The sequence below is a fragment of the Tasmannia lanceolata genome, unplaced genomic scaffold (assembly GCF_043159265.1).
Source record: "Tasmannia lanceolata isolate RefF3 unplaced genomic scaffold, GAP_Taslan_0.1 ptg000021l, whole genome shotgun sequence".
Classification (NCBI taxonomy): Eukaryota; Viridiplantae; Streptophyta; class Magnoliopsida; order Canellales; family Winteraceae; genus Tasmannia; species Tasmannia lanceolata.
The window spans coordinates 10,802,392-10,870,719 of NW_027518698.1; the positions used below are offsets into that span (position 1 = coordinate 10,802,392).

At 40.6% G+C, this 68,328-nt stretch overlaps 2 protein-coding genes and 1 long non-coding RNA gene across 6 annotated transcripts; all 3 read left to right on the forward strand.

Moving 5' to 3' along the window:
• The first annotated feature begins 1,403 nt into the window (after positions 1-1,403).
• SIGF (RNApolymerase sigma-subunit F) lies at positions 1,404-43,509 on the forward strand. The gene is made up of 9 exons (XM_077365641.1): positions 1,404-1,583; positions 4,883-5,034; positions 27,135-27,262; positions 27,403-27,624; positions 27,725-28,001; positions 28,115-28,345; positions 29,937-30,077; positions 41,798-41,995; positions 42,946-43,509. The coding sequence occupies exons 1-9, from the start codon at positions 1,502-1,504 to the stop codon at positions 43,231-43,233; spliced, it is 1,719 nt and encodes a 572-aa protein (XP_077221756.1). The 5' UTR covers positions 1,404-1,501; the 3' UTR covers positions 43,234-43,509.
• A 3,208-nt stretch (positions 43,510-46,717) lies between these two features.
• LOC143855439 (uncharacterized) lies at positions 46,718-48,114 on the forward strand. Its single transcript, XR_013237877.1, has 3 exons — positions 46,718-46,854; positions 46,978-47,103; positions 47,745-48,114. It is a non-coding gene; the product is annotated as an uncharacterized LOC143855439 (long non-coding RNA).
• Positions 48,115-49,978: 1,864 nt separating this feature from the next.
• Positions 49,979-65,840, forward strand: LOC143855530 (P-loop containing nucleoside triphosphate hydrolases superfamily protein). 4 transcript variants are annotated; one of them, XM_077365679.1, is made up of 3 exons: positions 49,979-50,196; positions 63,519-63,614; positions 63,917-65,840. In XM_077365679.1, the coding sequence occupies exons 2-3, from the start codon at positions 63,545-63,547 to the stop codon at positions 65,479-65,481; spliced, it is 1,635 nt and encodes a 544-aa protein (XP_077221794.1). In that variant the 5' UTR covers positions 49,979-50,196; positions 63,519-63,544; the 3' UTR covers positions 65,482-65,840. The 4 variants fall into 4 exon arrangements, with proteins under 4 accessions (XP_077221794.1, XP_077221795.1, XP_077221796.1 ...); XM_077365680.1 differs by having other exon boundaries at positions 63,920-65,840; XM_077365681.1 differs by having other exon boundaries at positions 63,926-65,840.
• The last annotated feature ends 2,488 nt before the right edge of the window (positions 65,841-68,328 follow it).

Below are 68,328 nucleotides of genomic sequence, written 5' to 3' on the forward strand. Positions count from 1 at the left end.
TCCCAAACAGTTTTTCTTGACTTGGACATTGACTTGGACATTTCTAAGTCTCACCAAGCTCACCTGTTTGATGAATTTCACGGCTAGGATATTTCCCCCAAACACATCTAAATCTACATAAATTGCAAAGGTTTTTTTTTTCGTTTTCATATAAAATTTGATGAGATGTGATGATTTCTTTCTTTTTTAAAAGAAAAGAGGAAAATGAAACCATTAGAAACTTCGTTTTCTTGCTTAAGTAACTTTTTTCAATCATTTATAGTTTGATTTTTACCGTGAGGCACTCCATAAACAGATGAATGCTATAGCGAAGCATGCCCTTGTGCAAAACCCAGGAGCAAGGGCACCCCCATTGGATCCACATCACTCAACCACATTTATAACAATACTAAAAATTGCAAAATTAAAAAAGAGTGCTGATATGGAGACCGAGAGTGGAACTAAACAAATCCCCACATGGAACATGTCATGGGAGGGGGGTTAGTTTTGCTGGCCGTCCCCCCCCCCCCGCGCAAAAAAAAAAAACAGGGAACAATTTTTCTAACGCGAGAAGAGGATATTTGTTCAGTTACCATGTTTTATTCTTAAAGAAATGATAAATGCATTTACTTAGGGGTATTTAAGAGGGGCTCTTCAGTTTAGCATTCCTTCCATGGGAAGTGATAAATCCGCCCCTTTTGAGTACTTAGGACACCCAGCAGCAGGGTATCAGGGTATCAATGACTGCAGAGGCACTAATGTACTTCACGTAAGAAGGATTCAATGGGGCTGATTGCCATGTACACTCCTGCTGTCCCAAGTACTAATGGGATGGATTTATCACTTCCCAAATAATTTAGGGTCCGTTTGGATACGTGGATTTTAGAATCCAGGTTTTTTAGTTTGAAAACAGTATAAAAGAGGGTTCATGATCAAGCTGATGCATGCTGTCCTGGCAGCGTTTCATGGATTTTAAGTGAGAAATTCAGGTTTTAAAAATCTCTCCAGCATCCTGAGATTTCTAAAACCTAAAAATATGGGAGGATCTGCTACTCTTTTATTGACGGAAAGAAGGGCGAGAAGTCAAACATGAGTAAAAAACGACGGCTGGTCCACTTCTTCTGGTCTCTTAGCTACAATTTTGAAGAAATCCCGGATCCTAAAATCCGTGTATCCAAACGGCCCCTTATAGTCTGCCATAACATAATAGAGGCCACGCACACAATATACACAATGCATGACGTCAACTTTTTTTTTTTAACTGTGCCATGAAATTAGGCCCGAAACCGTCCAACAAACCTCTCGGCCCGGCCCGGAATCTTATCGAGCCATAAGGAGGGAACATTTGCCAATAAAAGGATTTTGTCGTAACTGATTAGAATATTTTCGTAATTTCGTCTATGCTGACTGGCAAATAAGAAATAACCTCATCCTCAATGGGGGTTTTGTGTTTTTGAGGCGGGGAAGAAAAGCTTACAAAACCCCTGATCATGTAGAGGAAACAGCTCCATCCGTACTTGCAATGGAGGCGAGCAGAAACCTTCTATGTTCACCTTCACTTCATCCTCCAAAAATCCACCTCACCAATTCCTTCTCCTCTTCAGGTATGTGTACATATCCTTCTAAACTTCATCTTCTCTCCATATTACCCAACAGCCATGCTAAAAAAAAGACATGGGTTTGTGTAATTTAATGATTTTCTCTATGGGTTCTGGCGAGTGAGGTTTTTGAACTTACCTTCCATTTGTTTCTGTTTCGAAATGTGCAAAATTGGGAGTTGGCATATGTGAATTAAGTTGGTCTCCCAATGCATTGTGGTGGATTCTGTTCTTTGAATTGTGCAAACAAGAGATGGGTATGTAGAATTTAGTTTTTATATTGTATGGTTTTCGTGTACTAGGCTTTGGAATTCACCAACCACATGTTTTTATCCTTTCATTGGTATATTATATGGTTTCTGTTTCAAAATATGTAGAATAATGAGCGGGCATGTGAATTAAGATAGTTCTCGGATGCATTGTGGTGGGTGAATGAGGATTTTGAATTTATTTGATATGGTGTTTTTTTAATTTGAATTTTGCAAACAAGAAATGGGTATGTAGAATTTAGTGTTTTTATTCATGTGGTTTTTGTGTATGAGCCTTTGGAATTCACCGACAAGGAGGGTTTTTGGAATTCACCAACAAAATCACAAGGAGGTTTTTGTGTATGAGGCTTTGGAATTCACCTACCATATGTTTTCTCCTTTCAATTGTATTATATGGTTTTCGAAAACGAAAAAACACAGAATTTATTTTATTTTTATATTTTTTTCATTTTTTTTTGAATGATAGCCAATTTCATTGAAAAGACAGGACCAATGACAAAGAATGAAAAAATATAAATGGAAAAAGAGGCAAAACTAGAGCTCAAGGGGGGAGGGAATCAAACAACGCTAGAGCTTCTTTGGAAACACCCTCCCTAGCGAGGCGATCGGCCACAACATTAGCATACCTCCAAACATGTGGTCAAAAAATGCTGATACATACATAATATTGTGGTCTGTTGGATTGGGAAAAGAGAACGATAGTGAAGCCATTGTAGTACTTATATAATTTACATGGCTTGTTATTTTCCAAAAAAAGGTTTGTGATGAAGCTAGGTGTCATAATTTGGATCTTACACTTAAGCACTGTCAAAAAATGCTCTGCCGGTTTAGCTATATGTTACAGATACCGTTACATGGTTTCTTCTGAATGAGCGAAGTACCCATGTCGGATTCCAGTACTTCAGGATTCTTTGCAACACTTCTAGATTTCTTTTTTCACTTTTTTCTCTTAATACTACTACCACAACTAGTAAACGTCCCAGATAAAGCTCTTGTAGTTGACAGTCTTTTTTGAGGACCTCCTCTTGCCAAGCGGTCTCATATTCCATCGCCTTGAGTAGCAGCATTGCTGCCATCAGACATACATATTTTTGCATATCTGTTACCATTCAAAAAAAAAAAAAACCACTACCTCAACTTTACAATTACCACGTGTTTTGAATTTTAACCCTCGTAACTTTTCATATGAAAATAAAGCATTATATTTACATATCGTATTTAAAATTTCAATCTATTACTTGTTATAATGATTCTTTTCGACACTTCTAGATTTCTTTTATCATTTTTTCTCTGAATACTACCACCACAACTTTACAATTACCAAGTGTTTTGAATTTTAACCCTCGTACAATTACCTCGTAACTTTTTATACGAAAATAAAGCAATATATTTACTTATGTAAATTTTCAATATATGGCTTGTTTTAATCATATTATTCTATAAAAAGATTAGAATTTAAGAATTGATTAAAATATTTATGAATCCACGAGTCTTTCTTTTTGTGGTGTGCCGAATCTGACATTCGATATCTGTGTCGGATTCCAATACTCGTACCCGTACTAATGCAAAACAGCAGATACCTGATTAGAGTAGCTAGACGAATTGTCTTTATTGATACATAGGAACAGTTCATGGAGCTTTTCCCGCACTAAGCTGTGGTCTTGATGTTGGGACTTCTTTCTCTGAAGACGAATTTTGCAGGCTTCAATTCCAAATGGGACAGAGTCTAGGACTTAATAGTTTTCCTATGGAATTTTTTGAGAAATTTATGACTTACTCATCGCTGATCTTTGAACTTCGGTTGAAAAATTCTTGTTTACCCATCAATTCCACCTGCAACCGCCTCATGGATAGCCACTGTCGTGAATGTCTACAACACCATGAACAGTAGCAACTTCACTTATTGAATCCTGGTTGGTGGCATTTTCCGAGATGTTGCATAGAATATGGATGATATAGGGGAAATTCATAGTGATTGATTGATATGCATAGCTTTGTGTAATTTATATTTCATGATTAAGTCTCCACCTTGACAAAGCATATGTTGGTTAGAATTGTTATGTCTTTTTCGTGTAAAAAATAATGGAACTTATTGTCAAATCATTGGCATGGGTTGAATATTCTCCACCTATGGTTTGTGTGTGCCTTGATGCAGTTCTAGTCAGTGGGATTGCAAGAGGCCAATTTGTCATGTCAGGGAGTCAGTGATCCTTTTTCTATTTACATAACAATAGAGGTGGCCCAATATTTGATCATTGGTCTCTTTGTTAGTAGGTTTGGCCTCCTCTTTGCTTCTACGATATGGGGATTATGTCATCTTGTTTGGAGAGATTGTTTTCCCAATCCCTCTTTTGAGGCACTTTTGCAGATGGATTGGAGGCGTTACTGCGTTAAAATGTGTGAAGTGATAATGTGCCTTCTGAGTTGTTTGATATTGTGGTGCAGAATGCGTCACTGCATTAATGTACCCACCATTATTTACCTATCACATTTGCAACTTAGATTCTGAAATCTCACTTTTACTGGCAAAGGTGAGATGTTAAAACCTCAAAACTGCCTCCACAACTTTTGGTACTTGTTTTTCTTGATAATGCTTCTCCTAATTGGGCTCTATACAAACTTGATAAAAAGTGCCTGTATAGTATTCCGAAAAATTCTTCATAATCATAATAAAATAAAGATGGTGAGTCTGGTGGATTTACATGATCTTGTAAGGTGGGTGGACCCCTTTCTTATGTCAGCAATGTGTAATGCTGATATCATTAGCATGGTCCCCTATAGGCTCATTTTTTCAGCTTCGTCTTTCTTTATCTTTTGTGTGGAGGTTCAAATCATCTTTTTGGGACTGTTGGGCTGTTGGATTTGCATCTTATTTGCTTCTTGACGTGAAATGCTTCCGGTTTCCTATACCTTTTTATTGTAATTGTACATGTTGTTCAGGGAAAACAGGGTCCTGCCCTTGTGATGGGAAAATTCTATTTTATTTGCTTGCTTTATATTAATAGAAAATAAACTTTTTTACTTTTGATTTTGCAGTTCCAATGATTCATGAGCAAGCAGCTCTTGTGGTTACTTCTATCTCAACTACATCAATGGCTCGACATTTTCCTGCATCAGTTCTGTTACAAGAGCAGCGAGATGATTCTAGGCTTTCTCTGCCTTTCTCAAGGGAAGATAAAGCGCCTCAGGTGAGGCCTTTTGATTTGATAATTCTTTCTCTTTCTGTCATTCTCTTTATGTATGTGTGTGTGTCTATATATGCAGGCAAGAATGCTAACATGCACACATGTGTGTGCACACATAGATACTAGCATTCATGGCCCATGATATGCATGTGTAAAATGGTGGGCCCACCCGATGTATGACTCTGGGTGGAGATGACGGGATTGACCCTATCAAACATGTATAAAATGGTAGGTCCCACCCTGTGCATGGCTTGGATGGAGATGGTGGGACCCACCCCATCAAAACATTAGCTGTAAAACGGTGGGCTACACCCCATGAAAACATGAGGGGTAAAATGGTGGGCCTCACCTGCCGTTCATGAGGTCAGGTGTAAAGAAATTCCTTGGAAAATTATATTGCAACTTTGCATGGAAAAAATCCCAGGACTAGTATGTTTGCAATTTTCCTTGAAAAAGGAGAAAATTTTCAATTTTGGAAAATAATTTCCATGGAAAATGAGTTTACAAAATGTTGGAAAATTTATTTCTATGAAAACAATTTCAAATAAAAAATTTTCATTGAAAAAAATAAAAATAAAAATATATATATATATATATATATATATATGTGTGTGTGTGTGTGTGTGTGTGTGTGTGTGTGTGTGTGTGTGTGGAAGGGAAAAAAGAGGAGAAGAGAGTAGAGGAAAAGAGTGAGTTAGGGCGTGCTCCCCCTTTCTTATATATTTATATAAAAGAGAAGAGTACAAGGACTAAAGTGCCCTTAGGCATATATATACAACACTCTCCCTCACTCCCCCTCAAGCTGGAATGTATATATCAAACATTCCTAGCTTGTTACAAATGTCACTCAACTTAGCTTTGCTTAATGGCTTGGTCAATATATCAGCTAGTTGGTCCACTGATCCAGTAAACATTGTGCATATCTCTCCCTTCTGGATTCTTTGACGGATGAGGTGGCAATCTACCTCAATGTGCTTAGTCCTCTCATGGAAGACCGGATTTGTGGCAATATGGATCGCAGCCTTATTGTCACAATACAACTGAGAAAGAGAGGAAAGGGGAAGCCGATCTCTGACAAAAGTGAGTGCAACCAAATGAGTTCTCCACTTGTGTGGGCCATGGGTGTATTCAGCTTCTGCACTGGATTTAGCTATAACATCTTGTTTCTTACTTCGCCATGACACTGTGTTACCTCCTAAGAAGGTACAATATCCTGTGGTAGACCTCTTGTTAGCTGAAGATCCTTCCCAATCGGCATCTGTGAACCCTTCTATTTTCTGATGACCATGTTTCTTAATCAACAAGCCTCTTTCTGGAGCACCTTTTAAGTACTTAACAATTTGACACATTGTTGCCTAGTGTGAAGTATGGGGGGAGCTGATATACTAGCTGACGACTCCAACAACAAATGATATGTCTGGACGAGTGACTTTTAGATATATGAGCTTGCCAACTAACCTCTTGGACCTACCAGGGTCATCTATAAAATCTCCTTTGGGACAAAGTTTCACATTTTAGTCTATGGGAACAGAAGCAGGTTTTACTCTAAGATAACCTGTCTCATCAAGTAAATCCAACACATATTTCCTTTGTGAGATGGAGATGCCTCTGGTGGAATAGGCTACCTCAATGCCAAGAAAGTACCTAAGACGGCCCAGGTCTTTTGTGGAAAACTCTTTCTGCAAGGTCTTCAGCTTCTGTATCCTCAATGAGTCACCTCTAGTAATGATAATATCATCAACATAAACTATCAAGAGAACACATCCAGCCGCAGACTGATGGCTGAAGACCGAGTGATCAACTGCACATTGCTTCATGTCAAACCGCATGACAACATCACTAAATCTCCCAAACCACGCTCTAGGAGACTGTTTTAGGCCGTATATAGATCTGTTCAAGCGACACACTGAGGAAGACATCTCCCCCCCCCCCCCCCCCGAGCAACATACCCGGGAGGTTGCTCCATATAAACCTCCTCAGTGAGCTCACCATGAATAAAGGCATTTTTGACATCAAGCTGGTGCAGGGGCCATTCTCGGTTGACAATGAGGGAGATGAGGACCCGAACCGAAGGAATCTTTGCGACTCGTGAGAAGGTCTCTGTGTAATCAACTCCAAAGGTCAGAGTATAACCTTTGGCAACCAACCGCTCCTTAAGGCACTCAACGGTCCCATCAGGTAAATATTTGATAGCATATACCAAATGGTAGCCGACTGGCCAAGCACCAGGAGGAAGAGGAACCAAGTCCCAAGTCTAATTGGCTTGAAGAACGGCTATCTCAAGATCCATAGCCGCACACCAACCTGGATGATCAAGGACCGCTGGCAATGACTGCGGCAAAGAGACAGAAAACATAAAACTTCGAAACATAAGAGTGAGAGAATCATATGAAACAACAGAGAAAATAGGATGTGCAGTGCTATGGGAACGAGTACGTGAAGCAATGGGAGAATCTGTAGCAACATTTGGAGAGGGAAGAAGAGATACCTGAGAAGTAGTGGCCAGGATCTCAGACTGAGAGGCTGATGGCTCGAGAGAAGGATGGTGGGCTGCAGACTTCAACCGCCACTGGTATTTCTTTATAGAGGCGGGCGAGGAGGATCTTGTGATACCTGCAACGAAGGAGGAGAGGCCTCGTGATCCGAAAGAACCTCGGGTACCGTCACGGAAGGAGGAGAGGCCACTGGATCCGGAAGAACTGGAACATGAAGTGGGATATCCGAATCAAGGACTGCTTTACTATCCTCATGAGGAGTAGTAAAGCAAGTCTCGGAATAAAAATGTGACATCGGCAGAGACAAAGGACTGATGTAACCAAGGACTGTAACATCGAAAAGCTTTCTGGGTTCGAGAGTAGCCCAGAAAAATACATCGTTCAACCCTAGGGTCCAATTTATCTAGACCAGGACCAAGGTTGTGGACAAAGCACACACAACCAAAGAGACTAGGGTTTAGAGGAAATGGACCGTGCTGGAGATGTAGCACGGGAATGGGGATGTACCACCAAAGACTGAGGAAGGAAAGACGGTTGGCTAGGAAGCATGAGGTTAGCATGGCATCATTCCAATAAATTTTAGGAACCCTCATCTGAATGAGGAGGGTGCAGGCCACATCTAGTAAAGACCTCAATTTTCTCTCGGCAATACCATTTTGTTGGGAGGTGTAAGCACAGGAAGATTGGTGAATGATGCCATGAGTAGTGAGAAAATCCTAAAAGCCATTAGATTTGGAAAAATATTCTCGAGCGTTATCAGTGCGCAAACATTTTAGGATGCGGTTATATTGATTTGTGACCTCAGCGTGAAAAGTGCGAAAAGCAGGAAAGAACTCAGAGCAGTCTTTAAGTAAAAAGAGCCATGTCATATGAGAGAAGTCATCAATGGACAATAAAATATCTATTTCCAAAAATAGAGGTAGTCCTCGAGGGACCCCATACATCAGAGTGCACTAACTCAAAAGGGTGCATGACAATGACACACGATGGTGTTTTCCAAGTTCACAGACCTCGCTTTGAAAAGACCGAAGGGGGAAGATACAATAGATGTCCGCTCTAGGCGCTGTAGGCAGGGATGACCATGGCGACAGTGCCACTGATAGGCGTCGATGGAACTGGAGGGGCCACGGTCCAGACGATAAAGCCCATCCGCCTCATGTCTCGAACTAATCGTTCTCCTAGTCGAGAGATCCTGAAAAAAACAATAAGAAAGATAAAAATGAGATAGAGAAGTTGAGATGTTTCGTAATTTGGTTAACAAAAATTAAACTAAATGAGAACTTAGGAACACACAAGACAGAGGATAACGTAAGTCCAGGGCAGGGAGAGATACTAGTAATACCAGAGATGGGAGTGTTGAGTATGGCTATGTATGTGCGCACCCTTCTAGAGGGGCATTTCTGTCTTTCTCTATGTATTTACGCGTATACATACATACATTATATATATATATATATATATATATATATATATATATATATATATATATATATATATTACGTGCGTGAGAGAAGACTCTCTCATTCATGTTCTCTCCAAACTTCCATCTCCTCTCTCTTCTCTTCTTCATCTCATATGGTGTGTTAACATTCTATCAGAGTAAGAAGATCAAGAAGATAGGAGATCAAGATCGAAGGCTCTAAACCCTAACCCTTGCTGCACCACTCAAACCCCTTTTTTTTTCCAATTAACCTTAACCCTAATCCAACCAAACCCTTGTCGCACCACTCAAAGCCTAACCCTAATCAAATCTTTCAGTGCCGCACCACCCTCCCTTTCACTCTCTATGAGTGCCGCACCACCCTAGCAGGTTTGCACCACTCCCTTCCCCTTCTTCACCACTCGCACCCCTATTTTTCATCATTTTTAACCTTAAATCAGTACCTATCCTTGCATTAATCCGCTTCTATATACTCGTATTCATGTCTTAAACAACTGGTGCTTATTCTTTATCATATTCTTGTTATTTCCAGGAGGTTGTTTAGTGTTGTTTCCATGGTGACAGTCTATGTTAGTGATCCTAGTGCTTCTTTTTATCCCGGAACCGTATGTTTGCATGTATTTGTCGGTGGTTTGATAGTCATTTGATGGTAATTAGTTGGTTGTGATCCGTTAATCATATGTCAGATAACATTTGTCGTAGTGGTCAGTTGTTGGTTGGTGGTTTGATCATGGTTGATGATGATCAGTTGTTGGTGGTAGCAGCTCCATTTGTGTGGTTTTGTTAGTTGATGGTTTGATTGTGGTTGATGATGATCAGTTGGTGGTGGTAGACTGGTAGCTTCATTTGTTGTGTTGTTGGTGGCCATTGTTGTTTATTAGTGATATTGCCGCAGCTTCACAGATCCTTGACACTGTGATTTATTGTGGTTCTTCATAATGGATGTGCCTTCCACCTCGTCTGCTGTCTCTGGTTCGTTTCCCATGACGTCTATGACGTCCATCAAGCCTTATGGATCAAACTATCCTGTTCGGAGCCCATCTATTCAGCTCTATCTCCGTGGGCAGGGCAAGTTGAGCTTTATTACATTGAATCCCCCTAATCCTAAGGATGCCTCCTACGACAAGTGGAGTCAGGAGGATGCCCAACTTCAGTCTCTCTTATGTCAGAGTATGGATCCGAAGATTGCTAGTCATATGTTGTTTCTTAATACCTCTCGTATAGTTTGGTTACATGCAGAGATTCTCTATTCGGGGACTAATAATCTCACTCGGATCTGTGATGTTTACACTGATTTCTTCAGTGTGAAGTGAGGCGAAAGATCTGTTTCTGAGTACTATTCTGATTTTGTTATCCTATGTGAGCAGATAGATGTATATCATCCTCCATTCATCGATCTTGTTGAGTTAGCAGAGCAGAAAAATGAGATACGTGTTGTTCAGTTTTTGGATTGAACTGGTCAAGATTTTATGCCTATCCGTCAGCAGATCCTAGGCTTTGGTACTTTACCAGACATGGATGAGGTCTTCTCTCGGGTTCAGTGAGAATTGAGCGTTGATCCTCATGTGATATGATTGGTGAGCAGGCTGCCCTTGCCGTTTAGTCTGGTTATAGTTGAGGCACTCGCGGTCACGGTCGTGGTCGCAGAGGTTATGGTTGTGGTTTTGGTCGTGATTCAGGGGAGGCCGTACCACCGGTGGTCGTGGATCTCGTTATTGTTCCCATTGTGATATGGTCATACTGTTGATTTTTATTATGATTTACATTCAAAGTTGCGGCCCTCTAGAGCTGCACATCATGTTTCAGGGCTTCTACAGAGACTCCCACTGCCATCTCTCCTAATTCTACTGACACCCTCGTGGTCTCTCGCATTGAATACAAGTCTCTTCCATGGTTTTAAATTTCGGCCGAAACGTTTCGTTTCGGCCAAAATATTTCGGTTTCGGTGGAAAACGAAACGAAATTCACAGTGAGTCGGAAAAGTACCAAACTTCGCCGAAACGTTTCGGAAATTTCGGCCGAAACGTTTCGTTTCGGTAAAATTTCGGTGAAGTTTCGGAAATTTCGGTGAAACGTTTCGGAAATTTAGAAATTTCGGTGAAACGTTTCGGAAATTTCCGAAATTTCGGTGAAATTTTTACAAGATTTCGTCCGAAATTTTGTACCGAAATCGAAACCGAAACCGAGATTTAAAACCTTGGTCTCTTCGACGCCTACAGGAAAAAGGGAAACAACCAACTGCCACTCCTGCGATAGAAGGTAGCACCCCATCCTGCACTCTCAGTCATTCAGTTCATGGCTTATTGACTCTGGAGCCTCACATCATATGACTAGTAATAATAGCCTCCTTAGCACCTTTAAGCTTAACTCTTCTTCTCCATTGGTTACTTTGGCTAATGCGGCAAAGTGCCCCATTTCTGGTACAGGAGACACTTCTGGCATTTCTCATTTATCACTTTCCTCTGTTTTATGTGTACTTAGTTTTCCGTGTAATATTCTTTCTGTTAGTCAACTTACTCGTTGTCTTAACTGTTCGGTGACATTTTTTCCTTCTTCTTGTTCTTTTCAAGATCTAGCGGCTAGGAGGAGGATTGGTTTAGGACATGAAGTGGATGGTCTTTACTATCTTGACGGTGATTCTGCACCTATTGCGCTGAGTACTTCGGTTGATTCATTCATGTGCCACTGCCGTCTTGGTCACCCTCAAGCTAATCATCTACAGTATTCTTCGGCTGGGTCCCGTCCTGTTAGTCAGTTTCAGTGCGAGTCTTGTCAGTATGGAATGGTGTTTCCTATGAGTCACGTTCAGTTAGTCGTGTCCTATGTCCGCTTGAGTTGGTTTATTCTGATGTTTGGGGTCCCTGTAGACTCCTTTATTTGGGTATCAGTATTTTCTTATATTTGTGGATGATTATTCAAGGATGACTTGGTTATATGTAATAAAAGATTGTTCCGAAGTTTTTAATATATTTCGCTCCTTTTATGCTGAAATCTCTAATCATTACTCCTATTCTATTAAATGTTTGCGCGCAGATGATGCATGTGAATATTTCTCTGTTTCTAATGATTTTCAATAGTTTTTAACTTCTCGAGGTATTATTCACCAGTCGTCTTGTGCCCATACCTCTCAACAAAATGGTGTTGCCGAAAGGAAAATTCAATATTTTGTTGACATAGCTAGAACTCTTATTTATCAGATGCATTTTCCTAAATCCTATTGGGTTGAAGCAGTTCTCACTTCTTGTTTTCTGGCGAACCATCTTCCATCATTTGTTCTCGAGAATCGGTTGCCTTTCTCTGTCTTACATCCCTCTAGGACTCCATCTCCCTTCCACGAGTGTTTCGGTGCACGTGCTTTGTTCATGTTCTTACTCTTGGACTAGATAAATTGGAACTTTTAGTGATTAAATGTATTTTTTCTAGGCTATTCTCGCACTCAAAAGGGCTATCAGTGTGATAGTCCTCAACTTAGTCGTGCTTATGTGTTTGCTGATGTTTCTTTCTTTAAGGATAAGCCTTATTATACTGGACCTATTTCTACAAAGGTTCCAGATCATGAGGTTCCCTTACCTGTTCCAATTCCTATCTCAGTACCGATTTCATCTCCTGCCGTTCAACCTAAACCTCTGTAGGTTTATTCTCGTCCTCCGCAACCTGCAGGTCCAGATGCCACTTCATGCCCTCCAGCTCTCTCACAGTTCGCTGCACCACCCGCTGTTCCTGAGGTAAGTGATTCTCCTGTTGAAGCTCCGATTGCATCTTGTACCCGATCTCGTACCACTCATCATCCTATATCTGATGTGGTTTCTTATGCTCATGTATCACCTTCTTATAGTTCTTTTTTTGTCATCTCTATCTTCTCATCATTCGATCTCGGCCTGAACGATGCTCAGGAGGAGGATGAAGCTCGGAATGTAGAGCGTTGCAAGTGTCAACATGATGTCCCTCCCTCTGACAATGAGTGCACTAAGGTCGGGTACGGCCACCAGGACCACAGTCTGCACCAAAATCGCGGCCACCACTGCGAGTGCTACGTCTCCGACCATGGCCAAAGGTACCGCCACCACGGATAGAACGATCACCAGGCTCATAAGCAGCAAGGGCAGAGTCATCATTAGAGACAGGCTGAGTAGAATCACCGGCTAGGCATTGCTGGGCGCGTGAGTACACCTCCATGAGAGAGGGCATAGAGCCGGACTGAAGATCTGCTGGTGGAGATGCAGAAAGTAAGGGCCCGATCCCTCAAGGAAGCGAACAACTCGAATTTGGTCCCGTTGTCGGGCAGCCACAGCCAAATTAGACGTATGGGGCATAAAAACATCGAGCTGCTGATAGAGGGAGGCAAACTGGCTGTAATACGCAGAGAGAGAGAGAGAGAGAGAGAGAGAGAGAGAGAGAGAGAGAGAGGTGTCACCGCGCTGGAGGTGCATCCACTGTGAATCGGTGGCACAAATGCGGGCGAGGTTGTCAACCCCAGAATAGAGGATAGTTGTGTGGTCCCAGACCTGTTTGGATGTCGGAAGACACATCATGGTGCCAACAATATGAGGGGCCATGCTCTGCCACAGAAGGGTGCGAATGAGAGCATCATCCCGCTCCCATCTCTCATAAGTGGGATCAGTGGAGGAGGGAGGATCTCAATGAATGAAGCTGACCTTATCCTGAACGAGGAGATAGGTCTCCACGACCATCTTCCAATTTAGGTAATTGGACCCGTCTAGTTTAACGGTAGTCATCGGTGGGAATGAACCCTCAACTGATGGAGAATGGGTAGATGAGGAAGGAGTTGAAGGTGATCGAGTGTCACGGGCCTCAGGAGTCGTGCTGGTCCTAAAAAACGGGAGGATCCATGGAGTCAAGGAGAGAAAAATACTCTCAATCACAGCGACATCGAGGGACATAGTAAGAAAAAAGCCACTAGGCGAGCCGTAAGACTAAACAATGGACCGTAGAAGAGAGACATAATAGGCCTATCAAGAGGGTACCGTAAAAAAGATTGGAGCCGTGGGAGGAATTATGGAGACAAAGGGATGATTTAGGTGATGAGGGAGAAGGGTATGAGCTAGGGTTCGAAGAAAGGGGAGAGAGGAAGGGGATTAAGAAAGGGGTTTTAAGGAGGAATGGGGTATTGAAGGTAGGAGAGGGTCGGGCGGATTACGCTGATTTGCAAAGAAGGAGGGGGCGAGAGTGAGGAGGCTGTTGTCGAAGGGGAGGTGGGGCCAAGGAGTGGGGAGTGGGCTGCTGGAGGGGAGATGGCTGCCGGAGGGGGAGGCGGGCCTTGGAGAGGAGGCAGGGTCGTGGGTGAAGGAAAGAGGTGGTGGGCCTGGGAGGGGAGGCAGATGTCTCGGGAGGAAAGGACAGGGTGGCCCCGAGGGGGGGGGGCTAGCTGAGAGTGAGAAGGCGGCGGGTGGGCTGGTTTGGAAGAAGAAGAAGAAGAAGAAGAAGAAGAAGGTCTTCTATGGTGGTCCCTAGTGCACCACAACCCTAGATCTTTGATACCATGTTGAAGGGAAACAAATGAGCTGAGAGTAGAGGAAAAGAGCGAGTTAGGGTGGGGGTAGCTGAGAGTGAGAAGGCGGCGGGTGGGCTGGTTTGGAAGAAGAAGAAGAAGGTCTTCTATGGTGGTCCCTAGGGCACCACAACCCTAGATCTTTGATACCATGTTGAAGGGAAAAAAGATGAGATGAGAGTAGAGGAAAAGAGCGAGTTAGGGTGTGCTCCCCCTCACTTATGTATTTATATTAAAGAATACAAGAACTAAAATGCCCTTAGGCACATATACACCTTCTAACAATATATGGGATTTGCTAGCGTCCATCGCAAACAGCATTTTGCAGATGGTCTGTCGCATGTCAGACCAGCCACAGAGGCTCACTTTTTAGCAGATTTTGTCATCATTCATGAGGTGGCTGGTCTGACATGCGACAGACCATTATCTGCGAAATGCCTTTTGAAATGGACGTTAGAAAATCCCTATATATATTATATAAGTAATATAACTGCAACTTGATTTAAGCTGATTGCTCTTTTCCACTCAAAGGTGGTTGCTGTTTCTTTTATTTTGTCTGATATGGTTACAATGCTGTGAGGAAGTTTATATGATTATTTTGATGGGTCACCTTTTCTATTATCGTTGCTTTTCTTGTTGATTTGTCTATGTGAGGGCTCACTGTTTTCTTGAAATTTGTAAAGTGTCTTGTGTGGATTATTATTAGCAATGACCAGTGTCGAGTGGAAGTTGAAGGATAATAACAAGTTGAGTTATTGAAAATTGAGACATGATGCTACAAGAATGGGATGATGGCTTTACGACAAGTGTGAGTGGGAGTTGGAACACAACACGGAGGATAATAGAAAGTAGAGTTAATGAAAATTGAGATATGATGTGATAATAATATGATGATTTCTTCTTTGAACTTCCCCTTATCAGTGGGCCCGGGGAATATCGAGGCCCCGGAACCTATCGCGGGACACCCATAGAGATAATGAATTAAAACATTGCTAGAATAAGCCTATATTCTTATGGGCATTTTAGTCATTGTACATCTCCCCTAACTCACATTTTCTCTTTTCTCACTTTTCTCTCTCAACATGGTATCAAAGCCTTAGGGTTCTTGACCCAAAACCTAACCCTAGCCCCCATCTTCTCCGTCAACCTCTAACCCTAATCCTAACTATCTCTCTCTCTCTCTCAGCCCTACCCTCGTTCCTCTCTCTCTGTTTCCCTTACCCTACTGTCCTACTCGAACCCTTGGATTTGCACCCCCCACACCTAAACTTTTCAATCTGGAAAAGTTTTTCTTGGAAATTTGATTTGCACCCCCCCAAATTTTCCAGGAAAATTAATTCTTGAAAAGTTTTTCTTGGAAACCTGATTTGCACCCCCCCCAAAAGTTTCCAGGAAACGAAGTTAGTAAGGGGAAAATTAATCTGGAAAGTTTTGCTCGGGAACCTGATTTGCACCCCCCCAAAATTTTCCTGGAACTTATTCTCGGGTGTTGAATTTTTTTTTTCTCGGAAATCTGATTTGCAGAAAGCCTGGCATCCCCTGTTTTGGACCAATTCCAGGTCAGCCTCCTCACAATTCCAACCCACGCTCGCTCCCACCGAACCGAACCTATTTCATTATTTAGAAGCCTTCTTCTTCTCATCTATGTGCTGAACACTTTTCTTTCTTTCCTTTTCTTCTTTTTGTCTTTCATTTTCCCTACCATCTTCCTGTTCCTTTATGGGCTTCTCTAGTTTCTTGTCCTTTCCTTCGGATATTGTCATATGATCAACTCTTGGGATTAGTTGGTTCTGTCTATTTGTTTCTCATCTTTTTTTGCTGTGGGTCGTGGTTTCTATGTTTGTCTACATTTCGTGCCTCAGTATGGATCCTGCCGGCATTGTTGTCAATTTTGTTGGCGCGACCCCCTCCCATCCTACTTCTGATAGTTTGGCTCTTGCCGCATATGATGGAGGTGGTGGTACTCGCCCTTCTCGGGGTGGTGGTTCTTTTTCCCGGGCTCGTGGACGCGGTGGTCGTGTTGGCAGTGGGCGTGGTCGTCCTTATTGCACCCACTGCCAGCGTGATGGCCATGTCATTGATGTCATTGAGACTTGTTATACGCTGCATCCAGAGCTTCGCCCGTCCCGATCAGCCCACCTCAGCGCCTTTGGTTCGTCTGACACAGTAGCCTCTGCTCCTGTTGATGACTCATTCTCCTTCACCAGGGCAGACTATGAGGAGCTCCAGCGTCTTCGTCAGAGTGCCTCCCAGGCTACTGCAGGCTTTGCCCAGCCAGGTAGTTCACACATTACGTTACTCTCTAGCTCTGGGTCCTGGATTATTGACTCAGGAGCCTCAAACCATATGACTGGTAACTCATCACAGCTTTCTTCTTTTCGCTCATTTCCATCTGATTTTCAGTCCATTACTTTAGCTGATGGTTCCACTACACCTATTACTGGTATTGGTACCACCTGTCCTTCACCTAATCTCCCTCTATCTGCAGTTTTGTGTGTACCTAAGTCTCCTTTTAGTTTTTTATCTGTTAGCCAAATTACGAAAAATTTGTCGTGCTCTATCTCATTCTATCCTTCTTACTGTCTTTTTCAGGATCTTTCGACTGGAGGACAATTGGATCGGGTCGTGAGGTAGATGGCCTGTACCTGCAGCTCTTCTTCGTCAGCCTTACACAGTTCCGTGGATGCCTTTCAGTGGCACTGTCGACTGGATCACCCCTCCCTTCAGCGTCTCCGGCAGACATCTTTAGTTCCTAGTTCTATTTCTCCTTTTCATTGTCAGTCTTGTGAACTCTGGAAGCATCATCGAGTGTCTTTCCCTTCCCAAGTCGTTACTAGGGTTGATAGTTTATTTCATTTAGTTCATTGCGATATATGGGGGCCTTCTCGGGTCGCGTCAAATAATGGATTCCAGTACTTCGTGGTTTTTATTGATGATTGCTCACGCATGACTTGGTTGTATCTTCTGAAAGACCGCTCTCAGGTCTTCTCTGCTTTTAAAAATTTTCATGATGAAATAAAAAATCAATTTAGTACTAATCTTAAATGCCTGCGTACTGATAATGCTCGTGAGTTTTTCTCTACTACTGATGTCTTTCAGGACTATCTCTCTTCCCATGGCATCCTTCATCAATCATCCTGTGCATACACGTCGCAGCAGAATGGCGTCGCTGAAAGGAAACTGCGATATCTACTTGAGGTGGCTCGCACACTCCTCTTTGAGATGCAGGTTCCTTAATCCTTTTGGTCTGACGCCATTCTCACTGCTTGTTTCCTATCCAACCGTCTTCCGTCTTCGGTGCTTCATGGTGATTCTCCATTTCACATACTTTATCCACATCAGGACCCATTCCCCCTTACGCTGCGAGTCTTTGGCTGCGTATGTTTTGTTCATCATTTGGGTCCTGGCCTTGATAAGCTAGATCCTCGTTCAGAACGGTGTGTTTTTCTGGGTTACTCTCGCACCCAGAAAGGATACCGTTGCTACAGTCCACGTCTGCACCGATGGTATGTATCAGCTGACGTCATATTTTTCGAATCAGAACCATTCTTTGGCTCTTCCTCTGGTCCTTCCAATGTCAGATCAGAACCTGAGGTGACTATTTCTCTTCCTGAGCTTTCTCCCATTCCTACTACTCCTATTGCACATCCTCCTGCTTGCCCTTCTGGACAGGTCAACTCGTGTGCTCCCAGGGTAGCTCGTCCCCCTACTACAGTCCACTATAAACGTCATCCACAGCAGGCACGGCCCTCGCAAGCCGAGAAATCGTCCTCACAGGCAGAGATCTTACCCCCTCCTCAGGTATCTGACTCTCCTGTTGCTTCCCGTACTCGTTCCCATTCTACTGCTCACTCGCTTTCTAATTTCGTTTCTTATGATCGTCTAACTCTCCCTTTCAAAAGCTTTGTCTTGTCTATGTCTTCTGCTGTGTTACCACAGTCTTTAGATGAGGCTCTCCTACACCTAGTCTGGCGGGCTGCAATGGACCTTGAAATGGGCGCTCTTCAGTCCAACAGTACATGGGATCTTGTCTCTCTACTTACCGGCGCTCGACCAGTTGGCTGCCGATGGGTCTTCTCCATTAAGTATCTTCCTAATGGCACGGTTGATCGACTGAAGGCACGTCTGGTGGCAAAGGGTTACACTCAGGCATTCGGTGTAGACTACCATGAGACGTTTTCTCCAGTTGCGAAGATACCTTTTGTCCGTGTTCTACTCTCCCTCGCAGTTAATAATGGTTGGTCTCCACACTAGCTAGATGTGAAGAACGCCTTTCTGCATGGCGACCTACTTGAAGAAGTGTATATGGAGCAACCGCCAGGTTATGTTGCTCAGGGGGAGTTGTCCTCATCTGTCTGTCAACTCAAAAAAGCGATTTATGGGTTAAAGCAGTCACCACATGCTTGGTTTGGTAGATTTAGTGAGGCAGTTATGAGGTTTGGTCTCAAACAGTGTGTTGTACATCACTCAGTATTCAGCTATCAGTCCTCAGAAGGATGCACTATGTTAATTGTATACGTCGATGACATCATTATTACAGGCAACGACTCAGGGGGAATTCAAAAATTAAAAGACTTCTTACAAAAAGAATTTGCAACAAAGGACTTTGGACGTCTCAGATACTTTCTTGGGATAGAAGTTGCGTACTCTTCTCGTGGTTTATCTTTATCTCAAAGGAAGTATGTTCTTGATTTGCTATAAGAGACGGGAAATCTTGGTGTGAAACCAGTAGCTGCACCCATGGATCCAAATATGAAATTGGTTCCAGAAGTGGGTGATTTGTTGAAAGATCCTGGTAGGTATAGAAGACTTGTGGGCAAGCTCATATACCTTACCGCTACTCGTCCTGATATATCCTACGCCGTTGGGGTAGTTAGCCTGTACATGATCTCTCCTCGCACATCTCATTGGAACGCAGTGGTTCAAATTCTCAAGTATCTGAAGGGTGCTCCAGGGAAAGGATTACTATTCAAACGGCATGGTCATACACGGATTGAGAGGTTCTCAGATGCTGATTGGGCTGGATCTCCTGCGGATAGGAGATCGACTACCGGGTATTGTACCTTTGTTGGAGGTAACCTGGTTTCATGGAGAAGTAAGAAATAGGATGTCATTGCGAAATCGAGTGCAGAAGCAGAATATAGAGCCATGGCGCATACTACGACTGAGATTATTTGGTTGAGGTCACTCTTAACTGAGATTGGTATTGGGTTTCCCTCTCCTTCACAGTTATATTGTGATAACAGGGCATCCATCTATATTGCGACAAATCCTGTCTTCCATGAGAGAACTAAACATATCGAAGTCGACTGTCATTCATTCGTCGGAGGATTCAGAAAGGGGAGATACGCGCTGTATTCACTCGTTCTGTAGAACAGTTGGCAGATATGTTCACAAAACCATTGAATAACTCCAACCTTAGTGATATTTATACGTTCCAGCTTGAGGGGGAGTGTTAGAATAAGCCTATATGCCTATGGGCATTTTAGTCATTGTACATCTCTTTATTATATTATAAATAAATGAGTGAGGGGGAGAAGCCCTAACTCACATTTTCTCTTTTCTCACTTTTCTCTTTTCTCACTTTTCTCTCTCAACAAACATGAAGTCCATTGCTTTAATCAGACCATAGTTGCCAGTGCGGGAAGCTAAGGCTCCCAGAAAGGTGAAGGGTTGGGGAAGTGTGTCGCTCCCAGAAAAGTGGCAAGCGGGAAGCGTCGGGGAAGTGCGAAGGGAAGAAACGAGAAAGCGTGAATGGAAGCGATGCGGAAATGTGTAAGGGAAGCTTTTGTTGAATAAATACACATGTGTAAGGGCATATTAGTCCTATATAACATAATATATATATTAGTCGTGCGTGAGGGAGAGAACTAATTTTTCTCTCCCACACGCACACCTATTCTCTCTCTCTCTCTCTCTCTCTCTCGACTGGTTCTCTCTCTCACCCTCTATCTCTTTTGTATCTCTCTCCCTTCCCACCAAAGTTAATATACCTTGTAACTTTACATGGTATCAGAGCCATGGGTGAAGAAAGGTAGGTTTTCCTTCTTCTTTCCCTAAACCTTAACCCTTCTTCTGAGTCGTGTTCGTTTCTTTTCTCCACCCACACCCTTCTGAGTTGTGTTATTTCCTTTTCTCCACTCCCCACCCAACCTTCTTCTGAGTCGTGTTCGTTTCTTTTCTCCACCCACCCTTCTGAGTTGTGTTCGTTCCTTTTCTCCACTCCCCAAAACCCTAGCCGCACCTCCCCAGCACACAAAACCCTAGTCGTAGCCCCTATTCAAAACCCAAACCCTAACCGCACCTTCTCTTCACACCCGAAACCCTAACCGCACCCTCTATTCCAACCTATACACTTTTCGGAGCCCTTCACCCAAACCCTAACCCTATCTTCTCGTAATGTGAGTTGTTCCCTTCTCGTAGTTTATGTTATTGTTGATTCTACCACATATGGATTTCGTTGGTTGGTGTGTTGTTGGTTTCTTCTATGGGTTATCGTCGTTCGTTACTAGTGGTTATTGTTGAAGGGGTTGTTTGGTGATTCCTAGATGTTTTCTTTAATGACTTTATACAGTTGATTGTTCGTTGTGGTAATTGTAGTGGTTGTGGGATTTGATTTATTCCCTAAGGTATTGGTTGCTGTCTCTTTTGGTGATTGGTAGTGCTTTTGTTATGGCTTCTGAGGATCAAACCTCCCACCAAACTGTTGCCCCCTACTTGATGAGGCATGTTCTTCAGTTTCTACGGGCCAATCAAGTTATTCGCATGTGGAACCCCCCCTTCAGATGATGTCCATCAGGTTAGATGGTACGAATTATCCACTGTGGAAGATGGCCATACGTACTTATCTCCTTGGACGTAGAAAAATCCGTTTTCTAGAACGTGTACCGCCAACTACTACTGATCTGAAGTATGATCAGTGGCGCGAAGATGATGCCGTTGTTAGATCATTTCTCTGGGTTTGTATGGAACCCCCTATAGCTACCTCCTTGATGTATCTTCAGTCGTCGAAGGAGGTTTGGGAGCAAACAGCCACAATGTATTCTGGGGCAGATAATCTTACTCTTATTTGTGATCGCTTATCAGAATGGTTTAGCCTTCAGAGGGGAGACAAGTTGGTGAGTGGCCACTACATGGACTATCTCACACTCTGTCAGTAACTTGATCTATTGCAGATCCAGTCGTTCTCAAGAAACGACAAGACGAGTTGCGTGTTGTCCGTTTTCTTGACTCGTTGGGGCCTAACTATCTTCAACTCCGACAGTAGATTGTGAGTTCCCCACCCATTCCCACCCTGGCAGATTTTTTTTCGAGGGTTCAACGTATGCGGGTGACTCAGCATCCTGAACCGATAGTTGATTGTTCTGCTTATGTCACATATGTTGGAGATGATCGTAGCAGTGGGGGTGGCCGTGTTGGGCGAGGTCACGAGGGTGGTGGTCGTGGCCGTGGACGTGAGTCAGGGGGAGGCCGAGATGGTGGAGGAAGGGGACGTGGGTCTCGCTATTGCACTCATTGCCGTATGGACGGCCACAACATTGACTACTATTATGATTTACATCCCGAGCTTCGTCCGTATAGACCTTGCGAATGCCTCCGCTGCTGTTTATGAGAGTTCTTCATCCACTCATCCTCCATCTGTGACCTCTGACACTCTAGTGGTCTCTCGTGCAAAATATGATCTCGTCCGTCTACGGGACAAAGGAAAACAACCGTCTGCCACATTTGCCCAACAAGGTAGTCCATCCTGCTTTTTGTCCGACTCTTCTGGTAATCCTATCCTACTTTCTTCTTTCCAGTCCTTTTCATCTGAGGGCCCTAGTTCTGTTACTTTAGCTGATGGGACTGCATCCCCTGTCTCTGGGGTTGGTGCAGTCATCACATCGACGAGCCTTCGTCTATCTTCTATTCTTTCTATCCCATCTTTTCCTGTTAGTTTGTTATCTGCCAGTCGATTAACTAAGTCTCTTAATTGTTCTGTCTCATTTTTCCAACTTATTCTGTCTTTCAGGATCTGAAGACTGGGACGAGGATTCGCTCGGGCCGTGAGATTGATGGCCTCTACTACCTAGATAATGTTGCTGCTGGTGTTGCTCTTCGTACCTCTGTGGATGCCTATCAATGGCACTGTCGTCTGGGTCACCCACCTATTGATAAGCTTATGAAATCTTCTTTCTGTCTAGTCCTATTCCCTCTTTTCATTGTGAGTCTTGTGAGTTGGGGAAACACCATCGTGTCTTTCTCACCTCGTGTTAGTAATCATGTCTCAAGGCCTTTTGAACTTGTTCACTCTGATGTATGGGGCCCTCTAAAACTCCTTCATTACATGGCTTTAGATATTTTGTCATGTTTGTGGATGATTATTCACGTACTACTCGGTTGTTTTTGCTTAAAGATAGATCTGAAGTGTTTAATGCCTTTCAGAAATTTTATTTTGAGGTGATTAATCAGTTTCAGTGTTCTATTAGTTGTTTGCGTACTGATAATGCTAAGGAGTATTTTTCTGTGGCTAATGGTTTTAATTCTTTCCTTGAATCTTATGGTATAATTCATCAATCGTCTTGTTCATATACGTCGTAGCAAAATGGAGTTGCTGAGAGGAAGCTTCGATACTTGCTTGATATGACTTGCACGCTAATGTTTCAAATGAAAGTACCTAAAATATATTGGGGAGATGCCGCACTCACTGCATGCTTCCTCGAGAATCGTCTCCCATCGTTGGTTCTGTCTGGGGAAACACCGTTTTCTATTCTCTACCCTATTGGTAATCCATTTCCATTGTTACCTCAGGTTTTTGGGTGTATCTGTTTCGTTCAGAAATTAGGTTCCGATCTGGACAAGCTAGATCCTAAATCAGAGAAGTGTATCTTTTTGGGATACTCACGTACTCAAAAAGGTTACAAGTGTTATAGTCCGCGTCTGTGGAAACTGTTTATCTCTGCAGATGTCACATTCTTTGAGGACAGACCATTTCATTCCGATCCTCCACCCTTGTTGGCAGACATACCCACTCCGTCGTTGCCTGTTCTGGTTAGCCCTCTTCTACTAGCACCTGTCCCCACTCCAGATGTTCCCTTAAGACCCAGAGGAGTTAATAGTGAATCTGTGCCACTGACATATCTTCGGGGACCTAGGCAGGTTGTTTACCCTACCACCGAGGCATCATCTCAACCAACTGATCCTTCTCCACAGTCGGACGACCCTCATTCAGGTAATTCTAATTCTCTTGTTTCTGATTCTCCCATTGCGACACGTACTAGATCTCATACTTCTGCTCACCCCATTTCATCGTTTGTTTCTTATGACCATCTTTCACCACAGTTTCGCTCGTTTGTTTCGAGCTTCTCATCGGTTACTCTACCTAAGTCGGTTGCAGATGCTCTTAGTCATCCTAGACGCTGAAATAGCTGCGCTTCGCTCCGATCAAACGTGGCAGTTGGTTCCTCTTCCATCTGGAGCTAGGACAGTTGGATGTCGTTGGGTATTTGCTATAAAGTATTTACCAGATGGAACAATTGAATGCCTAAAGGCAAGCCTTGTTGCAAAGGGTTATACATAGACTTTTGGTGTCGATTATCAGGAGACATTTCCCCCCGTGGCAAAGATCCCTTCTGTTCGTATCCTGATCTCTCTCGCAGTTAATCACGGTTGGCCTCTCTATCAGCTCGATGTTAAAAATGCCTTCTTACACGGTGATTTATCTAAGGAGGTTTATATGGAGCAACCTCCTGGGTATGTTGCTCAGGGGGAGATGTGCTCATTAGTATGCCCTCTTCGTAAAGCCCTTTATGGTCTAAAGCAATCACCTCGAGCGTGGTTTGGAAAGTTTAGCGCTGCTGTCTTACGTTTTGGGAGGAAACAGTGCGCTGTTGATCACTCGGTCTTCATTCACAAGTCCACTGCTGGGCATATCCTTCTGATATATGTTGATGATATTGTAATCACAGGAGATGATAGATCTGGTATTCAGAGATTGAAGTCCTTTCTTCAAAAGGAATTCTCTACTAAAGATTTGGGTCTCTTAAGGTATTTTCTTGGTATTGAGGTAGCATATTCTCGCTATGGTCTTTTCTTGTCACAAAGGAAATATGTGTTGGACATTTTAGAAGAAACAGGTTCAATGGGAGTGAAACCTGCAGCTACTCCTATGGACCAGAACATTAAACTTCTTCCCGATGAAGGGGAGTTGGTGAATGATCCTGGTAGGTACAGAAGACTAGTTGGCAAACTGATGTATTTAACTGTTACTCGCCCAGACATATCGTTTGCAGTTGGTATGGTTAGTCACGCTATGAGCTCTCCACGCATTTCCCATTGGGCTGCTGTTGTTCAGATTATCAGGTATTTGAAGGGTATACCGGGGAAAGGTTTGTTTTTCAAAAAACATGGTCATGAGAAAGTAGAAGGATTCAGTGATGCAGACTGGGCAGGATCATCTGGAGACAGGAGGTCAACCACTGTATATTGCACATTTGTAGGAGAAAATTTGGTGTCATGGAGAAGCAAAAAGCAAGACGTTGTCTCCAAGTCAAGTGCAGAGGCGGAATATCGCGCTATGTCTTACACGAGTGGTGAACTGATCTGGATTTGCTGATTCTTCTCAGAGATTGGGTTCTCATCAATGTCTCCAGCACAGTTATACTGTGATAATAAGTCCGCAGTCCATATTGCGACAAATCATGTGTTCCATGAACACACCAAACATATTGAAGTAGATTGTCACTTCATTCGTAATCGGATTCAGAAAGGTGAAATTCGCACTGTTTTTACTCGATCTGCAGACCAGCTCACAGATATGTTTACCAAACCGTTGGGATCAACAAAACTGAAAGATTCTTGTAACAAGCTTGGAATGTATGATATATGCATTCCAGCTTGAGGGGGAGTGTTGAATAAATACACATGTGTAAGGGCATATTAGTCATATATAACATAATATATATATTAGTCGTGCGTGAGGGAGAGAACTAATTTTTCTCTCCCACACGCACGCCTATTCTCTCTCTCAACTCTCTCAACTGGTTCTCTCTCTCACCCTCTATCTCTTTTGTACCTCTCTCCCTTCCCACCAAAGTTAATATACCATGTAACTTTACAGCGTTAAAATGACAAATTAAAACAAGTTTCCAAACAAGAGGGATAGTGTTATGAAGAGGAGATGTAGCATCATAAATGCAAATACAACAAAAAGAAACTTTCTTGGAGGAAATATAAGAATAAGGAAAACCACTTTGTTATTTTCTTTGATATTTAATCTACAAATGATTAAATATTGAGCATTAAGCGAGCATAAGATTCTAGAATAAATGGCATTATTCCATACCATGATAAAAACATTATTCATAAATAAGTTTACCCTGAATATTGTTCGTCATTTTTCTTCTATAAAGAGCAAACATTTTTCATGTTTAATGCTACAATCCGCTCATTAATCTTAAACCACATTCAAACAGAAATGAAAATAACAAAAACAAAAACAGTATGGAAATAGAACAGAAACAGAATATTGCAGAAAATAACAAAAACAAAAAAGAAACCAAAAAACAGAAGTAATAATCTTTTTTTCCCTATACAATACAAAAAATAGGGAGAAAAAAGGAATAATAAACTTTTTTCCCTAGACAATACATTCTGCAAGCCATCAAAACTTGAATCCCCTGGAACCCAATACGTGCTTCCTCACATATGAAAACTCGAATCCCTAGGACGGGAAGTGAGCTTCTTGCGTTTCGGAAGCACGCTTGCCCACATTCTGCGAAGTGTGCCGTTTCCCGCTTCAAAAGCGCGCTTCCCAGGAAGCACACTTCCCATGATGTTTCCGGCATTGTACTTCATCTTCCTGTAAGGAGGTCTAGGTCCATAGCCCTTTATCGAAGATCCATACTCAGTTGATGCCATGCACAACTTTTTTAAGAGTCATTTTGCCGAGTTGTTTATCCAGCAGTGGAACCATCGCCCGGAAGGTTGATCCAGCAATGGAATAAGTCATGTTGGCAAGGCAGCACCCCGTTCGATTATATAGCCAATATCCCTACCAGGTTGGTATGGGAGCACGTGCGTATCCACTTCCATTTCCAATAGAAGATTCTCCGAGGCAGAAGTACCATAGGTATGGACGAGGAGACAACACTCTTTTTTAGTTTTTTTAGTTTTTTTTTTGGGGGGGGGGGGGAGTTGCTCACATATTTCCGCCGGGTCATGGGGTTTTTTAGTGACTTTGTTTAGGTTTGGTTTTGGTGAATTTGGTTGGTGGGTAAGGTAGGGCTGGCAATTGGGGTGGGTTGCCTTCCCCCGGGCATCACTCAATCCCTTGAGGTTTTGAGGAAAATCGTAGTTGCCTTCGACATGGTTGCTATTCCCCTCTTATATAGTTAGTTTTTGTCTTCTTTTCCCTTTTTTATTTCTCCTTTTCATCCACAAAACTTGTCACCTCTAAGGGGTCAGCAGATTCTTACAAAACATAAGTTCTCTTTACATATTACATGTTGCAATATTTGTTTTTTATTAGATGCCCTCTATCTCATTGTACTATTCACTTACTCTATGCGGTCCCTTCTGAAAGGTCTTGTTCTCGACATGAAGCACATTAACTTTTTTTTTTTTTTTTACATTGTTCTGATCTATAATTGTTAATACTGTTCTACTTTTAATTTTGAAGGCAACACTAGATAGGAGGCGGATGGAGAAAGGGGTGTCACTCTGTGAAGAGAAGAAAAATTATGAATTTGATCAATATTTGAAAGACTTCCAGCGCCAATTGCTTTATTGGCCGGGTTTCTGTTATTTGTAAGATAACTCAAGCTCCTTTCCCTTGTTTTTTGTATTTAGTCACTATTATTGTGGATCAACATTGTTTTATGTTATTGGGCTCTCTCTCTCTGTTTTTTTTTACCTGAGACAATATCTATATTCCCATTTTATTGCAGATTGCCATCCTCATGCACGAAGGTAAATCCTTTGCTATCCTTGTCTACGGAATCTATAGCAACTACCACAGATAAAGTTGTGGACGTTAAACCAAGACAAGTGAGTCCATGGGATGCCCTTGCCCTTGCTAAGAAAGCCGTGATGGCCTCGAAAGAGGCAGCCTCTTTAGCAGAAAATTCCGACACTGTAGTTGCAGATTTAGATGAATCCTTTATTTCTGGGTCCGTTTCTTGTTAATCATCTGTTTTCCTGTTCATGCTCTTTTTGTTTCTGCCTTATTTTCTGTCCATGTTTTACTAAAAATTTGGAACTTTTAAACAGTTTGGGGCTTGTAGAATCATCTGTTCAAATTACAGAAGAGGAAACTATAGTAAGATCAAAAAGGCTTTTGGAGAGGCGGTCTAAGAAACGTGGGGTGCCAAAGAAACCCAAACTTGATGCTCATGAGGTTTCTTATTTGAGACCAAAAGAACTAGGAAGGAAAATAAATTATAAAACCTTTGATCCAAGTGATCCCCTTCAATTATTCTTGTGGGGTCCTGAGACAAAACAGCTTTTGACTCAGAAAGAAGAATCGGAATTGTTTGTCCAAGTACAGGCATGTTTCTTACTCCTATATTGCAAATTGTTTTACATTTTCTCACTTGATTCTAAAACCGGAGTACTACTTAAGTTTCAAATGTTTTTTTTTTCTTGCTTGTTATCAAACAGGATCTGATGCGATTAGGAGAAACAAGACAGAGACTTCAATCGCAATTTCATCGTGAACCAACATTGGCTGAATGGGCTCAAGCTGTTGGGATCAGTTGCCAGGTTTTGCACTCACGCCTTAATTCTGCCAACAGAAGTCGAGAGAAAATGATTTATGCCAATTTCCGGTTAGTGGTGTATGTTGCAAAGCAATATCAAGGGAAGGGCCTGAGCATTCAAGATTTACTTCAGGTTAGCATTGATATGATATGCTAAAAGTTCCTTACTGGTGTAAAGTTTGATTCTATGCTTCTCTTTGTTAGTAGTAATTTGTACTTTTTACTTCACTATATTTTATGACAAAATGGTCCTATACATAGTTGTCAAACTCTTACGACTCGTACGAGTCAACTCCTAAGTCGAGTTGATGGGCTTCCGAGGCGAGTTGCATGGGTGACTCGCCTCTGTTGAAGACTCATCCGAGTCGTCTGGTGACTCGAACAAGTCGTTGGGAGTTGAATCGAAAAAATACGTCTCTTACGAGTCGAGTTGAGTCGTTGGCCTGGGCTTTCTTGTTTTGATGGTTGAAAACTTGGAAGTTGGAACTTATAACTTAATTATTTTTGTTCGTGCAACTTACAAGCGTATAGTTATTTATATTTTTGGCTTAGTGCTTTATCTATGTGCTATTGGGTTATATTTTTTACATGCTTCATCTTTTGATATATAATTATATTTTTTTCAACTAAATTCTGTTCTCGTCAAAAACTCTTATGAGTCACGAGTGATTAAATTAAGAAATCGAGTCACGAGTCGAGTCACGGGTTGACAACTATGTTCCTATAAAATGAAATAGCCTGCATAGTCTTGTTCTTGTTCTTACCCTGATTAGTGAAAACCACTAAAGTCATCGGTTGTTTACCATAACCAAGGTTTTAAATTTCGACCGAAATCCAAAATTTCGGGTTTCGGTCAACCCCGAAACCAAAATTGGATATACACGAAACGTTACAATATTTCGCTCGAAATTTCATTATGCCTGAAATTTTGGCCGAAATTTAAGGAAAATTTCACCCAAAAGCTAGATTTTCTTAATTATTTATTACTTTCCCGAAATTTCGGGGATTTCGGGCGAAATTTTCTACGTAATAAAATATGCGTTTATCTTGTTTCGTGGATTTCGCCCAAAAATTTCGGTTTCGGTGAAGACAGAAATGCTCTCCGAAACCGAAATTTAAAACCTTGACCATAACAAAAAAAACCTTGAATATTTAATTATTTATTTATATTCTTGAACACTGATTTCTCAAAATATGCACAATTGATTTTGTACTTTACTCCAGAACCTTCAAGAGATTTCATCTTGTTTGGAAAGTGAATGCTTGCATGACTTTGTTTAGTTGCAGAATATATGGGCCCCTTCGCAACTTTACTCTCTGTCAGGGAGTGGTAAAAGGGTGGCTTTCAAATTTTGGCATTTCTCAATAATCTCGTGTGATGGCCATGGTAGTAAAGTAGCTCATTCTATTCTACTGAAGGGAAACTTCCTTAGCAAGGTTTTAAATGTCGGTTTTGGTGTCCGTTTTTGGTGGAAATTCCGGTAATTTCGGTGTCGGTCCCGACCGAAATCTGAAATTTCGGTGGAATTTTCAGTATTTCAGCCAAAATTTAAAACCATGTTCTTTAGTTTGAATGTTTGGGTCTTCTAATAATTCATGCACAAATTGTCAGTACCTCTGTATTTTCTTTTCAGATTATTATTGTTTCCTGGTCTAAGTAAATACATTTATCTTACACTTCTGCTTTAAATGGACCAGGTTTAACCAAATGTCTTTTATTGTAGGAGGGAAGTATGGGTCTTATGAAGAGCTTGGAAAAGTTCAAGCCACAGGCTGGTTGCAGATTTTCTACATACGCATACTGGTGGATACGACAATCAATTAGGAAGGCTATATTTCAGAATTCTAGAACCATCCGTTTACCGGTTTGTCCTTTTATTAGTTCTATATACTAATTTTTTCTTTTCCATATACTAATTTTTTTCTTATGAGCCCCCCTGTTCATGGTGTCTAACAAGGTCCTTCCTTCACAAAGTACTATCTAATCAGTTTCTCTGGGGTTCCAGCAGATTCTGATTCCTGAATATTTTAGAATAAATCAGAATTCTTGTACTATTTTTGGAGAATTACCAAAATATATGTTTTAATGTTGATCACTGAATAACCTTCCCATTTCAGGAGTAACCAAAGTAGCCATGATTGTGTGGACAAATTTTTTGTTTTCAGTGTTTCCAGGAATGCCAAAATTCTCCTAATTTACCGAATGGACAACCCATTGTTGTGGAACGAATGTACATGGATAGGGTTTGGTATTAGCCTGCACATGAATTAGATTTTTAATATGAAATTAGGATCCTTCAAAATGGGTGGTGTACCAGATTCAACCAGATACATTTCTTATACTTCTGATTTGTATCCTCATTGTTGGATTTTTCTTTTTCAGTATTGGTCTTTCACATATGGACAAAAGAAAGATGACCTTTAGAGCATTAATCTTCTTTCTTCCTTTTATATTCCTCTTCATGAAGGAAATGAGAGTCCTAAGAACCCTAAGCTTAAAATGCCCCGTTATTCTTTTTTTAAATCTTCTTCATAAAGTAGGGAATGTGATTCTCAAGTGTGTGTGTGTGTGTGTGTGTGTGTGTGAGAGAGAGAGAGAGAGAGAGAGAGTTGTTGGTTTGTTTTTGAGAGAGATGTGTGTGCTTTCCAAAATTCAAACTGCATTTGGTTTAAAACTATTTTAACATTATCTTAAAGATTCTTACTCATATCCCACACTTACATACTCAATCCTTTCCATGTCCGTATCCTAAGGTTTTTTATACTCATAGGATGCTATTCCTGGAACTCCTCATCGAATACTCGCATCCAGATCCGGGTAACATAGGATTTTTGTGCTAACAATTACACCAAACAATCATACAGTGATGATTGCATATGCCTAATGATTGTCTTGAAATAAACTGAACAAATTCCTTCGTCCACCTGTGCAAACTTCCAATGCCCATGCACTTTTTAACACACTTGTGCATTTATTCCTCAAAACTGTACTCACTAGGTGACTTGGGTCCTAATCAACAGCAGTAGTCTAGCAACTCTTCGACAAAAGCCTTCTCCCTGCTACCTATGGATCCCAGATAGCCGAGGGCGTTGCGGTCGCGCCTTCTCTGTTATCTCCCCACACTCGGCGTGTGTGTGGTGGTGTGTTGGTGCTTCGTTGTGTTTCTCTCTTATCCCCTCTTTGGTTAGGGGTGTGTTTATGTCTGCGTTTCCTATGAACTTGGGATAAAGATCCGAATTTCATGGGAAAAGAGAGGTTTTCAGAGTTACCACCTAGGTTGGGGCCCAAGACCCGTGATCTGCATTTCTAGTGAATTTGGGATAGAAACCTGAATTTCACGAGAAAGGCAGCGATCGATGTTGCCGTCTAGTTTGGGGCCTAAGCCCCTGATTAACTCTGTTTTCGGCATGGCCTTGACAGAGAAATATGGGTAAGGGATATGGTTACGTGAGGGGAAGTTGTTAGGCACCCCTGATGCTCGGGAAACCCGGTCTCTTGACTTGAATAGGTGGATGTTAGGAAAGCTTTCACAAAACTGATTTTAAACTCTTTTCTACGATTAAGCTTATGTTAACTAACCAACTTCTCCAATAGCTTAAGCTTTTGGAGAAGTTGGTAAGTTAACATGGTATCAGAGCCAAAGGTCTCGAGTTCAAACCTCCCGGATAGCAAAAAATCCACATGCTATGGTCGGCCCAAAGTGGGACCACATGTGCCACGTGCTTGCCAAGTGGGCCACACGTGCGGGAGAGTGTTAAAGTATAAAAGATAAATAACGCCTTTCTCCAACAGCTTAAGCTTTTGGAGAGGTTGGTAAGTTATCATACCATATTAACTTACCAACCTCTCCAAAAGCTTAAGCTGTTGGAGAAAGGCGTTATTTATCTTTTATACTTTAACACTCCCCCGCACATGTGGCCCACTTGGCAAACATGTGGCACATGTGGTCCCACTTTGGGCCGACCATTGCATGTGGTTTTTTTGCTATCCGGAAGGTTTGAACTCGAGACCTTTGGCTTTGATATCATGTTAACTTACCAACTTCTCCAAAAGCTTAAGCTGTTGGAGAAAGGCGTTATTTATCTTTTATACTTTAACACTCCCCCGCACGCGTGGCCTACTTGGCAAACACGTGGCACCTTTTGGAGAAGTTGGTAAGCTATCATGGTATCAGAGCCATGTTAACCCACCAACTTCTCCAAAAGCCTAAGCTGTTGGAGAAAGGCATTATTTATCTTTTATACTTTAACACTCCCCCGCACGTGTGGCCCACTTGGCAAACACGTGGCATATGTGGTCCCACTTTGGGCCGACCATAGCATGTGGATTTTTGCTATCCGGGAGGTTTGAACTCGAGACCTTTGGCTCTGATACCATGTTAACTTACCAATCTTTTATACTTTAACTCTCCCCCGCACGTGTGACCCACTTGGCAAACACGTGGCACATGTGGTCCCACTTTGGGCTGACCATCGCATGTGGATTTTTGCTATCCGGGAGGTTTGAACTCGAGACCTTTGCTCTGATACCATGTTAACTTACCAACTTCTCCAAAAGCTTAAGCTTTTGGAGAAGTTGGTAAGTTAAGCTTTTGAAGAAGTTGGTAAGTTAACAGCTTATTCCTAAGTTGGATTTCAAACAGAAGGAAGGGTTGAAAAAGTAAGGAAAGTGGGTCTTTTGGTTATTATTGAATACATATACGTAAAGCAGTAAAGAAAGCAAGTAAAATGAAGGAAAGCTCTGTAGGTTTATTTTACAAAGAAAAGTAAAGGGTTTTCTTTAATTTTACTTTTTCACGAACAGTAATACTCACAAGATTGATATTGCCCCTAAATCTACTTCTTAGGCGTAAGCCCTCTTGAGCAAGTCAAATGAGCACCTAGAAGCGGAGGTGATCTCAAGCTAGTCGATTACCGAAGGCGAAGAGTGAGAATTAAAGAAAAGTCTTTATGAAGGACGGAAAGGGCTTTTTTATTAAACAATGAAGGGAACTTCTTTAATCTAGTGTGTTTACAAACAACAACACTAAAATGATTGAGATAGACAACACTTTGGATTCTTGATATCTGGGGCGGGGAGGATCGAATACCGAGAAGAACAGTCTATCATTAATCAGATTGTTTGTTGCTTACTGTGGGGGCCGGTTCTCTCCCGCCCTCCTTGCTTGGCTGCTGCCGGGATCACCACAACGGGTGGGGGGTGTTTTTTGAATGTCTGCGTTCTCCATGAACTAGGGACCGAAATCCGAATTTCACGGAGAAGAGTCTCTCAGAGTCGCTACCTAGGTTAGGGCCTAGGGACCTGTGTTTGCTTTTCCGATGAAGTAGGGATAGAGGTAGACTTTCACGTCTCGCTTTTCGATGTTCAAACATGACAACAATTTTTTTAGCTAAGCGAGTATTAAGAGAGGAGATACTTATTGGTTCCTGTTGCCTTTTGGTTGGTGCTTGAAGCAAGCATAACAAATTTTTTAGCTGAGTATCAAGAGAGGAGATACTTTTTGGTTTCTGTTGCCTTTTGGTTGGTGTTTTCCTTATAGCTAGGGTTTTGGTCTTATATTGTACTTTTGCCAATGGGGGTGGTTTTCATTGTAATCTTTTCTTATTTTATTAATTAAGTCTAGTTATACCATTCGAAAAAGTCTAGTTATTGATAATGTTAGATATATGCAAGGTTTTAAATTTCGATTTCGGTGGCCGAAATTTCCGTGTTTCCAAAAACCGAAATTTGTGATTTCGGTCGAAATTGGGTACTGGCCCACAAAATACCGTTTTTTCCAACCGAAATTTGGTAAAGTAATAAAATAATAAAAATTAAGCTTTTATTTCACTGAAATTTCCGAAATTTTGTAATTTCGAAAATTTCGGTTTCGTACCCCTTTCATGTCGGTCGAAATTTAAAACCATGGATATATGTAATAAGCCTGAGGCCAATATAGTCATAGTACTTGTCTTTATAATATAAATATCATAGTGAGGGGGAGCAAGTCTTCAACTCTTTCATTCTCATTCTCTAACTCTAACATGGTATCAGAGCCTTGGGGTTACGATGCCCTAGGGACTGCGAACGAACGCCTCCGCCATCCACCATCTCCTCGCCTCCACCTTCTCTCTCTCTCTCTCTCTCTCTCTCTCTCTCTCTCTCTCTCTCTGTGTGAACAGTACTTGTGAATAGTACCGTAAACAGTGCCGTGAACAGTACCTACCGTGAATAGTGCTCCCCCCTCCAACCCCTCAACATCCACCATCACCCCGCCTCCACCATCGCCTCCCGCACAACTCCCGCCCCACTCCCGCCCCAATCTCGCCTCCCTCAACCCTCATCCCTAGCCCCTCTCCCCTCTCCTCTCCTCTAATCCTACCTCATCCCTTTCTTTTCTCCCAACCAGCCCCTCCTACTTCTTCCTAACCCTAAACATCATTTTCTAAACCCTAAACCTACCTTTTTTTAACATCTCTCGCTTCTTATCTCTTGTTTTTCTTTCCCTATTCCTCCTAACACCCTAATGCACTAGATTGTCATTCTATTATCCTTCTCACTCGTTCGCGGCTCCGTGGTTATTCCGGATGTATACCTATGCCTTGATTCCATTGTATGTTCTCGTTGGAGCCGCGTTTAGCGTACTCTTCTCCATTTAGTTTGCCACTTTGCCCATCTTTTCATCTTTCTTTGTTTTCTGAACTGAATCATCGTTAGGGTTGTCTTTTTTTCCTCTTTTGTTTGTCTTTATGGATCCCGTTATTGAGAATCCATCCTCCGGCGTGACCCATGAGGTCCGTGCGACACCCTTTTCGGTTCCTACTTCGACACCATTTTCCGTTCCTACTTCGACTGTCTCTGTGAATGGTTCATTCCCACATATGACCACTGTCAAATTAATTGGGGCAAACTATGTGACTTGGAAAGCTGCAGTTGAGACATAGTTGCTTGGGGCAAGGCACATATTCTTCTTCGTGATTTTCCTCGTACTATGGACCCTACCTATGATCGGTGGGAACAGGAGGATGCTCAGGTCTGTACCCTACTTTGGCAGAGTATGTCCTATCATATTGCTGGCCCCATGATACTTCTTCCTACAACCAAACAGGTCTGGGTGAGCAAGTCTCCAACTCTTTTATTCTCATTCTCTGACTCTAATAGATAATATTGAAAATTGTAGCTGAACTTTGAGCTATTTTTAAGGCCCAAAAGTCACAATCTTGTAATATCTATAGAAATTGTCATAGTATATCTCAAAAGGATCTTTGTAAATGTTTAATCTGAAACTCACCCTCACTCAACCATAGTTGAGGCATACTACAATTTTAAGATGATGCATAAGATGTTAGTTAAGAAGTAGGATAGTTTCTTTCTCTAGTTCCACTGTGGGCATACCATAATTAGCACCTTTCTCTTTGATGTCTTTTTTCGCTTCCTAGTGCAGTTCCCAATGGACTACAAAACATCTATGCGAAAGATATAAGATATCAAAGGAAAAAAAGCTAGTAATTGGATACTAAATACATAACCTTTTACATTTATGAGCAGGCATAGAAACATTCGAAGTACTATGGTTGGACTCAGAATTCCCTAATGCAAACGATGATTGATTGAGTCGAATCCTATCAATGACTGCTCTAGAGCGTTCAAGAGGCACTTATTATGGATGAAGGTTGTGGATGAAGAAATGTTTGCTTTCAACAAAATCACGTATGGGATCTATCTGAGCTAGCTGCAGGAAACGTGCAATTAGTTATATATGAATTTATATAGTTTTGTATCTCCCTAATGGAGCTATTGAGAGATTGAAGGCTCGATCAGTAGCTAAAGGTTATACTCAAGACCTTTGGTATTGATTAGTCAGTGACCTTTGCTCTTGTTGCCAAAAGCTCAATTCAGTCAGAGTGATTATGTCCATCGCTTTTGATAAAGATTGGTTCTTATGGATGCTGGATGTGAAGAACTCCTTTCTTGATGAAGACTTAGAAGAAGAAGTCTATATGGATCAACCTCCAGGGTATGTTGCTTAGGCGAAGTCATGTAAGGTTTTTATCTTCTGAAAGACTGCTATGGTTTGAAATAGTCTCCTTGTGCTTGGTTTGATAAGTTTATTTCTATTGTTACCAAGTATGGCTTTTGTTGTAGTCATGTGGACCACTTGGTATTCCTATAGGAACAAAACACTAACATTGTGGTTCTAGTTGTCCATGTGAACCTTTAAGAGAGATTAGAGAAAGAGAATAGTGAGTTAGGGCTAGGATCCCCCTCACTTAAGTATTTATGTAATAAGATAAAAGCGTACAATGACGATAATAACCCTATGATTAAAGCTTATTCTAACACTCCCCCTCAAGTTAGAATGCATAAATTATACATTCCTTGCTTGTTACAGATATCGCTCAACTTTGCTTTACTCAATAATTTTGTGAACATTTCATCCAACTGATCTGCAGAACGAGTGAATACAGTACATATCTCCCCCTTCTGAATTCTCTGACGAATGAAGTGACAATCGACTTCAATGTGCTTGGTGCTCTCATGGAAGACTGGATTTATTGCAATATAGATGACATCCTTGTTGTTACAATACAACTGTGAAGGCGAAGAAGATACGATACCAATCTCAGACAAAAGTGATCTCAACTAGATAATCTTTGTACTCGTGCGTGTCGTATTCTGTGCTTGACTTTACAATGACGTCATGCCTCTTGCTTTTCCACAATACCAGGTTACCTCCTACAAAAGTTCCAATGCCGGGTAGTTGATCTTCTGTCTGCAAGAGACCCAGCCCAATCAGCATCAGAGAATCCCTCAATTAGCATATGACCATGTCTCTTGAATAATAGGCTCTTTCCTGGTGCACCCTTCAGGTATTTAAGGATCTGAACCACTGCACTCCAGTGTGAGGTACGTGGGGAGCTCATGTACTGACCGACTACCCCTGCAACGTAAGACATATCAGGGCGAGTAACTGTAAGGTATATGAGCTTGTCCACCAGTCTTCTATACCTGCTAGTGTCTTCCAACATGTCCCCTTCTTCTGGAACTAGTTTTACATTGGGATCCATAGGTACAGATGCAGGTTTTACTCCAAGATTCCCTGTCTCCTCCAACAAGTCCAAAACATACTTCTTCTGTGATAGAGACAAGCCACGAGAGGAATATGCCACCTCTATCCCAAGAAAATATCTGAGGCGTCCCAAGTCATATTTAGTGAACTCTTTCTGTATTCCCCTGAATTACTACCTATAATGATGATGTCGTCGACATATACAATCAATAGAACGCAACTCGCTGAGGACTGATGACTGAATACCGAATGATCTACAACACACTGTCTCAAGCCAAACTGCATAACGGCCTCACTGAATCTCCCAAACCATGCTCGTGGAGACTGCTTCAAACCATGCAGAGATTTTCTAAGGCGGCAGACAGAGGAGGACATCTTCCCATGAGCAACATACCCTGGAGATTGCTCCACATACACCTCCTCATGGAGGTCGCCATGTAAGAACTCATTCTTCACTCTAACTGGTGAAGGTCCCAACCATGATTGACCGCAAGGGATAGAAGAACACGAAGAGAGGTTATCTTTGCAACCGGAGAGAAAGTCTCATTGTAATCGACCCCGAACATTTGAGTATATCATTTAGCCACTAAACGTGCTTTCATTCTCTCAACAGTTCCACCTGGTAAATATTTGATAGAGAATATCCATCAACGGCCAACAGGTCTAGCACTAGAGGGAAGAGGAACCGGATCTCTTGTCTGGTTTGTATGTTGAGCACCCATCCCAAGATCCATGGCAGACCGCCATCCTGGGTGAGCCAGAGCCTCTGCCACTGACTGTGGTAACACAACAAAAGACATAGAAGAGACAAAACTATTGAAAGTAGGAGTGAGACGATCATAGGAGAGAAAATTTGAAATAGGATACGTAGTAGAGTGAGACTTAGTACGAGAAGCAATAGGAGAGTCAGAGGTAACTACAGGAGATGGAAGTGAAGATACCTTTGTGGAAGGGACTGGGATCTCTGCCTGTGAAGACGATGTGTCGGGTCGAGTAGGTGGGAGACCATCTGTGCGTAGACGCCTCTGATATTGCTTTTTGGTAGTCGGTGGAGCTGATGGGGCCGAAGAAGAATCAACTGGAACAACAGGAGGCACATATGGTGGTGGATCCGGATCTGGAACAGTGTAAGGAAGTACAGGAAGAGAAACTGAAACCTCGGGTTCCATAAGAGTGGAGCTAGGTGTAGATGGAAGTCTGAAAAAGGGCTCAAACTCAAAGAATGTAACGTCTGCCGACATAAACCACCGACGAAGACAGGACTATAACAACGATATCCTTTCTGTGTACGAGAGTAACCCAGAAAGACACAGCATTCCGACCAAGGGTTGAGTTTGTCCTGACCAGGACCTAAATGATGAACAAAATTGACACACCCAAAGACTCGAGGAGTGAGAGGAAATGGATCCTGTCGAGGATATAAAACCTGAAAGGGAGAGTCACCATGAAGGACAGATGACACTAGGCGATTCGCAAGAAAGCAAGACGTCAAAGTAGCGTCACTCTGACAGAGTAATGTGCGAACCACCTCGAGTAATTAACGCAATTTCCTCTCTGCCACACCATTCTGCTGAGAAGTGTAGGCACAAGAGGATTGGTGCAGAATCCCATGAGACGAAAGGTAATCTTAAAAACCATAAGTACCAGAGAAAAACTCCCGAGCATTATCAGTACGGAGACATTTAATATTGCAACTAAAATGATTTTTTATTTCAGCATGAAAAGCTTGGAAAGCAGAAAAGACCTGAGAACGGTCCTTAAGCTAATACATCTATGTCATACGTGAATAATTATCAATAAAACAATAAAATACTTGAAGCCATTATTAGATGCAGCCCTAGAAGGGTCCCATACATCAAAATAGACTAAATGAAAAGGACTAGCAGAGAGGGAGGCGCGGGAGTTCTCGGTGACAGGGAGGGGAGGGGAGTGCCGATGGGATAGGAGGGGAGGGGGTGCCGATGGGATAGGAGGGGAGGGTGGTGGGGCTGGTGATGCCGGGAATGGGGGCTGGTGAAGATGAAGATGAAGAAGAAGACGATGATGGAGAAGATGGAGGTCAATGGCTGTCCCTAGGGATCAGAAACCCTATGGCTCTGATACCATGTTAAGAGAGATTAGAGAAAGAGAATAGTGAGTTAGGGCTAGGCTCCCCCTCACTTAAGTATTTATATAATAAGATAAAACGTACAATGACGATAATAACCCTATGATTAAAGGTTATTCTAACATGAACAACATTATATTTATATGGAATGATCAAAGAAATATTAATGCACTGGAAAGGTATTTGCAAGAACATGTGCAGACCAAAGATTTGGGACAGTTGTAATACTTTCTTGGCACTGATGTTGTAAGCATGGATTTAAATTTCGGTTTCTGTTTTCTGTTTCGGACATAGCCAAACCGAAATTTCGGCCGAAATTCGGTAAAAAATCAAAGCAAATTTAATGATTGTACTGAAATTTCAGTAATTTCGGCCTAAATTTCGTAAAGAAAATTAAAAAATCACATTTTTCTGAAATTTCGGCCGAAATTTGGTACTCCGGTCGAAATTTCTGGTTTTTGTGATTTCAGTTTCAGTCCCAACCGAAAAACAAAATTTCGGCCAAAATTTCGGTATTTCAACTTAAATTTAAAACCATGGTTGTAAGGTTGAAGTTTGTCATTAACCTATCCTAGAGAAAGTATGCCGTTGATCTTTTGTCAATGGTATGCATGTTATGGTTGAAACCTAATATACTCTTATAGATCCTAATGTCATTGTGGAAGGATAAGGCAGATTTTTTTGGGGACCCTGATAGATATCCTCACCTTGTTGAAATGCGTTTCTACCCAACAATATTGTGCCTTGTTATTGCATTTCATGTAAGTGTTGTGAGCCAATTTGTGCATGCTCCTGCTGCTCATTGTGACGCAATTCGTCACATGTTGTGATACCTAAAGTATGCACTAGGCAGATCAATTATATTCATGAAGAATGATTTACTAGAGAGTTGGAGTAATGTTCCATGGAGAAAAAAGAAGGGAAGAGCCTTTGGAATATGGCTTTTCTAGCTACTATTTGGGTGCTTTGGAAAGAAAGAAATGCACGTGTCTTCAAAGGATACTCAAAGAGGGCTCTTTATCTCTTCAATAAAGTGATACCTATCATGATATCCTTCGTAAAGATCCTTTCAAGCTTCAAATTTGTGGCGGCTTATGATTTGTGGTATGGATGGGAGGAATTCTGCCAAGATATAGAATTTCTACCAAAGATCGTACAAGATTGGGTACCGCCTGCTTCAGGTTTCCTGAAGTTGAACTTTGACGGCTCTAGTATGGGGAATCTGGGACCATCTGGCATAGGGGGAGTGCTATGGAGTGGTGAGATGGGCCTTTGCAGATCCCCCTATAGGGCTCGCAGATGCAAATGAAGTGGAGGTTCGTGCAGTTCATCAAGGAATAAAATTCCTTGAGAATGAAGACTTGAACAACGTGGTCGAGGGAGACTCGCTCAATGTGATTAGATGACTTTCAGGTTCACACTCTATTCCATAGAGGTTTGCTTCTTACTTCGATGAAATTCAAGAGAGGGTAGGTGCCTCAGATATCTCTTTCACTCATGTACGGCGATCGGCCAATGGTGTGGCTGACAGATTGGCTAGAGATGGCATCTCTAGAGGGATTGTGCAACTTTTTTATTTTCTCCCTCCCTAGAGTGTTCCTTCCCTTCGCCCCTATGGGGGCTCATATTGTAATCTTTCCGTTCTTGCTTTGTAATGACCTCCTCTGTCTTTATTCGTTTTAATGAAATTGGTTACCATTAAAAAAAGAGTATTTCTTATGCGGATTCTGTACGATCACCTTCAAACAGATGCTCAACTACAGATTATTGTACTTTTGTTCGAAGCAATTGGTTGGATTCAATTTGGTAGTATTTGTTCCAAGCTTCGCATGAACAATATCTATGCTCCAACTTGAGGGAGAGTATTAAGAACTAGGATAGTTAAGTATTATTCGAATCACCTGTTCACCATAAATCTTCTTTTTTTCCTATTGTTTCTTCAGAAGTGATATATTCGCCCCCTTTTGTTCCACGGGACAGCTCCCTCTAGTGTCATTATGACTACTCTTCCCTGGAAGAAAAGAGGGCGAATATATCCCTTCCCTATTTATTTTACATTACTAATATGGGGCCCATATGGATGGCCCTAATGACATTCCTATAATTGGCGATAAGTGGCTTTATGTATTTAAGACACGTGGGCCGTGGGATTGGAATTCGGCCCTCAAGAATTTCGGTGTCTCCTCTTTCTTTCTCCATCCTCTCCTCTCCTGTTCTCTCCCGCGCACTTGGGTGGCCTCCTCCAAGGTTTCTTTCTCTTCTTTTTACTTTAACAACGTTTACTAGAATGACCTTTGGCTACTGGATGTGGAGCATTTTGTATTTATTAGCTCTCATTTGGATAGAATATGTGGCTATTGAATCATTATTGTGTCGCTCATTTCTACCATATTATGATCTACTCACTTTTCATGTGTTATGGCTGCAGGAAAATGTATATGGGCTCCTAACAAAAATTAGAAATGCGAAGAATGTCTGCATTCAAGAACGCCATCTCCCAACAAAAGAAGAGTTGGCCAAGCGTGTTGGCATTACGGTTGAGAAATTGGAAAGATTGGTTTCCTCCACTAGAACTCCTCTCTCTATTCAACAGGCTGCGTGGAAAGAGCAGGATGTCACTTTTCAGGTAACGCTTCTCATTAGCCATGTCACCTCCCTACCATATCTGACTCTGTTTGAATAAAAAACGCTTTCATGCTAATATATTTATCCATATTGTAATTATTCAAAAAAATATTTATCCATCTTGTTTGCATGTGGCACATCTCTTCTAGTCCAAAGTAAAATGTTATACATTTATACAAATCCATGCAAATGCTGCCTTTAACCTATGTCACAAATATTGTTCTTGGGAATTCTCGGCAAGGGAAAATCTCAGAACATATTAATTTTTTTTTTCGGGTTTATATCAGGAAAAATGATAAAAATAAAATTATTTAAAAAATACATCAACATGTAAATTTAAGAAAAAATATAAAATAAAAAAAAAGTAAAAATATCGTGATAATTACAGTGAAAATATCGCTATATTTTTAAAATCTGGGGATTATTTCGGGATTTTATCGTTTTATCGAAGTGTCGCGATAAAAACACGATATTTTGAAAATATCGGAGATATTTGTGACATAGCGTTTAACTATCGGAGATATTTTGAAAATATGGAGCAACGGTAAGGTTGCTCCATTGTGACTTGGTGGTCACGGGTTCAAGTCACGGAAACAGCCTCTCTGCAAAGCAAGGGTATGGCTGCGTACATCTAGCCCTCCCCAAACCCCGCAATGGCGGGAGTCTCGTGCACTGGGCCATCCTTATCTGTGACATAGCCTTTAACTCGCTCCCACATAGTTTCATCTTTTTTTCTTGTGTAGATTTTCTGTCCAGATAGAAATTCCATTTTTTTTTGCTAAAAGCAAAAGCACCAAAAAGATAATGATGATGACCTCCCATGACTCCCTAGTAAATCGTTTAGGCCTACAAGCAAGGTTTAGAAAATGAGACTCCAATTGGGACTTATTAAGTCATTTCTTTCTTCTCCGAACTGGGCCTGGAGCTCTAATTGCTATTTAATGCTCTCAGGAGGTCACTGCGGATCCCGAGGTTGAAATCCCTGAACTCACTGTTGCAAAGCAGTTTATGAGGCAACACGTGCGCAACCTCCTCAAAGTTCTCACTCCTAAAGAAAGGCAGATAATCCGGTTCAGGTATGGAATCCATGATGGTGAGCGGAAATCGCTGGCACAGATTGGTGCCGTGTTTGGATTGTCAAAAGAGAGGGTTCGGCAAGTGGAGAGCAGGGCTCTGGAGAAGCTCAAGGAGTGCCTCTCAAGCCAAGGGCTAGAGGCGTATGTTGATTTGCTTATTTAAAGGTATCTACTGCTATGCCACTTTTATGAGCTTGGTTTTCGGATTTCTAAAGTAGGAAGAAAATCAATTATTCTTCCTCATCCTTCAAAACTTGATTCTTATAGGGTTATTCCTATGTAGTTGACACATTTGCTCTAACTGCATGTACATATATACTTTCTGTATTACACTCTTCTCTCAGTTACTTAAAAGTGTGAGGAGCTTCAGTGTTGTAATGTGAAGTTGTGTACTAGGCTTACCAACCCTTTTATTTTCCATTTACTGAAATCTTCTACTTATGAGTGTTCCTCCTCAAGCATTCTTGTACCTGTATTTTTCCAATTATTACTGGATTATCTTTTTTGTACTAGAGGTAGTTTGGTCATTACCGTAAAGAAATACCTTCCATTCCTCAGAATGGATGTTATTTGGAATTTGGGTGCTCTCAAGATGCAGGGATGTTGTGGTTTTCAGCATGATATCATAGCCGGTCCGGAAGGTTTGATGTTCACTCATCCATGATTTTTGTCCCCTTTGTGGAGTAGATTGTGCATTTCATCGGTGGTGTTGCACTACTCTTATGGGATATTTGGAGGGTTTGGCCTACACCAAAATCATACCCAACTCCTAATATGCAACCTTAAACTTGATTCAGTTATATATAAGGTAAGGTTTTTGGGCTCATTGGTTTTTGACTACTTTTATGGGATTATCTCAACTCTCAACCAATTCTGTGTAAAAATGAAGGAGCTAGTGCAAATATCAGAACAAGTGTGTAGATATCACTTTGTAAAACAAAGTGAGTAGTGCCATTATCAAACTATGCCAGTGTGAATGTAAGTCCCCTTTCTAACCCCGTTATTATAATTATCTGCATGTAATCATATTAAACTTCAAAAGCATTTATATGTAAAATTACTAGCAGAAGGCTCACAAACTTTAGTGAGTATCTGAGATTAATGAACTGTTCTTCAAGACAACTGGGTTTGAAAACACTTTCATCTCCTAGAAAATCTTCCACAAATATCTAAAAATCCTCTCTTTGAAAGAGATGGAGCTTCTTTACTTATGTTTTCAGAAAGATTAAGCCCCAAAATTCATTACAAGAGGAAGGGGAAAGCTCTTAATATGTCCTTGGAAGGAGGCTCAAAGAAATATCTTTCCCTTTTGATTCAAGGCCATCCTTTTGATTCAGGTTATTCCTTCATAATCACATAAGCATAGAAGCAATGTCAAACTCTTGGAGCTAAAGGAGTGGCAGGGGAAGTACGGAAAAATTCTGGAAAAATTACAGAAAAATAGTAACCTTTATAAGTAATGAAATTTGGGTTTGTTTTATTTCTTAGTTAAAATTTCATTTGTCTGACGACAGCCAAAATTTGATCACAATTGGAGTTTGGTGTACAAAGATATAACCGTTAGAATAATTAGTTGAAAATACAAACTTTGATAATGGTATTGAAGATTACCAAATCAGAGTTTTTCCTTTACTTAGTGCCATTTTCTTACTCATGCCCTCTCAATTCTCTCCCTCTCCCACTCTCCTTACTCTCTCACCATTTTGAAATCTAATATTCCATGAAGATCGATTATTGAGCTAGAAGCTCCATCCCTTTGTTTTCATGATTGTGAAGGCCTATGACATGGCAAAACCTCAAAAGGGTGATATAGGTTAAAATTGAGCCACATTATCATCGGATTGCGAATTTGTAGACACTAAAAAATGGGTGAAAATTTGTTTTAGACCCACTCGAAAGAAACAGAGGCTTGATGTTAAATAGTCGCAAAACCAATTTTACGAGCATTTTCATAAAACAAATTTTTTTTTTTTTTTTTGTGTATAAAATTTGTTTTACGCCCATTTTACGTCAAAAGAAAAGAAAAAAGCTTAAATGAGAGCGGGTGTGCCCGTCAAAACAAGGGCTAAACTTTAGGCCAGACAGAATAAACCTTATAATTGGATTGTATGGAAGACTAAAGTATTTAAAAATTTATGAGAAATTAGTGTTTGATTTCTGATAATTGATCTTAGGATCTCATATCGGAAATTGAAGACGAGTATTTAAAAATTTATGAGAAATTAGAGTTTGATTTCTAATAATTGATCTTAGGATCTCATATCGGAAATTAAATACACTACAGATTCATTAGTCTATTTTAAATTCAAAACAGCAGAATGCTAGACTGAAGGGAGCACAGCCAATGGGGGAGCCCTTTCACTTGATTTTTGCAAGGGCTCCCTTCATTCTAGCATCCCACTTCAAAATTTTAACCACTAATCAGTGTTCATCTAGAGTTTGTTAGATTGGAAACATTCTCAACGAATAATTGGGTTGTGTTGCAGGGTAGTAGATTTAAAATTTGATGGGAAATTAGTGTTTGATTTCTAACAATTGCTCTTAGGATCTCAAATCAGAAATTTAAAGATCAATTATTATACTATAGAATTCGAAAATTTAACCATTAACCTTCAAATTCATTGGAAAGGAAGCCTGGGCTTGACTTTCTCCTTAAAATCCTTGGAATTCGTGGAGCTTGTGAGAGAGTAGCACTCTTGAAATTCAAAATTCTTGCCTGTGAGCTTTCCACAAGATGCTGGAAAGCCTCAAGCTTGGTATACGGAGCGATGATAGAATGAAGGTTGCCATTGCAAAAATCAGCTCCAAGGGCACCCTTATTGGTGGATTTTGCAAAGTAGAATGCGCCTAAAAAAGTGGAAAACATGTTGACTTTACAAAAAAACCACCAGGAGAGGCCCCCTTGGAGCTGATTTTTGCAAGAGCGCCCTTCATTCTATCATTTCTCATTCTGAAAACACTAGCGTAATAAATTACTATCAAAGCCCATACATATGCTACAGTTCAATTTAAATTTATTTGACCAATGAAAAACTTCGATAATTTTTCAAATTAATAATATAAATACATATGGAGACATGCTTGTATGAAAATACCTAGTGGGCCCACTTTCAATGGTTAAATATAGTAAATTAATTGGGTGCCCAATTAAGTTGAGAGTCCAATAATTTAGTGGACCTACAATAGTTGTGAGGTCTACATTGTGTGTGGCCCACATTTAGTATGTGGGTGACTAGGGGTGTTCATTAATCCGAAATAACCGAAATAACCGACCGAACCGAAGTCGGTCGGTTATTTCGGTTCGGTTTTCAACTGTATCGGTTCGGTTTCGGTAATGGTTCGGCTCCAATTTCGGTTATCGGTTTCGGTTGCGGTTTTCACTGGAAAATTATTCGGTTAACCGAATAACGGAACAACCAGTTTCAGGTTAAAAAAATTCGGTTTTTCAAAATCGCTTTTCAGTTAATTTGGGTTAAAAACCGAATAATCCAAACCCTTAGATTTTGAAATGGAAACGATAAATTAACTTTATTCACCCTTTTTTTACCCGGGAAATGTAAAAACTTAAAAATGGGCTGTCCTGTAATAAAAATGAGGTGAATAGAAATGGTAAGTAGGTAGTAAAAGTTAGGGTTTATTCATTTTAGCAAAAAGAGAAAAAGAGAGAGAGCTCACAGCTAGGGTTTCTTCTCTCATTTTCTGCGGTCTCTCACTCTCTCTCTCCGCGGCTCCGCCTCCGGCCACCTCTCCACTCCGGCCAGTCGGCCACCTCTCCAGAGATCAGGTACTCTCTCTCTCTTTCTCTCTTTGAAGCTCTGATCCTCTCCTTTCTTTTCTTCTTTTTTTTTCTTTCTTTATATTTTTCATTTGAGATTTTGAGGGTTTTGATTTCTCTTCCCTCTTTCAGCAGATCCACACAAAGCTTCTGATTTCTCTCCTCTGTTTCTGAAGATCCCCATCTTCAACTCCCTTCTAAAGCAAACAGAAGAGGAATTTGGGTTTTTCAAAGGTCTTTTGAAGATTCTCAAAAGAGGTGAGCATAGATTTTGTAGGTTGGAGTTGGATGAGATTTTGAAGGTTTTTATCGAAATGGGTTTGAGTTCTTGTAAGGAGGATTCTCGCCCTTGCCATGGATTCTCGCCCCTCTTGAAGAAAGCTGGGTTTGAGGGATTAGGGTTTGTTGTATTTTTTTGGGGTTTCATTTGAGCATGATCTTTAGAAGTCTTTTTCTCTTCAACTTTTTTAATCAGTGATTTTTTTTCCTCAGGGTTGATGGGAATGGACATTTTTTTTGGATGTATACCATCCCCCCCCCCCACTCTGAGGCTCTGATGGATATTTTCCCCTCTTTAACAGATATCGTTAGGATATACAGGGGGGTGGAGGAGCCACCGTTAATCCAAAAGGCTTAAAAGTTAATGATTTTTGTTGGGGGGGGGGGGGGGGTATCCATTATATTAGAGATTTAGAGGGGGGAATATCACTGCCCTTTGTGTTTTGTAATGATATTTTGGTTCTAATTTTTTTCCTTTTTCTTACACATCTCATCTGATGTGCTAATTCATGGAATATTAGGGTTCCTATACTCCTTTTATATAATTGCTCGATGGTGATTTCAATTAGGGTTCCTATATTTTGCAGTTAAAGTAGATTTTTTTCTTATTTCTTTTGCAGATTATGTTGTTATGATTCTTGTAGTTGGTTGATTGTTTATTCCTCTCAACTCTCAAACTTTGAAAGAGGACGAAGGAGGTTCTGTTCATTCTCCACGGCCACCTCTCCACAGTCACACCCAAGGTTCTAATTCCTATAGTTGGTTCTTCCTTCTAGGTTTAATTTATTTTGTTGGAATTGAATTTTGCCTTGCATTCTGAGTGGGGTTTTGGCCTATTTGGCTATTTGTTTTGGCTTATTATCTCTTACTCTGCTATGTGATTTCTCTGCTATGTGATTTGTTCCATTGATGTAATCCGTCACTATATGTCTATATCTGTTGCAGCTTACTATGATACTATCTACTATGCCCTGTGAGTGATTTGTTCCATTGCTGCAATCCATTGAGAAGGAATTTTGACGCTTCATGTTTTCTAAATATGCCTTCTTAAATGACATGTTTCTTTAGATTAAATATTATAGAATGATAATTACTACTTACATGGATTGAATGGTTTGGACTTTGGAGTACTTGTTTGTATTGAGATATGAGGGGTCTGTGGAATGATTGTATTGAGATTTAGATGGTTTGTATTGAGATTTTAGGGGTCTGATGGTTTGTACTTTGGAGTAGTTTGAGGGGTCTGATGGTTTGTACTTTGGAGTAGTTTGAGGGGTCTGATGGTTTGGACTTTGGACTTTGGACTTTATGTAAATATCTTGTGCTGCAGTCTTTGATCTTTGATCTTCTCTTATTTAGGCTACTACTTTATGTTAATATCTTGTGCTGATTAGTTTGAGAGCTACTACTTTATTTACTTTATTGAGAAGTGGTTTATTGTGTATTTTTCTTTTTCTCCTAAGATGTCACAAGAAGGAGGAGGAGTTTCTACTCCTTTATGTTAGCGACCAATCTTCAAACCCCACAGACTCAAGCGAAATGATTGCAACCTCATGTAAGAGAAAGAACATGAAAGCAAGGTCAGATGTGTGGGAGCAGGGTGACCACGTATGGGTCCCGCAATATGAACGATGTCTCCACCACATTTGGGGCATAATTCAGCGGAAATGCAATACGAACTCTTCTTTTCCAACATGATACAAAACATAAATTGAGAAGGGTGACGATAAATTCGCACCGAAGGATAATTCGCACCCTTTATAACATGAATTGTGGGTTGTGGCTAGGGGTGCAACTTGGGTCGGGTTGAACCTGAACCCGACGGATTCAACCCGATTTTGGCTCGGGTTGGGCTGGCATTTCCTCGTGTTGGGTTGGAAAAAGCCAACCCAATTTAATTTCAGGTTGGGTTAGGGTTGAGGCCTTGGCAACCCGACCCAACCCAAAACTGGCCTCCATCCTCTAACTGTATCTTGATTTTCATTGGGTTACTATATTTTTCTGTTTGGCCCAAGGTGAACCTGAACCAACCCGACTCAATCCAACCCGATTTCGGTAGATGGGTTGGGTTAGGGTTGACCATCCTCAACCCGAGGCTCAGGTTGGGTTGGGTTAGGGTAGGGTTGAGGGAATGCTATCTCGGGTAAGGTTAGGGTTGGCCTCAACCCGACCCGAGTTGAACGCCTAGTTGTGGCAGACTTTTAATGCTTTTTGACGCCAAAATCAGGCTAAAAGGGGTGTGAATTATCCTACAAGGGTGTGAATTTATCATCTCCCATAGGGGTGTGCATTATTCGGATTTAACTGAATAACCGAACTGAAATTTTTTGGTTGGTTCGGTTCGGTTATTCCCTTGTTCGATTCGGTTTTGGTGTTGGGAAAGATTGGAATTCAGTTTCGGTACCGGTTAGTTGTGAAAATAATTCGGGTTACCCGAACTAACTGGATAAGTCATTAACTATTAAACTATGTAACAAATATTAGGGCTGTTCACTATGCGGTTAGAACCGAAATAATCGACCGAACCAAATGTGATCGGTTATTTCGGTTCGGTTAAATAGTATTTGGGTTTGGTTTCGGTTTAAAATTCCAAGCAATTTCGGTTTTCGGTTTCGGAATCGGTTTATGTTAAAACAATTCGGTTAGCACCGAATAACCGAATGGGGAGTATTGCTTAAAAAAAACGAATAATGCAAATTTGCAATTACGATATCATATTCACCTTTTTTTTTACTTGGGACAACACCACTAGAATAAAAAATACTAGTAGTCTTTACTTGGGGGGTGTCCCGAGTAAACAACGAGTGAATGGAGACTATATATCATATTGCTTTATTGAGTTTGTTCGTTCGAGTCTTCCAGACCTAGGGATTTGAGTTTTTTTTTTCTTTCTAAGAGATACAGTTACAAAGAGGAGAACAGAGAAGAGGAGAACTGAGAACCGAGTGACGGCCATCACTCCGGCGAGTCCGCGACCCTACGCCGTCCATCCCACGACCCGCGACGGCGCGACGGCCATCACTCCGGCGGTTTTTGACCCCTCATTCCACTTCGAAGATTAAAGAATCGAAGGTATGTACTGTAGGTTTTCCCTTATTTATCCGAAGAATCAGTCATTCCTTCTTGGGTTATTCTTCTTCTTCCTTATTTTTTTTTGAAAAGTTTGGATGAGTGTGGTGACTGGTGGATTTGCTGGTTTGGAGAGCAGGAAAGGGTTGTATTGTATGGATTTAGGGTTTCATAGTAGATTTGTGGGTGCTGGCCTACTGGGTTCTGTGGATTTGTGGGTTTGTTGGATTTAGGGTTTCATGGTGTTTGGATTTAGGGTTTCATGGATTCGGCTAGAACTCACTATTCGGTTTGAACCGAATAAACCGAAAAACCGAAATTATATAATCGGTTTCGGTTCGGTTCATGACAAAATCGGTTCAGTTTCGGTTTGGAAATTTCAAAAACCGAATTTTTTGGTTTGCTCAATTCAGTTAATTCGGTTCGGTTTAAACCGAATGCTCACCCCAAAGTCAAATATGTTTTAACTTTTAACCCTGTTTTTTTACCCGGGACAGCCCCCACTCATTCACAGATTCACTTTATGCAGTTTATTAGGGGTGGTTATTCGGTTATAACCGAACCGAAATAACCGAAATTTGATAACCGAAATTATTTCGGTTATCAAATTTCGGTAACCGAAACCGAACCGAAAAATTTCAAAACCGAACCGAAACCGAACCGATTAAAAATTCGGTTATTCGGGTATAACCGAATAAACCGAATAACCCGAATAGTGGGAAAAAAGAGAGAAAATGCAAAATCTTGGTTTCGATGGGAGGGCTAGGATCATCCAATCGAAGTGATCTTTGGAGCACAACCTAATTAAGTTGTGATCAATCAAATGGACGGTTTTGATCATCCTTTGGAGTGCCCGTATCACACTTTTTTTTGAAAAAATAATGATTTTTATCATTATTTCGGTTATTTCGGTTAACCGAATTGTTTCCACTCAAAACCGAAACCGAAACCGAAAACCGAAATTTGGCATCCATGAAAACCGAAACCGAACCGATTGATATTCCAACCGAACCGAAATAACCGAAATAAGAGGTTAGAGAATAGATAGTGAGACCGTGAGAGTGTAGGGTTTTCAGTTTTGAGGTTTTCTTCTCTAGTCTGTCTCTACTCACCGTCACCGACTCACTGCCTCTCCGACTCCACCGTTTCCGCCTCTCCGACTCCGGGATCCATTAAACCTTGCGAGAATCCGGCGATCCATCAAACCTTGAAGGGGGTTTTATTTGTATGAAGAAGGGAATAAAAACTTTCACTTTCAGGTAAAGTCATAGAAACTTTCAGGCATAACAATCTGTTGATGTAAGTTGAAGGGGGTTTTATTTGTATGAACTATGAAGATGATTTTATTTTGCATTTTTGCCATTTCATGAAGAAAATAGAAGGGGGTTTTATTTGATTTTTTTTCATAGAAGGATGGCTTAAGATAGGGCATCAACATATTAAGGGAATCTGAAACCCTAATTTTGGGTTTCAGATTGAGCCATTGAGGAGCTGCTATTGGATGTGGAGCCCATTTTCCATTTTTCCAGTAATAAAAAATCAGAAACCCTAATTTTGGGGACCGATCATCCAACAGCAGCTCACTCACTCCTCCTTGTTTGATAAAAAATTCAAAATGGATATGATGGTGATGTAGGTGCTGTTGAAAATTTGAAATTATGTAGCTTATGTTGGATCAAAATATCATGGCTTCATTTTTCATTTTTTCATATAAAAACTCCCAAAATCAAATTCTGCTGGTTGTTTGGTTATAACCGAACTAACCGGGAAATTATTACGGTTCGGTTACTTTAGGTCCAGACAAAATTCGGTTACGGTTTCGGTTAGTGATTTTCACTAACCGAAATTATTTCAGTTAACAAAAAATGGGTATTTTGGTTCGGTTATAACCGAATAACCAGCCCTAATCTCCCATTGAGAGATTAGGGCGATGATTTTTTCACCCCGCTGTAGGAGGGATGCGCCCCCCAATTTAACATGATTTGACGTCAAAAAACGTCAAAGTTGCACACGATTGACGTTAAAGTGAGGCGCATTCCTCACTCTAACGCTTTTTGAAAAAATCATCTCCTTAGGAACTTTCGCAATTTTTGTGCTTCCCAAAACCCCCTCTGCTTCAACCCTAGGCCGCGAACGGCTTCTGTCCGAACAGAAAACTTGTATTATAGACGTCTTTCTGTTATGAGAAACGGAGCGAACGAAGGCCTATGCTGTCGAGAAAACGGGATTTAATTAGCCCGTCAATCTCCATGGAAAATCTGATATGAATATCTCTTCGAGCTATCAATATCTAAGGAATTGCTGCAGAGCATTAGATCTTCCAAAACTCTTGTAAGCTACTTCTCTATCTTTCCATTTTCTTTTGTATATTAACCATTCCCCCTTTTAGCTTGTTTGAGTCCATGCAGTAAAAAATAAAGGTAATTTTTCAGTTTTTGGCTAGTCAAAAGTCCTTGTGTGACAAAACTCACAACAGAGAATTGATTTGAATGTTCTCGGTTACCATTTCATTGACTATGTACAAGAGATAGTAAAACGTATCCCACAATTAGGATCGTGATTGAAGGAGAGAGGAATGGAAACTATACAATTTAGGAACCTAATTTGAAGTAGAAGAGGAAAGGAAATATACATGGAATATACAGTGTAATATTGGGTGAGGATACAGCTGTGTGCTGATCCAGTTCTTTCCCAATATTCTTTGAAAGTGTTTTCATTTCCTAAGACTCCCCCTCAAGTTGGAGTGTGAATGTTGAGACACCCAACTTGTGAATGAGTGTATGGAATTGTGCAACATCAAGAGGCTTAGTAAATAAATTAGCAGGTTGTTGGTGAGAATGGATGAAGGTTGTAAGAAGTAGGCCCTCCTGAATCTTTTTTCGAATGATGTGTCAATCAATCTCGATATGCTTCGTACATTCATGAAAGAACGGGTTGGCGGCAATGTGCATGGAAACTTTATTGTCACAAAACATTAAGGCGGCTTGAGAATGAATCACTTGCGGATCACGAAGCAAATAAAGACGCTAAGTGATTTCATAGCAGGCAGTGGCCATGGCAAGATATTCATCCTCAACAAACGACCTAGAGACTGTGATTTGCTTTTTGGATTTTCATGAGATAGGAGAGGAACATAACATGATGCAATATTCGGTGGTAGATCTTTGAGTATCATTAAGATGCGGCTATCTAGGCTTGTCCATAAATTGGCTGAGCATTTGTTAAGAAAACGTTTTGTCTGGGAGTGTAATTGTGAGATAAATTACACAGCCAACAAGATGACGATACCTGGTAGGATCAGGCAAGAGATCACCATCCAATGATGTTAATTTAACATTTTGTTCTATGGAAAATGTTGCTGGTCGGGAGCTAAGAAAGCCGGTATCTTCCAAGATTTCAAGTGCATATTTGTGTTGAGAAAGATGTATGCCGTACTTCGAACGAGCTGCCTCAATGCTTAAGAAATATTTAATCGACTGTTGAGGAACCATTTCAGAGTAGTAATAGTAGAAAGATCATTTTTGACAAATATGATATCGTTGACATAAATGAGCACGACTGTAAAAGAGGATCCTAAAAGCTGTGTGGAGAGGGAATAATCCGACTTAGTTTGAACAAAACCTGCATCCATTAACATAGTAGAATGTTTTGCAAACTATTGACGAGATGCCTGTTTAAGGCCATATAATGATTAATTGAGTTTGCAAACTTGTGTCTCCTCCTTACGAGAAAACCCTGGGGGTAATTGCATGAGGACTTTTTCTTCTAGATCATCATGTAAGAAGGCATTGCTGACATCTAACTGATGGAGATGACATTGATGAATAGCAGCCATGACTAATAAGGTACGAAGAGTAACCAATTTGGTAACGAGAGCAAATGTTTCTAGGTAGTCCAAGCCCTCTTTTTTACTATAACCCTTGGCAACAAAGCACGTCTTTTAATGTTCAGCAGAGAGTTATACTTAATTTTGTAGACCCATTTACATCCAGTGTTTTTTTTATAAGAAGGAGGAGGGTTGAGGGTCCGAGTGTTACTGCCTTCAAGGGCTCTTATTTCAGTAGCCATGTCTTCACACCTTATTTCAGTAAACTTTCTTGTTCAGGTACTTGAGTAGATCGACAATTTAAAGTGTTACTCTGCCCTTGGTTCGTCAACTGAAAGAAGATGAGTTCCAGCGAGGGGACACAAGAATTTATAAAGTCCTCACATTAGAAAACTGAACTTGATTAGTTCAGTAACCTAACATGAGACAAGGCTCAATCAATGAAGAAATCTAGGAAAAAACAACAAACAGACGTCTGCAAGTCCATTTCTTGTAAGGAAATGAACAGGTCATAAACCTGTCTCCCACACTACCTTCTTACAATCTAGGAAATTGAAACTCTAACTCAGAATACTGAAATGAAAAATGACTTAAGGGGCTTTATATATCAGCCTTTAAAAAAACAGAAACTAACTACTCTAAATGAATTAAGGGCCCGTTTGGATACCTCATAATTTGTATTTGGGTTTGGAATTGAGTTTTGAATACAAAATGAATAGAGCTCATGTTGAGGGAGACAGAGAGGGAAGGGGGTACTTCCTACTGGAGGGGAGAGGTTGAGGAACAAAGAGGGTGAAGGAAACTGCCAGATCTGTGGATTTCCAATTACTTATTTCCACAGCATATTTGGAAATCTGATTTTTTTTCACTGTCAATCGCTGATTTGGAAATCCAATGATTTGATCCGGATCCAAATCACAACGCAAAATGGGCTGCAAATGTGGGAAATTGTAATGACCCGAATTCGTCAAGTCGCTCTGAGCAAAGAAAGCTACTAAAAACAAAAGCAATTTTATTTTTTTAAAAAAAAATGAAAGTTTATATTAACTACGACAATCCAACCATAGATCTTATTCCAAATTAGAACTTCCAGGTCCATCCACAAAACAAAGCAACAAAAACTTTAAAAAATCGCATACAGTTCTAGCTGTCACTCTATTTATTAAAGAAATGAAATAAGACCCTAATCTTCCAAGGAACGATGTAGCCCATCATTCCCAACTACTCCGATGCTCTCTCCCCATAACCTAGGCCTCTTCATTGATGAAGGCTCATTCATTCCCACTTACAAAATCTGAAATGTAAACCGGGTTAGAGCAAAGCTTATACAGCGGCTTCAGCACAGTAAAGAAAACAATAATACAGTTGAATATTTACCATACAATCCTCTAGGCATTCAACAATAGAAACTAACATCCTATATATGGATTTCAATAAAGTTGAGTATCCTAAACAATTTATAACTTAAAACAATTAACATTTCAACCAGTATATCTAGAGAGCAGGTGAGGAATAATTAAACATTAACTACTAAAAGAAAACAAGTTATTATGAATGGTGTATGCATATCATGAATGTTGTGAGACGCCTAACCCCAAGGCCTTTTGGCTTTTTCCACAATTCTTTTCTTTTCTGCCCGTGGCCTTGACCGCACGACTAACCCCTACCACCCGTCTTTAAGTAGGGACATTATGGTTTTAGATTACGGAACGCAATTATATTGCCGAATCGCTTCAAGGATGGATCCCCTCAGATGCATTGCCAACAAAAGGTTGTACACACTGCTCAGGTTGGCTTTAAACTTAAAGTCCCAGGTAGGTGTCAACGACCTCCCTAGTTCCCCCTTTTTCCTAGGTGTCCATGCACGTTATCTATTTGTGATTCGCGACACATCACCTTTCTAGTGTTGTAAGAAACACAACTGGAGTCATCATACTTACATACATTACTACATCTTCCAACTTACTCTTTACAGTTAATTAAGAAGAGAACTTGGAATTTTAAGCATTTAATAACTAAATAAAAGGCTACAAATCTATCAACAGTTGTATAAGAGGGAGAATTAAAATAGTAACTACAGCAAGAAAGTATTGTAAATACCAAGAACATTATTGTAAACATTACACATGCGAGTCAAGCTGTCACTTGCCTTTTACCGTACGAGTGTGAAGGGTAGAAATGGATTCCACTAAGGAGAAGGGTGCAATGATCCTGGAGTAGAAGGAATAGAGTGTAACTTGTCAATTTTTGTTTATGAAAAGGGTCATAAAAAAAACACAATACAAGGTTCAGATTTTTGCCTCGCTTTGGGGCTCAAAGCCCCCATACAACATTGTACCCTTGCTGCCCAGTTTTTGGGGCACGAAGACCACACACAAAATAACATCTTTGCTGCCCTGTTGGAGGGCAGAAAAGCCACACTCAAAACAGTACATCTGCTGCCCTAATTTGGGGCACAAAACACCCTCAAAACAGTACATCTGCTGCCCTAATTTTGGGCATAAAAAGACTCTAAGTGCTGCCCTTTTCTATGGTATAAGTACAACACACAGACAGGACTATTGCTGGCCAGATTTGAGTATTAAAATCTAACCCAAACTAAGTGTTGTCCTGCTTGGGCTCGACATACACAAGGTAAGCAATCATAGACATGGGTGTTATGCACCTAATACTGTTGATCTTCATGTAGAAAAAAAATCAAATTTACTACTTTTGTAAGAAACTAATACGCACAAGGTCCCAAATCCGATCATTCTTTTATACTAGGATAATTATAGAAAACCGACGCCATTTTGATTGTATATTTATTCATATTTTCATCGAGTTCAAACCTCCCGAATAGTAAAAATCCACATGCGATGGTCCGCCCAAAGTGGGACCACATGTGCCACGTGTTTGCCAAGTGAGCCACACGTGGGGGGTGTTAAAGTATATATATATATATATATATGTGTGTGTCATAATGTAAAACTGTGGAAAATCATTTAAAAGGCCTTATATGCGAGAACTGATGGGATGCGAAACACACACACACACATGTATATATATATGTGTGTGTGTGTGTGTGTGTGAGTATAGTACCTAAAACAATAAATACAAATATAAAGTCATTTGATCAATTACAACTGTCTAAAACCTATACTTGCAAAAATATCATTTTTCCCAATAGAAGAATCGAATGTCAGTAGTTAAACATGTATACTTATAGAGGACTAATAAACCTGAACATACTAGTATTGGATTTATTTACTACATATAACTGACACACACACACACATAGCCTGACAAAATGGTTCTGGGTTAGTGAATGGCGCCAGAGTGACAGCTAGAACTGTATGCGATTTTTTAAAGTTTTTATTGCTTTGTTTTGTGGATGGACCTGGAAGTTCTAATTTGGAATAAGATCTATGGTTGGATTGTCGTAGTTAATATAAACTTTCATTATGTATAAAAAAAATAAAATTCCTTGTGTTTTTAGTAGCTTTCTTTGCTCGGAGCGACTTGACGAATTCGGGTCATTACAATTTCCCACATTTGCAGCCCATTTTGCATTGTGATTTGGATTCGGATCAAATCCTTGGATTTCCAAATCAGCGATTGACAGTGAAAAAATATCAGATTTCCAAATATGCTGTGGAAATAAGTAATTGGAAATCCACAGATTTGGCAGTTTCCTTCAATCTTTGTTCCTCAACCTCTCCTCTCTAGTAGGAAGTACCCCCTTCCCTCTCTGTCTCCCTCAACATGAGCTGGCGGATCTATTCATTTTGTATTCAAAACTCAATTCCAAACCCAAATACAAATTAATTCATTTAGAGTAGTTAGTTTCTGTTTTTTAAAAGGCTGATATATAAAGCCCCTTAAGTCATTTTTCATTTCAGTATTTAGAGTTAGAGTTTCAATTTCCTAGATTGTAAGAAGGTAGTGTGGGAGACAGGTTTATGACCTGTTCATTTCCTTACAAGAAATGGACTTGCAGACGTCTGTTTGTTGTTTTTTCCTAGATTTCTTCATTGATTGAGCCTTGTCTCATGCTAGGTTACTGAACTAATCAAGTTCAGTTTTCTAATGTGAGGACTTTATAAATTCTTGTGTCCCCTCGTTGGAATTCATCTTCTTTCAGTTGACGAATCAAGGGCAGAGTAACACTTTAAATCGACGATCTACTCAAGTACCCGAACAAGAAAGTTTACTGATCTAACCAAATCTGACATGATCAGGTGAGTTTCCTAAAGTCCTTCAAGAAATCTGAATTTTGTCCTCATTTTGATATTCTAGACAGTAAATCATTTCTGAACTGCAAATCAACTTGCAAATTCTGTTTGAAGTCCGAGTTTCACAAATACTAGCAACCTGCTGATTTTCCTAAAATCAGTTCAGTTCCAAAATTGATTTCAGAATTGTTAACAACTGAATTTGGCAGATCCAGTTGTCAAACAATCATTACAACAGACCAGGGCACGTGATTTCAGAATTGGATCAGCACACAGCTTTATCCTCACGCAAAATTACACTATAATCCATGTATATTAAATTTCTTCTTCTACTTCAAATTAGGTCCCTAAATTGTATAGTTTCCATTCCTTTCTCCTTCACTCACGATCCTAATTGTGGGATATGTTTGTACTATCTCTAGTACAGAAATACATCAACATAGTCAACGAAATGGTAACTGAGAACATTCAGATCAATTCATTGTCCTGAGTCGCATTCCTCGACGACCAATTCACAAGTACCTCTCACCCTTTGTCTCAATACTTGAGTTATGATCATATTTCCCCATCTTATTGGGCATTTGCTGTAGTAATCTCTTTTGTCAAGTCTTTCAAACAAGTTGTTCGTGATCTCAAATGATGTGAAGACATGGCTACTGAAATAAGGGTCCTTGAAGGCAGTAACACTCGGACCCTCAACCCTCCTCCTTCTTATAAAAAAAACACTGGATGTAAATGGGTCTACAAAATTAAGTATAACTCTCTGCTGAACATTAAAAGGCGTGCTTTGTTGCCAAGGGTTATAGTAAAAAAGAGGGCTTGGACTACCTAGAAAAATTTGCTCTCGTTACCAAATTGGTTACTCTTCGTACCTTATTAGCCATGACTGCTATTCATCAATGCCATCTCCATCAGTTAGATGTCAGCAATGCCTTCTTACATAATGATCTAGAAGAAAAAGTCCTCATGCAATTACCCCCAGGGTTTTCTCGTAAGGAGGAGACACAAGTTTGCAAACTCAATTAATCATTATATGGCCTTAAACAGGCATCTCGTCAATAGTTTGCAAAACATTCTACTATGTTAGTGGATGCAGTTTTTGATCAAACTAAGTCGGATTATTCCCTCTCCACACAGCTTTTAGAATCCTCTTTTACAGTCATGCTCATTTATGTCGACGAAGTACGGCATACATCTTTCTCAACGCAAATATGCACTTGAAATCTTGGAAGATACCGGCTTTCTTGGCTCCCGACCAGCAACATTTCCCACAGAACAAAATCTTAAATTAACTTCATTGGATGGTGATCTCTTGCCTGATGGTATCGTCATCTTGTTGGCTGTGTAATGTATCTCACAATTACACTCCCAGACATAACGTTTTCATAACAAATGCTCAGCCAATTTATGGACAAGCCTAGATAGCCGCATCTCGATGATACTCAAAGATCTACCACAAAATATTGCATCATGTTAGGTTCCTCTCCTATCTCATGGAAATCCAAAAAGCAAATCACAGTCTCTAGGTCGTCTGTTGAGGACGAATATCTTGCCATGGCCACTGCCTGCTATGAAATCACTTAGCGTCTTTATTTGCTTCGTGATCTGCAAGTGATTCATTCTCAAGCCGCCGTAATGTTTTGTAACAATAAAGTTTCCATGCACATTGCCGCCAACCCGTTCTTTCATGAATGTACGAAGCATATCGAGATTGATTGACACATCATTCGAGAAAAGATTCAGGAGGGCCTACTTCTTACAACCTTCATCCATTCTCACCAACAACCTGCTAATTTATTTACTAAGCCTCTTCATGTTGCGCAATTCCACACACTCATTCACAAGTTGGGTGTCTCAACATTCATACTCCAACTTGAGGGGGAGTATTAGGAAATGAAAACGCTTTCAAAGAATATTGGGAAAGAACTGGATCAGCATTGCTGTATCCTAACCCAATATTGCACTGTAGATTCCATGTATATTTCCTTTCCTCTTCTACTTCAAATTAGGTTCCTAAATTGTATAGTTTCCATTCCTCTCTCCTTCAATCACGATCCTAATTGTGGGATACGTTTTACTATCTCTTGTACATAGTCAATGAAATGGTAACCGAGAACATTCAAATCAATTCTCTGTTGTGAGTTTTGTCACACAAGGACTTTTGACTAGCCAAAAACTGAAAAATTACCTTTATTTTTTACTGCATGGACTCAAATAAGCTAAAAGGGGGAATGGTTAATATACAAAAGAAAATGGAAAGATAGAGAAGTAGCTTACAAGAGTTTTGGAAGATCTAATGTTCTGCAGCAATTTCTTAGATATTGATAGCCCGAAGAGATATTCAGATCAGATTTTCCATGGAGATTGACGGGCTAATTAAATCCCGTTTTCACTAACCGAAACCGTAACCGAATTTTGTCTGGACCTAAAGTAACCGAACCGTAATAATTTTCCGGTTAGTTCGGTTATAACCGAACAACCAGCAGAGTTTGATTTTGGGAGTTTTTATATGAAAAATGAAGCCATGATATTTTGATCCAACATAAGAAGCTACATAATTTCAGATTTTCAACAGCACCTCCATCACCATCATATCCATTTTGAATTTTTGATCAAACAAGGAGCAGTGAGTGAACTGCTGTTGGATGATCGGTCCCCAAAATTAGGGTTTCTGATTTTTTATTACTGGAAAAATGAAAAATGGGCTCCACATCCAACAACAGCTCCTCAATGGCTCAATTTGAAACCCAAAATTAGGGTTTTAGATTCCCTTAAGATGTTGATGCCCTATCTTAAGAACCATCCTTCGATGGAAAAAAAATCAAATAAAACCCCCTTCTATTTTCTTCATGAAATGGCAAAAATGCAAAATAAAATCAGATTCCCTTCTTCATAGTTCATACAAATAAAACCCCCTTCAACTTACATCAACAGATTGTTATGCCTGAAAGTTTCTATGACTTTACCTGAAAGTGAAAGTTTTTATTCCCTTCTTCATACAAATAAAACCCCCTTCAAGGTTTGATGGATCGCCGGATTCTTGCAAGGTTTAATGGATCCCGGAGTTGGAGAGGCGGAAAAGGCGGAGTCGGAGAGGCAGTGAGTCGGTGACGGTGAGTAGAGACAGACTAGAGAAGAAAACCTCAAAACTGAAAACCCTACACTCTCACGGTCTCACTCTCTATTCTCTAATCTCTTATTCTCGATTTTAGATTTTTAAGTCTTTTATTTACAAACAAAATTTCATCATTTTTTTGCTCGGTACAACACCCATAGACTGCATAAAGTGAATCTGTGAATGAGTGGGGGCTGTCCCGGGTAAAAAAACGGGGTTAAAAGTTAAAACATATTTGTTACATAGTTTAATAGTTAATGACTTATCTGATTAGTTCGGATAAGTCAAGACAAAAAGGATCCAGTAGCCTTCCTTGGAGTCATTTTAGATCTGATTTCCTCAAGATCATCAAGTCAAAATCTTCAAAACAGTTCATTGGTCACTAGACAGAATTTGACAGATCTGAGTTCACCACAAGAACTCAAGATCCTCTCCCAAGATTTGCAAGAGTTGAGAAAATCTACGAACTTGGTTCTGATACCAATTTAACGAGTTCACCACAAGAACTCAAGATCCTCTCCCAAGATTTGCAAGAGTTGAGAAAATCTACAAACTTGGTTCTGATACCAATTTAACGCAGGTCGGAAGTCAAATTCTCACCCAAAATTCGGATGGAAAACAGATCTTTGCAATTCTAGTATTTCGGTGTTGACTTGGTGGAGAAATCAATGATCAACCAATGTCTGGTTCTCTCCTTATGAATGATCAACTAGGTCAGAAGCAAAATATACTACCTTGCTGGCACAAAGTGATGACCATGCTAACCTCCAATTAGATGGTTGGCAGTGACGTGTGGCTGATGTTCTTACAATTTGTACTTTGGTAGCTCCAAGCCTTGGGGTATCTCATTCTTTATCAATTAGGATCAGTTTCATTAGAATAGCTAGTGGGTTTTGTTTGTGTTGATTCAGATGACATTGGCCTTCGAAAGAGATTGTGGATTTCTGCAGTCAACTGCAGTTCTATTGTTCATTGTTGATGTGGAGTCTGATCAACCAATGAGGAATGGCTAGGTCACATTATAAAGAAAAACAAAATGGTGCTTGCTCGCACTAAGTGATGACAATGCTAACCTCTAATTAGATTGTTGGCGGTGATATGTCGCTAATGTTCTTACATTTGATAGCTCCAAGCCTTGGGGTATCTTATCATTTATGGGTTGACTGCCATGGTTATGGACTGTAGGATAGTATATCTGAAACATGAATTGCGGATTTGAACCAACAACTTGCCATTAGGAAAAATGATTTTGTACTCTTTTCTCCTGTACTTAGAAGGGGTGATTGCATTGAACTGGAAAGCAGGGTGAATACTTATACTGGAAATGCACCGAGAGCATTGGTCCAAATCTAGATAGCAGGATAAAGAACAGGGTTTGAGATGAATATACTGTCCCTGAGGTCAAAATACAAATAAAGTAAAATATAGCTGCTATAGAAGACCAATATCTGCTTCTCTCCTTATGAATTTCATAATATATATGATAGTTCCAATATTTTAATAGCAGGATCTGCATTTTACACCTGTACCAGCTGTATCTCTATGTTATTTTCCCCCTTATGTGTGTTAATCTGTAATGACTACATTGTTCCCTAAAGTTATATCTCCTTAAGAATTATAATATGTACAAAAGTACAAGATTTAACATAGCAGGAATGCAGGATATGCATTTAATTCTGAACCAAATTTATCTCTTAAAATCCCACTCTTTTACTGAGGTTCCTGTTGTTTACATTTGCCGTCCGTTTGATGAATTTATGAATAACCTAATGAAATCCATCACACCATTCTTAGGTCTGTTTGGATGTGTGTAGTATATAAGTAAAAGGAAAGGAATGGAGATTCCCATGTCTTTACTTTCCTTTTTCTCTTGATTTGAGAGGAAAGTCAAGCAGTGCAAGACGGCTTGCATTTGGAAAATTTACATCTAACAAGGTCTGGCACGTGACTAGTGAATGTCAACCAAAGACTGATAGGATATCGAAAATGTCTTTTACGTCCCCCCTCCCGCTCTCTTGGTGCATACGAACATTTCATGTCTTTCATGTTAACTGCACCATAGAGTTCCTGTGATGGTGCATGCATTTCATGTTAATTCTAGTACATGGTTCCTGTCTGTGCTGTCAAATTCCTGACTTTCTCTGTTTTTTTTTTTGTCCTTTTTGGTCAGGCTTTAAAGTCGTTCTAGTGTCAAACATGGAAGAAGGCAATCAGGGTAATCAGCCAAAACAATCATTCACACTTTCAGATGGCGACAAAGCTGTAGGTGAGGACACGGAGGATATTGGTTATGCTTTAATTTTCTTTTGTAATTTTGCAATTTCAAGTACGCATACAACAAAGTGTATTTTCTAGGTGCACTATTTTTGCTGGAGCATCAGTCCATTTTTCAGTCCAAGTGACATGTAGGTTACTCGTTTGTATAAGAAAAAATTAAATTGTAAAGAAGTGCATGGTGGTATACTTAAGTGGCATCAGATCTAAATTGGACTTTTCAAATTTTGTGACTTGTGGGATCAGATCCATGTATCAGGGTAATTTTTCACGTAACTTTTTCCATATAACTAGTAGTTGCAGATGCAGGTGGAGCTAGTCCTGTGAAGGAGAAGTGTTGGGATCAGAGAGAGGCCGTGCCCGGGGAGCCGCGTTGTGTTATCTGTGGTCGCTACGGTGAATATATCTGTGATGAGACTAATGATGACATTTGTAGTACAGAGTGTAAACAAACTCTCCTTAGCAGGCTCGCGAACTCCCAAAAACCGGTTAATCTCCCTGCTTCTGTGAAATTACCTGTGAGTGATGAATGTTACTATGTTAGAGATGACAATAGACCACAATCAACTTGCTTAACTAGCGAGCGGGTTGAATCTCTGAGAAATAAACTCAACATCCGTGTCAAGGGAGAGTCGGTCCCACCACCCATCTTGTCATTCTCCTCTTGCAATCTTATTCCACAAAAGCTCCAAGAAAATCTAGAAGTTTCTGGATTTGAAATACCCACACCAGTCCAAATGCAAGCCATCCCAGCTGCTTTGATTGGCAAAAATTTACTTGTTTCAGCCCATACTGGGTCGGGTAAAACAGCCTCCTTTCTCGTTCCTATAATTTCTCGCTGTTCAAACATTCGATTTCAGCACTCTTCAGATGAGAAAAAACCCTTAGCTATTGTTCTAGCACCGACTAGAGAGCTCTGTGTGCAGGTGGAGGAACAGGCCAAGGTGCTCGGAAAGGGTCTCCCTTTCAAAACTGCACTCATTGTGGGTGGTGATTCCATGGCCAGACAAGTGTACCGCATTCAACAAGGGGTGGAATTGATTGTCGGAACTCCTGGCAGGCTCATTGATCTCCTAACGAAGCACGATTTTGAATTGGATGAGGTTTCTACTCTGGTTTTGGATGAGGTGGACTGCATGCTCCAGAGAGGCTTTCGTGACCAAGTAATGCAAATCTTTCAAGCCTTGTTCCAACCTCAAATGTTACTATTTTCTGCAACAATTCCTCCAGAGGTGGAGAAAATGGCGAGTTTGATGGCAAAAGATCTTGCCTTAATCTGTGTAGGGAAGGCTAGCAGGCCTAATGACTCGGTCAAACAAGTGGCGATCTGGGTTGAGTCTAAGCATAAGAAGCAAAAACTTTTTGAGATACTGACAAGCAAGCAGCATTTTAGACCACCCGTTGTTGTGTTTGTGGGTTCGAGACTTGGGGCCGATCTTTTATCTGAAGCAATTACAGTTGTAACTGGATTGCGAGCCCTCTCTATTCATGGGGAGAAGCCAATGAAGGAAAGGAGGGAGAGCTTGAGGTTATTTCTGATGGGGGAGGTTTATGTGATTGTGGCAACAGGGGTTTTGGGACGCGGGGTGGATCTATTGAGAGTAAGGCAGGTAATTGTCTTTGACATGCCGAATTCCATCAAAGAGTACATTCATCAGATTGGGAGGGCTTCGAGAATGGGAGAGGAGGGAATGGCGATTGTATTTGTAAATGAGGAGAACAAGAGTCTGTTTAGAGAGCTGGTCGAGATTTTGAGATCGGCAAGAGCTGCTGTTCCTCGGGAGCTTGTGAGTTCACGTTATTCGATGGGTTCTTACCCTGTTGGAAGGGGACAAAAGAAAAGGAAGCATGGTTCTTAAAGGCTTGAGGATGTGATTTTGGTTTTGTTGGGTCAAATTTCTATAAAGAATCAACCGTTGCTTTTGATTTTGTGAACTAAAAGGACATTAAGAGAGTGCAGTTTACACACAAATTGCCCTCAAAATGAAGTGGGCTATGCAGCAAAACTGACCCTAACAGACAAAATGGGGCAAGTGATTCATGCTGAGCTTGTTCTGCTTGGAGGAGTTGACAATATGGGTGGCATTTGCCTACTTTTCTAGTGGTCTCGTTTGGGTCGAATCCAGAAATTGTTATTATATTTGCATGTACAGAAGAATAATTGTCTTTTTTTTTTTTTTGAAATGGTAATATTATAAATGATGGAAAAATCAGGAGACCGAGATGGAACTCCCATATTTACAATAGAAAACAAGAAGACAAAAGAGTAGAAATATACAATCAACGGCACACCACTCCTCAAGGAGGAAGATGGTCAAACCACCTAATAGGACCACAGATACGCCGCGCTTAGCAAGCGCATCCGCCTTATCATTTGCCAATCTTCTGACATGTTGATATCCGATAGAAGACCCCAAAGTTATATCATCAATCTCATCAAAAATGGAAAGAAATCTCCACCGAGGAGCCGACCCACCTTTCAGCCAACGAATCACATTTAGCGAATCCCCTTCAGCAATTGTTAATACATAAATTTTGATTTTCATTCAATTTTTTTTCCTTCATTCTTACCCTGTCCATATTATTGATAGAAAATCCCCCCTCTGAGCATAACTCAATGGTCCTCACTTTGTTTTTTTAATGGTACTCAATGGTCTATACTTCACTCTTTCTTTTCAACGGTTTGAGTTAGGGGTGTAAAAGGATCGAATTCGATTACAGTATACACTATCCGAATTCGGATTTGAATTCGGATTCGACGGATATTTAATATCTGTTACCGAATTCAATTCCAGTGGATATTGTTCGAATTCGGATATTATCAGTATCCGTTAATCTTGTAAATTCGAACATTTTATTGTAGCACTTTATCTTTCTTCTCCTCCTTACTCCTCGAATGAAATTTTCAAACCCTAAAACTAGTCTCCTACTTTCTCTTATCAAAATAAACTCCCAAACCCTAAAATATATGAGATCCTCTTCTTCTTTTAAAACAAAGGTGCGCACACGCGCACACACAGAGAGAGAGAGAGAGAGAGAGAGAGAGAGCGAGAGAGAGAGAGAGAGAGAGGATGCTAGTAGTGGTCTTTGGATTTATTTATTTTTTTTTTTTTTTTGCGTATATGATGGAACGGGTTTGGGCTAATTGGAACAAGGGAAGTGAGAGTACTGATGGTGAAAGATGAAGAGAAATGGGGATGGAGATGGGGATTGGGTTAGAGATGGAGGTGATTCGCGGTGATGGTGGTGGCCGTGAGAAGGTGGAGAGGGGTGACTGTGGATTTTGGTGGGGTTGGGGGCACCAAGGAATGCCGAAGATGGTGCTTTGGCCTCCTCCTTTCTCCTCTCTCTTGCTTCTCCTTGCAAACCTTAGAAGTCCCCTCTTTTAATTGCATTTTGGGTTTTTATATAACCCTAAGTTGAAAATTTGATCCGAGCCATCCATTTACCATCAATGACCTAGATGGCCTTTTTGCTTTAGAATTCTCTAGAAGCTATGCCATCTTCTTTCAATCACTATCATCCATTTGTCTCTTTCATCCTACAGCCCACATTTGTTGCTTCATAAAAAAGACATGTCAAACTCCAAGAATGCCCTTAAAATGAGAGATAACTCCATTTCCCACCCAAAACACTTTTTGTTTTTGTTTTTTTTTTTCTAAAAAGAAAATTCACTTTTCTTTTTGAAACAAAAAAAAGATAGTATTTCATTACTAAAAACAAGTATTAATGATAAATAAAAAGGATGTACTTCTCAGATTTGGATGTTAAACGGATCGGATATACCATTTACCAGATTCGCATCCGCTAAGAGCCGGATATCTCATAAACGGATTCGGATAATATTCGCTTGAAACGGATTCAGATATTATTCGCTTTAAACGGATTCGGATGCGAACGGTTATCGAATTTTCGAATATCCATTTACGCCCCTAGTTTGAGTGATACAGGAATTGCTTTTGAGTTTTGATAATGAAGCATGGAATGGGGAGTGATATCATCACCCCCTTGTTTTAATAATGGAACTTTTTTTCCCATCTTACGCCCCCTAGTTTGAGTGATAGAGGGACTGCTTTTGAGTTTTGATAATGAAGCATGGAATGAGGAGTGATATCATCACCCCCTTGTTTTAATAATGAAGCATGGAATGGGGAGTGATATCCATTTACGCCCCCTTTCTAATTAGCTATTAAAAAGGCTGTTACAATTCCTAAAAGACCATCAACAGCCAATCAGATAATGCCCTGTTTGTTTTGGATTTTCAGAACCGATTGTGAGTCCAAAACTGATTATTGGACTCAAAGCCCTTTTTGTTTTGGATTTTGAGAACCGAGTGAGTCCAAAACTGATTTTTGGACTAAAAACTAAATTTAATTTTGTCTCCAATAATCAGTTAATTTTGTCTCCAATAATCAGTTTTTGATTCACACTCGGTCCTCAAAATCCAAAACAAACATGGCTTAAACAATCGGTTCTCAAAATCCAAAACAAACAAGGCCTAATTGTTTAGCAAAGTAAAGAGTGTCATTATCAAAACATGAGAGTTCAGGTAGTGCCATTATCCAAACATACAGTGCAGCTATCATTTCCCATTGAAATTGTAATCCAAATCTCAATGTCATTGCCAAAGTCTCGAGAAATTATTATAATGTTGAAAAAATTAATCAAATGATCATAATCATTCAGTAGATTACTATTTGAGAGAT

What these genes read in the sequence shown, in the direction of transcription:
- SIGF (XM_077365641.1), top strand. Translation starts at nt 1,502, where the DNA reads ATGGAGGCGAGCAGAAACCTTCTATGTTCACCTTCACTTCATCCTCCA. An exon ending in GGGAAGATAAAGCGCCTCAG is followed by an intron (nt 5,035 to 27,134) that starts GTGAGGCCTTTT and finishes TTAATTTTGAAG; the next exon opens with GCAACACTAGATAGGAGGCG. An exon ending in GATGAATCCTTTATTTCTGG is followed by an intron (nt 27,625 to 27,724) that starts GTCCGTTTCTTG and finishes ACTTTTAAACAG; the next exon opens with TTTGGGGCTTGTAGAATCAT.
- LOC143855530 (XM_077365679.1), top strand. Translation starts at nt 63,545, where the DNA reads ATGGAAGAAGGCAATCAGGGTAATCAGCCAAAACAATCATTCACACTT. An exon ending in AGATGGCGACAAAGCTGTAG is followed by an intron (nt 63,615 to 63,916) that starts GTGAGGACACGG and finishes CCATATAACTAG; the next exon opens with TAGTTGCAGATGCAGGTGGA.